The 72,089-nt window shown below is 39.4% G+C and overlaps 1 protein-coding gene across 3 annotated transcripts; it reads left to right on the forward strand.

Annotated features, from left to right (window-relative positions):
• Positions 1–5,361: 5,361 nt before the first annotated feature.
• On the forward strand, positions 5,362–59,612 carry LOC127205046 (amine sulfotransferase-like). Of its 3 annotated transcripts, none has more exons than XM_051164183.1 (6): positions 5,362–5,533; positions 7,159–7,367; positions 9,019–9,145; positions 10,183–10,277; positions 14,011–14,197; positions 59,462–59,612. In XM_051164183.1, the coding sequence occupies exons 1-6, from the start codon at positions 5,392–5,394 to the stop codon at positions 59,581–59,583; spliced, it is 882 nt and encodes a 293-aa protein (XP_051020140.1). In that variant the 5' UTR covers positions 5,362–5,391; the 3' UTR covers positions 59,584–59,612. The 3 variants fall into 3 exon arrangements, with proteins under 3 accessions (XP_051020140.1, XP_051020142.1, XP_051020141.1); XM_051164185.1 differs by lacking the exon at positions 14,011–14,197 and adding an exon at positions 55,148–55,279; XM_051164184.1 differs by lacking the exons at positions 10,183–10,277; positions 14,011–14,197 and adding exons at positions 50,156–50,250; positions 55,148–55,279 and having other exon boundaries at positions 5,363–5,533.
• The last annotated feature ends 12,477 nt before the right edge of the window (positions 59,613–72,089 follow it).

The raw sequence follows: 72,089 nt of genomic DNA on the forward strand, positions 1-72,089 counted from the left end.
GGATACCCTTGATCTCCTTTTGTTGTCTTATTGCTCTGGCTAGAACTTCGAGTACTATTTTGAAGAGATATGGAGAGAGTGGGCAGCCTTGCCTTGTTCCCGATTTTAGAGGAATTTTCTTGAGTATCTCACCATTTACTTTGATTTTGGCTATTGGCTTGCTGTATATAGCCTTTATTATGTTGAGAAAAGTGCCTTGTATCCCTGATCTCTCTAAAACTTTAAACATGAATGGGTGTTGGATTTTATCAAATGCTTTCTCTGCATCTAAAGAGATGATCATGTGGTTTTTTATTTTCAGTTTGTTCATATGGTGGATTACATTGATGGATTTCTGTATATTAAACCATCCCTGCATGCCTGGAATAAAGCCTACTTGGTCATGATGAATGATATCTTTGATGTGTTCTTGTATTCGTTTTGCAAGTATTTTATTTAGTATTTTTGCATCTGTGTTCATTAGAGAAATTGGTCTGAAATTCTCTTTCTTTGTTGAGTCTTTGTGAGGTTTATGTATCAAAGAGAGAATGGCCTCATAGAATGAATTTGGTAAATTCCCATCCATTTCTATCTTTTGGAGTAGCTTGAATAGTATCGATATTAGTTCGCCCTTGAAGGTCTGGTAGAATTCTGCACTGAAACCATCTGGCCCTGGGCTTTTTTTTGGTTGGGAGACTATCGATGATTGCTTCTATTTCTGTAGGGGAAATGGGACTATTTAGCTTGTTTATTAGTTCTTCACTCAACTTTGGCAAGTGAACTTGATCAAGAAAATCGTCCATTTCCCTTAGATTTTCAAATTTTGTGGCGTATATGCCTTCGAAGTAGGATCTTATGATTCTTTGTATTTCTTCAGTGTCTGTTGTTATGTCTCCCTTTTCATTTCTGATTTTGTTGATTTCAATACTGTCTCTCTGCCTTTTAGTTAGTTTGGCTAACGATCTGTCTATCTTGTTGATTTTCTTAAAGAACCAGCTCTTGGTTTTGTTGATTCTTTGGACTGTTTTCTTAGTTTCTAATTTGTTGATTATTTCCAGACGTGCCGTCCTTTTGGGTATTTCTGCTTCTTTTTTTTTCTAGGACTTCCAGTTGTGTCGTTAAGATGCTTATGTGTGATGTTTCCAATTTCTTTTTAAAGGCATTTAGTGCTATGAATTTTCTTCTTAGCACTGCTTTCAATGTACCCCACAAATTTGGGTATGTTGTTCCATTTTCATTGAATTTCAGAAACTTCTTGATATCTTTCTTTATTTCTTCCCTGACCCAGGTGTCATTTAGCAGAGAGTTGTTTAGTTTCCACGTACATGTAGGCTTTTTGTTATTTCTGTTGTTGTTGAATTGCAGCCTAAGAGCATGGTGAGCTGATAGGATACAATCCTCTTGTATCTATTGAGGCTTGCTTTGTGATCTACGATGTGATCGATTTTGGAGAAGGTTCCATGGAGTGCAGAGAAGAAGGTATATTCTTTCTTCTTTGAGTGAAAGGTTCTATAGATATCTGTTAGATCCATTTGACCCATGGCATTGGTTAATGATGTTATTTCTTGGCCTAGTTTCTGTTTCAATGACTATCCTTCAGTGAGAGTGGGGTGTTGAAATCTCCCACTATTATTGTGTGGGGGTCGATGCGTGGTTTAAGCTTTTTTAGCAGATCTTTTACAAATGTGTGTGCCCTTGTATTGGGAGCATAGATGTTCAGAATTGTGATGTCATCTTGGTTGACTTTACCTTTGATGAGTATGAAGTATTCTTCTGCATCCCTTTTGATTAAGTTTGGTTGAAAGTCTATTTTGTTCGATATTAAAATGGCTACATCTGCTTGCTTCTTGTGACCATTTGCTTGGAATATTTTTTCCAACCTTTTACCCTGAGGTAATGCCTATCGTTATTGGTGAGATGTGTTTCTTGAATGCAGAAGAATGTTGGATCTTGTGTATGCACCCATTCAGTTAGTCTGTGTCTTTTTATTGGAGAATTGAGACCATTGATGTTGAGAGATATTAATGACCAGTGACTGTTAAGAGTCTTAATTTTGATGTTGTTTCCAGTCGAGCGTTTGTGTAGTTGTGTTTTTGCCATGGGATAGTTATCTATGTCCTGAGTAGTTTTGGTTGTAGCTTGGCCCTTTGGGATGGAGTTTTCCTTCTAGTACCTTCTGTAAAGCTGGATTTGTGGATAGGTACTGTTTGAATTTGTTTTTGTCATGGAATATTTTGTTTTCTCCATAAAGGTTATTGATAGTTTTGCTGGGTAAAGGAGTCTGGCCTGGCATCTGTGGTCTCTTAGGCTTTGCAGGATCTCTGTCCAGGCCCTTCTGGCTTTTATGGTCTCTGCTGAGAAGTTGGGTGTAATTCTGATAGGTTTACCATTAAATGTTATTTGGCCCTTTTCCCTTACAGTTTTTAATGTATTTTCTTTGTTCTGTATGTTTTGTGTTTTGATTATTATGTGACGGGCAGTTTTTCTTTTCTGGTCATTTCTATTTGGTGTTCTGTAGGCCTCTTGTATGTTTATAGGCATCTCTTTTTTTAGATTGGGGAAATTTTCTTCTATGATTTTGTTGAGAATAGTTTCTAGGCCTTGGAGTCTGATATCTTCTCTTTCTTCAATGCCTATTATCCTCAGATTTCTTCTTTTCCTGGTGTCCTTAATCTCTTGGATGTTTTGTGTCAGGAGTTTTCCAGATTTGGCATTTTCTTTAATGGTTGCTTCAAGATCTGTGATTGTATCTTCTAGACCTGAAATTCATTCTTCCATCTCTTGGATTCTGTTAGAAAAGCTCACCTCTGTGTTGCTCGCCTTCTTCTCTGAGGTCTCACGTTCTCGTTTTTCTTCTATCACTTTATCATTGAATCTTTTTTAATTTTCAGATCTTGAACTGACTTTTTGATTTCTTTCTTCTGATTGTTTGTTTATTCCTGAATTTCTTCCATTGCCTCTTTATAGGTTTTCAGAGATTGAAATGTTTTATTTATTTCTTTCATCTGGTTGTTTGCATTTTCCTGAAATTTTTCCAGTTCCACTCTATGTGCTTCTTTTATGTCTCTCACCTGTTTGTCTGAGTCTTCCTGTATTTGGTTATGAATTTTATTTGTTTCCTCCATAACCATCCTCATTACTAAGGATTTGAGGTCATTTTCTTGTATTTCCATTGTATTTGAGTTCTCTGGGTTGTTTTCTTTGAGATAGCTGGCAACTGGAGATGCCATGTTGTTTTGGAGTTTTTTGCGTATGCATTTATGCTGTCCTTTAGACATCCTGCCGTCTTTGTTTTTGTTGGGTAGCTTCCAGAGTAGAATGGAGGGAGTCTGATGATAGATTCACTTGTTTTCTCATGATTTCCGTAGGCTTGAAGCTCTGATGCTTCACTGGTTTGGATGGCAGGAGGTTAGCCCTGTCATTTTGGACTCTCACAGCCAGTGATCCTCAGCTCTCCTGTGCTGTGGGTCCTCCAATTGTTCTGGGTCTCTGAATGAGCGTTGAGTCAGGCCAAGGTATCCAAAGCCTTCTGTGTCCCCTGCCAAGTCCAGCCGAGGACACTGGGCCCGAAGCACGCACCGAACTCAGCTAGATTCTCAGGGCCTTAACCATCTGCCAAACTCAGCTAGGGATTCTGGGCCCAAAATGCACACAGGGTCCAGCCACAGTTTTTGGGCTGGGACTACACACCAAGGTCAGCTAGGGTCTTTTGGCCCAAAGTGCGTGCTGTGGTCAGTTACTGACTCAGGGCTCGAACTGTCCACCAATCTCAGCCAGGAATTCTGGATTCAAACAGCACTCTGTGTTCAACCAGAGTCTTAGAGCTGGTGGAACTGAGCACTCCGCCCCGCCTGCGTCACAGCAGGAGAACTGCGGTTGTGCTCAGTCAGCACTGGTGGTGGAACTGAGCGCTCCGCCCAGCCTGGGTCACAGCAGGAGAACTGCAGCTGCGCTCATTCAGCACCGGTGGTGGAACAGAGCGCTCCGCCCAGACTGTGTCACCACAGGGGAGCTGCCACTGAGCTGAAGTGGTGCCTAAGGTGGAACCGAGTGCTCTGCCCAGCCTGTGCCACAGCAAGAGAACTGCAGCTGCGCTGAGCCAGTGCTGCTGGTGGAACCAAGCACTCCGCCCAGACTGTGTCACTGCAGGGAAACTGCGGCTGAGCTGAGGTGGTGCCTAGGGTGGAACTGAGAGCTCCGCCCAGCCTGTGCCATAGCAGAGGAGCTGTGGCCGCACTGAGTTAGTGCCTCAGGCATAATTGCTTGCTGGGCTGGGCCAGAACCCGGGACTCTGGGGCCGAACTGTCCGCCGAGTCCAGTCTGGGTCCCAAGGCACCACGCGACCCAAATCCTGCCCAGAGTCCCCTCTCCCGCAGCAACTCCCACTGGCCACCACACCAATCGCCTCCACCGGAAGGCTATGAGCTGCAAAGGTCAGCCACCGCCGCTGGTGCTGTTGGTGCCGCTGCTGCTGCCGCCTCTGCCACTGCCGCTCCGATCCGAGAAGATCCATGCCCCTCTCGTGTGCAGGGGCATGCAGGTCCTCCACTCCTTGGTCCTTCCGAACCATGGAGCATTCCCACTGCCATGGTGTGGGGACCTCGGTGTTCCTGGCTCAGAAATCTGTGCAATTCCCTGAATTGTTCACTGGAGCCTACAGACACGCTCCACACTGCTCGCCGCCATCTTGGATCCTCCTGCTTTACATTTTTAGTTCATTTATTACTGAGATGTAAAATCCATTCTGATGTTAGAGTCTTTGGTTGGAAATTTAAATTTTGACAAATTTCATAGGAGACCTTGTAACTCTAAGCAAATATCATTTCAGAAGCAAATATGCTGCTGCTACTAATTTCAAGTAGCCACTCAGTAGTTGAGTGTCAGAAGTTTTATTCAGTGAGAACAGGTTATGCAAACTCTGTACCATGTACAAAGTGCACACCTTAAGGGTTTCTTATTTTTGAAAAAAATGAATGTATGAGGTAATACAAATACAATATTTTTCATATTATATGCGTGGACTCTGTGCCCAAATTTTTGGTATGAAAACTGGGGTGGCTAGATAGACAAAATTGAAAAATTTGGTTGACATCTTGTAGCCCTATTTTCTCATCTATGTGTTCAGAACTGTGGAAATCCATCCCACATGCAATTACAGGAAAATATACTTAACATTTTACTCTCTATTTCTTCATATTTAACAAGGTAATTTCAAAAATATGGCATCATAATGTTTTGTGAAATTTAGCGTATACAACCTACGTATTTTGTTTTTTATAGAGTAGATATTTATCCCTGATGATAGTTACGTGGTTCTTGGCACATATTGACCTCTCCGTTATTCTTATTCACTATTGTATGATAATTGATACACAGAGTAATTTCTATGCGTTTACTTCCAGGTGAATAATTATGGATAATACGAATGGAAGTTTGCTTAACTTTAAAGGATATAATTTTTTGAAGTCCTTTGTGGACATTGAAAAGTTAGAAAAGATGGAAGATTTTGAGATTAGAGATGACGATGTCTTCATTGTCACGTATCCAAAATCTGGTAAGTACCAGGAGTGGTCCCTAATGTCTCCTTTGCTTTAGTGTTATGTGTGTACAACTTGATCCTCTCCACTCACCAAGAGCAGCAAACCTACTTTTGCATAACAATCAATGACCAGACAAAATTTAACCAAAACCACAATCTGTAGGAGAGAAGGCCACCATCTGTGCATGTACTGTGCACGCTGATGGTAAGGAGAAATGGTATGGGAATGAGATGTGCACTATAGAGCCAGGAGCAGACAGGAGGTCAGCACTGACCTGTCAATGTGGTAGACAAGAATGGCAGTCTGAAATAGTTTCTTCCTAATCCATATGCATCATAATTTTGGATGAATTTTCTACCATATATCATTTACTTTAAAAGATTTCCACAGCAACTAAGGTCCACTACACACACACACACACACACACACACACACACACACACACACACACAGACATTTTCCTGTGGTTTGAAGTCCATAGGTACAGACTAATGGTGGAGAGGTGGTGTCATGCTGCAGAGAGGAAAAATCTAATATGATGGTCACTTCTGAGTAAGCAGGGGCCACACTTGGATGTCTTTGTTCTTGTTTTTAATGTAGTTGAAGGTGAATCCTTAAATTTATTAATTCTAGAACTATTAATCTGTACATTGTAATTTGTAAGATTTTTAAATATAAATAAAATCTTAAAATTTTGCATAATTAAAAAAAATTGGATCATTTTTGGATGTCCCTGAATCCTACAGATGTGGAGTTGTACACTGTTTGCCATAGAAGTCTTTTGAAAGCTCAGAGGATGGCCCAGTGAGCATAGTGAATGAATGTCTTGGCCCTGCAAGCATAAAGTCCTGAGTGGGAGTCACTTAAACAGCTATAGGCCAGATGTGGTTATGTGTTTCTCTAATTGTGTGCTTCCTGTGGTGAGAGCCTAGGCAGAGACATGATTCCCAGAATTCACTAGCCATTTGGAATGCATACTCAAAAACAACCAAAACACTGTATCCCAAACAAGTCTGAAAGCCATTGTACTCACACACATGCGTGCACTAACATATGGGCATGTATAAATTCTCTCACACACTCTGCATAACATACACACACAGGCACAGACAACACACACACGTAAACACACACACACACACACACACACACACACACACACACACACTCACACACACACAAGCACACCAGGTCAAGAAACCTGAGCAATAATACTCCAAACAAATAAAGAAAAAAAGTGGTAAAAATGTAATGCTACTAACTCTGATGTGATTTTTAGCACAATGTCTACATGTGGGTTATCATATAGCTGTGCCCATTAACATCTAAAAATAGTGTCTGTCATTAAGAATTTAAAAAATTTCCCATGGAACTTAGAGTACAGAGAATCTATACGAATAATTTAAATGATCATTACAAAGAAATCAGAATAAAGGAACTCTAAAATCAAAAAAGGAACTCAGAGAATTTCATTTCTATTCATACACTCAAGTACAGTTAAAATCAAATAAAAACTACACTTGCTCATTAGCATACAGGGAACATTTTTTTAAAAGCACCAACTGCTTTAAGATAGAATGTATTACCATAGATACTACTTGTTCAAACCTACATCAGGATTGTTACATATTTTTTACAGGTACCACCTGGGCTCAGCAGATCCTCAGTTCCATTTACTTTGAGGGTCACCGGAACAGCACTGAAAACACCCGAACAGTTCAAAGAGCACCATTCTTTGAGTACAATTATTTTAAATTAGACTATGTCAAAATGCCATCACCTCGCATCTTCTCTTCTCACCTTCCATATTACTTAGTACCAAAAGGTCTGAAGAGCAAAAAAGCTAAAGTACGTCATAGAGCTTTGGCTTTCTATACAGACAAAATGCTTTGCTTTGTGATTAATCCTATTACTTCAGTGTTTGTGCTATGATGGTACATGCAAACATTCTTAGTTTGTCTCCTGGCATTCTTCCACCAGCTTTCTGAGAGTCTACATCTATGAATTGTACTACAGAACCCCAAGTGTGAGAGTATTCTACTTATAGAGGTGGCACTACATTTCTGAAAAGTGGGGATAATCAGTTATTCTGAAACCAGAAAAAGTATGAATACTTATTTTCCCTCCAGTAACTTGACATGGCAGACTTAAGTGTTTGTCAATGTGGCAGTTATTGGATTGTGTCTCACAATGGTCTTCATTTGCATATCTGAACTCAATAACGATGTTGGTGGCTACTGGTAATTAATATTCAGCCTTATATTTAGTAAAAACTTATTTATTCATTAATCAATAATTTCCACAAATAACCACACACTGAGACTATGATTCATTCAGAATTAAGCATAGAAGGGAACATAATAATCAATCTGCTATCACACTATCAGGTTAGTGTCTTCCCATCCAATGGTCCAGGTTCTCACATGAGTGTCTTCTCTGGAATCCTTCCATTCTCTTCTCCTTTACCTCCTCTGCACCCTCTTTGGGGACCTCCAGCCTCATAACAACAAAACTCGACCCCTTCTCCTCTGCCAAATCCCATGCTTCAGCATATTTTATGAACCAGTCCACTTTAAATTAGGTGGAGCAAGGTTTACACAACAAGGACAGGATAGCCAAGAATGTCCTTATCTGAGCAGGGACCTGATCTTGTGGTTCTGGAATTAGCATTTAAAATGCATAGCACCTTTAATCCCAATGCTTGGGAGGCAGAGGCAGGCAGACCTCTGTGAGTTGGAGGCCAGCCTGGTCTACAGAATGAGTCCAGGACAGCCAAGGCTACATGGAGAAACGCTGTCTTGAAAACAAAGCAAAACAAAACAAGGAAAAAAAAAGCATAAAAATAAAGACCAACCCCCAACAAACGAGACTAGACATGTTTGTTATTACTAACCCTGATCAGCCATGATTCTGTGAAAGATCTATACCATTAGTCTTGTTTTTCATTATTATAACTTTAGAATAATTTTCCTACTGATGTGAATCCTCTCACTTCTGTATCCTAACGTACTTATACTTGTGGCCTTTTCTATGGTTTCTAACCTTGTGGTTTAATTTTATTAATAACGCTCTCAACTTTAGTACCATGAAACACGGGCCTTTTACAGCAAAAATATGTTTTTCCTATTTTTATTATATCTTCATCATTGAAACAATTTTAATTAAATATATTTTAACAGTATGATTTCCTTACCCCAAGTCCTTCCAGATCCCCTCTCCGTCACTACCCACTCAACATTACAAATAATATAATTTCTAGAAAGTTGACCTGTGCTGTTGTGCGTGTGTGAAACTCCATGTAAATGGAATTTTTCTTTTTTTTTTTTTTGTAAATGGAATTTTTCATTCACTGTTTATAGCATAAAAATAAGTTGATAACTAACTACATTTTCATAAATATTACCTGTGAGAAATATGTATAATGAACTAATGTATAACAGTTCAGGGCTTTTCAGGATAACTATGCATTTCTCATGAAACTTGCTGGTTTTTCCTACAGATTGTTTATCTTTATAGAAATCCCAAAGATGTTTTGATCTCCTTTTTTCATTTTTCAAAGTTGATAAGTATCATAGAAGCTACATATACCATAGAACATTATCTGGACATCTTTCTGGATGGAAAAGGTAACAACGTTTATCCCTCTCACTTGTTTACAAAGTACACATGATAATTAAACCATCTAAATTTAGGGAAGACATAACCAAGAGATGAAGGGGACAGTGGGAAGATTATAAAAAGCTATGATTTTTGAAACAATGTAACCTGAAAAACAAAACCAGCAGATTTTCTGCCAGTGTTGGGACCATTTGAAGGTTGTCAAATTTGCAACACTGTGTTATTAAGGTATTTTGGCAAGACCATAAGATATTTAAAAATACTTTATCTATTTTTTCCTAGATAATGGCATAGGAAGTGTCATAAAGCTAAAGTTGAGAGTGAAGTTGAGCTCTGCATGGCACACATTTGTAAGGAAAGTGATGAATTTTTCATGCCATTATTGAGGAGAATTGATGAATGAAAAAGCCATATGGAGTGTAGAATCAGGATTTCACACATTTCTATTGTTATATTCAAGTTTTGTCTCACTGTGGCAAGGACATACTGCTGCCCAGAGATCTTATAGAATAGGAGAAGTGGAGACATATGCCTTCAGGTAGAGGAGAAATAAGTTCCCTTAAAGGTATCTTGAAACCAGACCCTTGGACTTCTTTATTGAAAGGATTTGAGATTGATTTATTTTATGAGGATTTCACCGTCATGTATGTGTGTGCACCATGTGTGCAGGGAATTCAGCGGTTAGAAGAGGGCATCAGATTCCCTGGAATTGGAGTTATAGCTGGTTTGGGAGCCACCATGTGAGTGCAGAGAACAACACTCAGGTCCTGTGCAAGAGCAGCCAGTTCCTTAACCACTGAGTGGTGTCTCTGGGTCCTGACCCTTGACTTTCTCAGTGTCTGCATTCTGTGTTTCTAAGTAGGTAAGGTGGTCTGAGCCTTGTGTAGTTGTCACACAAACACAGCTCTTTTGAGGTAATCATATGACGATCCATGAGTAGGAGCTTCATTTTTGTTTCTGCATAGTGTGAGCCAGAAAAGAAAGGATCCAGTCTGATCTCAGTAGTATGATGCCTTGACTTGTTACTCCGTAACTTTCCTTTCAGTTCATGGAAGCCGTTGGTTTGATCACATTAGAGGCTGGTATGAACACAGACATGACTTCAACATAATGTTCCTGAGCTATGAAGAAATGAAGAAGGTAAGACATGAGTGTTCCCATCTCTGAATTTATGCTAAACACTCCCAGGTCCCCTCATTCCTCACTGCCCATTGGAATATTGTGGAACAGGGTTTCTGGCATCCAACCCCTCCGTTATTGACTTGAATGCCTTGGGGATCTTTCTCCCTGGAGATGTCTCTTGCAATTCCTTTTTGTGTACACACCTGTGTCAATAAAGACTATTTCAGGTATCTAGTAGCTAGAGGATACTTACCTTTTGAAGAGTTTATCAACCTTCAACTATTTTTATGAGTGGATTCCTGTGGTGTTACCACCTATGAACAAAGCATGCTTTGGTCTTATCCACTGTCTTACGCTCTCAGCCTTTCTTGGCTCAGGACTCTTCCCAATTTTTAGTATTCATACTTTAACTTTCAGAATGAGAGGCATTCAATCCCCCATTCCCCATTCATGGGAGCCAGATGTGATTACCATTCCTGTGTATTGTCAAATCTCTCTTAATCTGTGTTGTAAAGTTCATCCATTTCCAACAAATGGTGTTTACCTCTCACTGTGTCTAAATAATACTCTCTTTTATGTTTGTATTGCACTTTCATTTGTTTCTATAGTAATGAGCCTCTAAGGACGTCGCATGACTTTACTGGAGGGAAGTGTGCATCAACATTGGATTTCAATAAGAGTCTAGAATGGTGTCATTACTTTCATTGGCTATATAATGAGGAATGAGGTTATTGGATTATATGGTGGCCCTATTTTTTTTGTGTAAGACCTACACTGTTTTCCACGGTGAATGCTCTTAATCCACTCAGTGTAATCTGATATGTCATCATGGCCATCTAATTTTGTTTGTTTATTTGCCTTTTTATATGCCACTGACTAAAGCCAGTGTCTCATACATGCCATACAAGTATTCTCCTGACCTACATTCTCAGCCAGAATCTAGATTTTTGGACTTTTTTTTTTTTTTGTTTTGGTGTTTTATTTCTTTGAAGATAATAAACTAATTTATGTTGAAAATGTTCAGGTAATTTCAGTATTTGTAACATTAGTTATTCTATTTCTATCACTATGCTTTCATTTCTTCTTGGCCATATTGCCTTGCTTTCCATGTCCATTCATGATGTCCACACAACATAGTTATTTGTGAAAGTGGGTTAATGACTATGACATGGTTATTTTGTCAGTGACATAAATGTCTTTCACATGATCACTTCCAAAGAAATTAAGGCAGTAGCAAGCTTAGAAAGCCCTTCCTTCACTCCAACACTGCTCAGCTACATGTTCTTGTGATTCTATTATGGATCAAGCTCTCTAAAACTTATTAGTTCTTCACATTTGGGAAGCATTTCCTGTTCACTGTAACTGGAAATTAGTGTATTCCCAAAAAAAAAAATCCACGTATTTCCATTTTTTGACATCTTTTCTCACCATCTCCTTTAAGGTAGGCTAGGTGTTGCTGGAAGCTAATCTGTCTTGTTTTCAAAGAATCTTTAAAATAATAAAACCATCTTTAAATGAAGATGGCTATTTTTAGTATGCTAATCCTATGGATCCATGAGCACAGGAGATCTTTCCATCTTCTTCACCTTCAGCCTCTTTCTTTAGAGATTGAAGTTCTTGTCATACAGGCCTTTCACTTGCTAAGTTAGAGTTACACCAACATATTTTGTTTTGTCTTCTTTGGATTCTCTATTTCATTCCTTGTCCTATTTTTCAAGTAGATTGTTTGTTTTTCTTATTGATGTTGAGTTTAAGTTTGTTTTGATTTTTATTTAAATTCATTCTGTATCGAGATACTAACACTATGTCAAGTGTATAGGGGATAACTACTTCCTATGCATTAGACTACCTCTTCATTCAAAGGATAGTTTCCTTTGCTGTACAGAGCTTATTCATGAGTTCCCTGTTGGCCTTAATTCCTTGTGTTGTTGGTCTCTTTGCCATAAATCAGATGAATATGAGACTGAGTGCTCATCTGTAGGTGTTCAACTCTATTCCACTGATTACTATGTCTGTTTTCATGCCAGCACCACGATGTTTCTATCCCTGTAGCTATGTAGTATGATTCCCCCTGTTCTGGGAAGATTTGTGATATTTTGTTTTGTTTTGTCAGCTTGATACACACTAGAGTTATATTGGTGGAGGAACTTCAATTGAGAAAATGCCTTAATCAGATTGGCTATAGAAAAGTCTGAGTCAATTTCTTATTTAATGATTGATGATGGAGGGCCCAACCCAGTAGTGTGGGCAGGTGGTCCTGGTTTGTCTAAGAAAGCAGGGTGAACAAGCCATGAGGAGCAAGTTAGTAAGCAGAATTCTTCTATTCGTCTCCTCATTTCCTGCCTTCAGTTCCTCAGTTCACATGATGATGGAGTATCCTCTGTGGCACAGAAAACAAAAAAACAAACAAACAAAACCAAACCAAAACAAAAACAAAAAACAAAACAAAAACATTTTCCCCAAATTGTTTTTGGTCAATGTTTTATCACAAAGAAATGACACAAGTACAGATACAAAAATTCTGTAGATGGCCCTCATAGCTTTTTAATCTGTGATTATTCTATATAATCTATATAATAACTCTGATTATTCTAGGTTGACTTTTAATTTTGATTGCCTTTCTAAAGTCAAAAGTGAACTATTGGTATTGTCAACCAATATTTTCTAAGACTCTCTCTGAATTTTTATGTTTGTTGATGTTTACTCCGCAAAAATGGAAGTCATAACTTCATAGTCACAATTTTACTATAGGAATTTGTATCCAATACTTGGTTACAAGTCACTGTAATATAATGCTGAGCCATTTATGCAAATTTTAATAGTACATTAAAATGATACATTAAGCTCCAGATAAGGAAATTCATTCACATGCTCTGTTTATCTAATTACTATATCATACTGAGTCCAATGATTTTTTATTAACTTTTGATATATGAAAGTATGAATACATAAAATTTAACCTCTCCTTGAAGGTTATTTACATATTTAATATGTCTTTTCCAATAAATTTTGCAATATTTTGTTCTAATAATTTTAATTATATTTTAAGAAGAACTGTAGTGAATGTAGATTATTTGTTTGGCTTTTTCTGTTTGTTTGTGTTCTTTCAATAATATTCGTACAATTTCTGACTGCCATTGTTAACTTTAATGCTAAGTTTATTGCTGTTATGATGCACTGTTGAAGAAGTTTTTATATCAATACCTACACATTCATGGAGCATTTGTATGGTTTAGACTTTGTTCTATATGTCATTGTTACATTGTGAACACTTTCTACAATGAAAACCACGTGACCTGCTTAGTAGTGACCGACTTAGCATGCTTCCCTTTACCTTCTGCTTATCTTGCTGTTGACTAACTTTTCTGTTCTTTCTTATCCCCAACACTGTAGCGGCAGAGCCAGAGAAGCCTGAGTTAATCCCAACATCACTTGGAAAGGTTTATATATCTATCTATTGATTATGATTTCATGTGTAGGTATTTTATAGGTAGCATTCTGTGTTTGAAGGAAATTTTTTCTAATACGGTTGACGTATTACTGAAAAAATTTCCAGTTATCAATGGCAGTAACCATATTACTTTCTTTCCTGAACCTGCTGTATTCCCCATTCACTAATTTGCTTATGTTGATCCATCTTTGCCATCCAGAAAGGAGTTCTTCAGTTATATATATAATCATGTCTCATGTTTGGCAGTAATGCAAACTTCTATTACAATGTCAGTAATTTCTCAACCCATGACTATTTCAGGACCTCAGAAGCTCAGTGCTTAAAATCTGCAGTTTTCTGGAGAAAGATCTGAGTGAGGAAGATGTGATTACTGTTGTGAGACAAGCTACATTTCAGACCATGAAATCTGACCCACGAGCAAATTACGAACAGATTACAAAGTATAAACTTGGGGTGAACAAGAAGGAAGGCACTTTCATGCGCAAAGGTTAGACTCAACGGTCTTTTTAAATCAGATTACTGAGAGTCTCTAGACAGATTACCAAAAGTAGCACTGGGATTCCAATTTGTTTTCCCAGGACATAAAGACACTGGGATACCAGAAAACAAACAAAAAAACAAAAATAATGCACAGATAACTAAGCATTTCACCATAATTTTAATAGTATTTTAGAAAACATTTAGAAATATTTATAGGTTTAGTTATTTAATAAGTATGGATTTCCTTCTGTATAGCTCACATGACTCAACTATTTTATGGTATATCAACCTAGGCAATGGATATTTTAGAAGAGGCAATTGTAAATTTTGCTACTTTATTTTATTTTGAAAGAAAGTCATTCTTTTTGGTCCAAGCGGACATCACAGACACTATGAAGCTCAGACTGGCCTAGGACTTGATTTCCTCCTGCCTCTAGACTTGAGGCAATTTTCATAGTTTAATTGTTTTTCTCTAGGATATCGTTTTTTAAAATCCCATAATGTATAAAGTGTATATTTCAAGTTCAGGAGGCTAAGCTGCTCTTTCCTTATGTGTTATTTTTCTTCATAATTATATAACATTACATAACTCCACACAATAATTAGAGGTGTCTGACCCTATCACCTGAAACAAAATTATATATCAATATTTTATTTTATTTTTCCATTTTAAAGACATGGCCTTATTCAAGAGACTCAGGCTGGGTTTGAACTTGCTTTGTGTAACTGAGGATGCCCTCCCACTTAGTCCTGCCTCTCTCTCCCAAGTCATGAGAATGCAAGTAAGATCAACCATATCCAGTCACTATGTCCTTATTATGTGTCAGAAGTTGTTAAGAAAGAGTGACTCTCCCTAAGTTTTTATTCTCCAACACAGAATTTTAATTCAGTAAATGATTTCATGCAGCATATTATAGCATAAGTAGACATGTATTTTGATTACTTTAAGTAATTCATTACTTACCTTTATGGACACATTTTTAAGCATTTTATTGAAATTTCTCTAGATTTTGGTCATGTACAAGAATGTGCGTTTTTTTCTCTTCTGCCCCTTAACTTCCCTTTACTTCTTATTCCCTCTCCAGACCACTGCTCATCAATTCTAATACCAATATGAGTTTTCTGTCCATTACAAATGTAAGGAATGTTGTTTGTGCAATCACATGTGATAGCAGAAAACATCACGGTATTGTTTCCATTTTAAAGGGCTAGTTACGGTGATTTCAAAACTTTATCCTAAGGTTTCACAGTAGTGGCAGCTATGGTGCCCTCTCTGACCTTGACAATGTTATCTGAAAGCCTGGGTCTCATTCACCCTGAAAACGGAAGATTTCACAATGTTGAATTCTATATCGTACACATCACTCATCAATATGGGGTGGAAACAACGTAAGCATTAAAAGTCCCCAGTGATGGCATTCTGCACTTTAATTTCGTTTCTGGCACTTACATTGCTCTTTGACTTTTTATTACAAATTTTAGTTAAAATATTACATAGTTTCCTTCATTTCCTGTGTTACAGTTAACCCTACCTGTGCTCCCTTCAATCCAGCCTCCTTCAGCCATGTGCTCTCCTCACGGCCTCTCCAACCGATGGCCTTCTTTTGATTCTTATTATGACATATACAAATGCATAAATATTTATATACAACCTGTTGATTCCTTCTGATACAGGCTGTATTATTTTCAGGACTACCTACTTTCTATTTGTTAACCAATTCAAGAGCTTATTCCTAGGAGACATGAATTCTTCTTCTCTAAGCCGTCATTAGTTGCCAGGTGTTCCGTCTTTTTATTTTTTATTGATTCTTTTTAAATTTCCCACCATCCACCCCAATCCCATTCATTAACCCATTTCATTATATCTGACCTCTGTCTTTTTCTATCAGTTTGGAGAAGTGGAAGCAAAGAAAACATAAACTAAAAAGAAAAATTAATTAACTAATACTTAAAAAGAAAATCATCTCTCTATGGAAGATATAGTGTGCCACGGATGCCACACATCGTACACTTTTGTGCAAAATGACTTACTTACAAATGCTCATTGCAATGAGTCATTGGTCTGGTTAAAGGACTCTGTTATCAGCTATATTATCAATACTAGATCCTTACTGGGACTCCTGTTGGATATCCTGTTTTTGCAGCAGGCTAGAAGCAGGGACAGCCTCCTGCCCTCACACCCTACGGCCAGCTCAATGGGACCATTGCCACCAGGGCCAGCTCTACTAGGCTGCCCAGACTATGCAAGCCTGATATCTTGTTGCTCAGGGGTGGGGTCAGCTCTCCCGTTCTCATGCTCTAGAGGTCATCTCCCAAGACTGCCACAGGTATTGGCCGACAGGGAACATAGCTCCCATTCCCACGCTAGCAGGGCAGACTGGGATGACTCATCAGCATCCTCCCCAATAGAGACTTTTCTGTTGCCCTGCCTGTGAGAGGTATGGGGCCTGAGCTCCTGAGGGCTGAAGCTATCAAGAGATAGTACCAGCACTCCTACACTCAGGCCACCAGAGCCAGCTTTCCGATGCTGGCCAGGCAAAGTATGGAGCCAGGTGTCCTGCAGCAGGTGAAGGGTCCTGTAGTTCTTGTCCAGGTGATTAGAGCCTTGAAATTTCTTCCTTCCTTGCCATTATGGCAATTGATATTTACCCTGTTCGTGTCTTGCTTAGGCAGCCATGATGTTGAGACATCATAAATATCTCTTCTCTGTACAGCATCTCTGTCATTTCTAGGGCTACATTATCACTCTTGCTACCCCCTTCCATAATATTTATTGTGTCTTAGGCCTAGGAGTCATGTTATAAGTGTGTCACTAGGAGTGAGCTCCATAGGAGCCATGTTCTCTGCGTTAGGGTTACTGTTACGCTTTTCTGTAACAATTTGTATTTCTATAAAGAGCAAATGCTGTGGTGACAGGTGACAGCTACACTTATCTGTGGTAAAGGATATCTTTTAGACTTCAGGTATGGCTTATCCTCCTCCAGTACACTGAGGGTAGTGGCTTCTTTGCTAAACACTAGTACCCTGCTTGGCACGGTGTCACAAGCCTTTAATATAAGCACCCCAGAGGCACAGGAAGGCGACGCTCTCAGCTCAACTTCAGCCTGCCATACAAAGCAGGTTCCTTGAGTTTTTGATCTTAGCCATTCTGATGGGTATAAGATGGAATCTCAGAGTTGTTTTGATTTGCATTTCTCTGATGACTAAAGACACTGAACATTTCTTTAGGTGTTTCTCAGACATTCGATATTCCACTGTTGTGAAGTCTCTCTTTAGTTCTGAGCCCCATTTCTTAATTGGGTTATTTGGCTTATCAGTGTTTAATTTCTTGAGTTCTTTATATATATTTTGGATAGTAGACCTTTGTCAGATGTAGTGTTGGTGAAGATATTTTTTCAGTCTATAGGTTGTTGCTTTGTTCTGTTGACAGTGTCTCCCGCCTTATAGAAGCTTCTCAGCCTCATGAGGTCCCATTTATTAATGGTTGACCTTAAGGCCTGGGGTGTTGTTGTTCTGTTCAGGAAGTTACCCTCCATGCCAATGTGTTCCAGGCTCTTCCCCACTTTTTCCTCTAACCAATTTAATGTCTCTGGATTTATGTTGAGGTCTTTGATCCACTTGGACTTGAGTTTTGTGCATGGTGACAAATATGGATCTAATTGCGTTAGTCCAACACCATTTCTTGAAGATGATATCCTTTTTCCATTGAATAGATTTTTCTACTTTTCAAAAATCAAGTGACCATAGGTGTGTGGATTTATTTCTGGGTCTTTGATTAGATTGCATTGATCAACCAGCCTATTGCTATGCCAGTACCATGCTGTTTTAATTACTGTTGCTTTATAGTACAGCTTGAGATCAGGACTCTAAGTGAGAGAAACATGGGAGAAGGGGGAAATAGAAGGATCCAGAGGGTCCTAGAAACCTACGAGAAGAACATTACATCGGGCAGATCTGGCCCATAGGTCCTGCTCAAACTATGGCACCAGCCAAGGAAAATATGTGCAATAAACTTTGAAACCCTACCCAGATCTAGCCAATGGAAATGACATTCGCCACAATTGAGTGGAGAGTGTGGACTGACTTTCACATGAACTCTGGTGCCCTATATTTGATGACCTCCCCTTGATAGGAAGGCTTGGTGGCACTCAGAGGAAGTACAGCAGGCTACCAAGAAAAGACTTGATACCTTATGAGCATATATAGAGGGAGGAGGTCCCCCTCAGTCACAGTCATAGAGGAGGGGAGTAGGGGGAAACTGGGAGGGAGGGAGGAATGGGAGGATACAGGGATGGGATAACAATTGAGGTGTAATATGAATAAATTAATAAAATATTAAAAAACAAAAACAAAGCAGGTTCCAGGACAGTCAGAGCAACAGACAGAAAACATGTCTCAAAACACAAAAAGTTAGAAATGAAGTAAAATCATGACCTTGCAAGGCCCATGTAGGAGCTTTCTCCCTGAAATCCAGAACTGATTCAACATATGTAAGCACATAGATGTAACAAGTCACATAGATGGACCTGGTGACTACAATCACATAATCACACCAATAGCTGCAAAAAAATGCCTTTGATGATATCAAACATGCTTTCATGATAAAAGTCCTAGTGAATGTAGAACTTGAGTGAATATACATCAACATAATAAAAGCTACATAGGGCACTCCTCCAGCCAACATCCTAAATTACTTAAACTTAAAAACTAAATTACTTAAATTAAAAACTCAAAGGTATCTCATTAAAAACAGGAATGGGACAGGGCTACCCACTATATCCAATGATTTTTAATGTAGTGTATGAAGCACTAGCTAAGACATGAAGGAAATTAAAGAGATATAGACAGAAAAAAAGAAGTCATAGTAACCTGATATTTTATGACATAATATGATAGTATACATAAGAGAACCCAAAACTTCCACAAGAAGCCTGTAGGAACTTCACTTTGACCTGAATTTCAGTATACAAAACCAGTTTACAAAAATCAGTGGCCTTTCTATACACCAATAGCAAACATGCTGAAAAGGAGATCTAATCCCATTTACAGGATCTTCAAAGGTAGTGAGACACCTTGGAATGAACCTAACCAAGAAAATGAAAAGCCTCTGCAATGAAAAGTTCAAGTCTTAAGTAAGCCCTATTCTCATTTTTCTGAGATAGCACCAGGTAGATCTCCAAGGTGCTTGTACTAGGTTGCGTTCCCAACAGCAAGGAAGGAATGTTCCTCCTTCTCCACATCCTCCCCAGTATGCGGTATCACTTGAGTTTTTTATCTTAGCCATTCTGATGGGTGTAAGATGGAATCTCAATATCATTTTGATTTGCATTTCTCTGATGACTAACAACGTTGAACATTTCCTTAAGTGTTTCTCAGCCATTTGATATTCCTCTGTTGAGAATTCTCTGTTTAGTTCTGAGCCCCATTTCTCAAATGGGTTATTTGGTTTGGTGGTGTTTAATTTCTTGAGTTCTTTATATGTTTTGGATAGTAGACCTTCGTCAGATGAAGGGTTGGTGAAGATCTTTTCCCAGTCTGTAGGCTGTCGTTTTGTTCTCTTGACAGTGTCTCCTGCCTTACAGAAGCTTCTCAGCCTCATGAGGTCCCATTTATTAATTGTTGACCTTAAGGCCTGGGCTGTTAGAGTTCTGTTCAGGAAGTTGTCTCCTGTGCCAATGTGTTCCAGGATCTTCCTCACTTTTTTCTCTAACCGATTTAGTGTCTCTGGATTTATGTTGAGGTCTTTAATCCACTTGGGTTCCACTCCTTGGAATATACCCCGAAGAAGCTCCAGCACACAACAGGGACATTTGTTCTACCATGTTCATAGCAGCCTTATTCATAATAGCCAGAATATGGAAACAGCCTAAGTACCCTCAGTAGAAGAATGGATTAAGAAATTGTGGTACATTTACACTATGGAATACTACTCAGCTATTAAAAACAAGGAATTTCCAAAATTTGTGGACAAATGGATTGGACTAGAAATGATCATAATGAATGAGTTGACCCAGAAACAGAAAGACTCAAATGGAATATACTAACTCCTATCTGGAAACTAGCCCAAGGGGCATGTCGCATGAAAGTCTTCACTTATAAGGAATGTGGAAAAGAGGGGAGGACATCCTGTTGGGACTTTAGGCAAAAGAAGTATGGGAGAATGTGGAAAGAGAAGGATCCAGAGGGTCCTAGAAACCTACAAGAAGAACAGTGTGATGGGCAGATCTCGGCCCAGGGGTCCTGCTCAAATTATGACACCAGCAAAAAAAAAATATATGTGCAGTAAACATCGAACCCCTACCCAGATCTAGCATATGGTCAGGACATTCTCCACAGTTGAGCTGAGGGGGGAGGGGACTGACTTTCACACAAACCCTGGTGCCCCATATTTGACCACGTACCCTGGTTGGGGAGACCTGATGGCACTCAGAGGAAGAATAGCAGGCTCCCAAGAAGCGACTTGGTACCCTATGAGTATATACAGAGAAGGAGGCCCCCCTCAGTCATAGGGGAGGAAAGTAGGGAGAAATCGGGAGGGAGGGAGGAATGGGAGGATACAAGAGGTTGGATAACTATTGAGATGTAAAATGAATGAATTAATAAAATAAAAACGATTAAAAAAAGAGAAAAGTTTAAGCTTGTGGAGAGTTTAAGGAAGACATTCGAAATAAAAAGATCTCCCATGTTCATGGATTGGAATATAGAGAGAATGACAATTTTGCCAAAAGCAAATTATAGATCCAATGCAATGCCAATCAAAATGTCAACAATATTTTCAGATATACAAAAGGCCATTGTAAAATTAATACTGAAAAATCCGCTTAGTCTAAGCAATCGTAACAAACCATCCCATTCCAGGTTGCAAAACATATTATAGAGATATAACAATAAAAACAATGTGGTCCAGTCACAGAATAGATATAAAGACCAAGGGGACAGGAAAACTCAAACATGACAATGTATAATTAGAGCCATGTGATATATGTTACATTTTATGGGTTAATATAGTTGATTATTATGATACATGACACAGACAAAAATACATTTCAAAAATTCTCATGTATTTATCTTTCCTAAGGCTTTTCTTTCTTTGTAAAAATTGGTTATGATTGGTTGGCTGATCTATGGGCAGGGACATGTTAGTGTCTTAAATGTGTTATTGCATACATTTCTTTTTTTTAATTTTTTGTTATAATTTATTCTTGTTAAATCTCAACGGTATACATTTCTTTCAATGTTCATTATTCCATAAAGGAGGGTGAGGTACCAATCTCAGCAGAAACCACAAAGTTATTTTGCATGAGTGGCCGAACATACTGAAGTTAATTAGAGTGACCTTTGCTTTGGTAGCTCCACTAACTTACACTGTGCTGTCCCCGTGCTTATCCCATTAGGTACCATCGGAGACTGGAAGCTTCATTTGACTGTGGAGCAAAATGAAAGATTTGACATGATATTCAAGAAGAATATGAAAAATTTTCCCTTGAAGTTTATCTGGGATATAAATGAAGACTAGAATTCCATCTTATATTTGCATAAAATAAGCATAAAAGTCCATTGATCAGAAGTCATATTGTAATAGCAATATTGATATGTTACCATATTTCAATCATTAAATATCAAGCTATATAAAGGTACAAAATGAGTAAACTATGCATTAATTAAGCATAATGAGACTAAAAATTTATTTCAAATCATAGTATTAAATTAGTTTATTTCTGACTTAGCATGGTCACTATGCACGGATGACATGAATCATGATGTTCTGTGGTGTAGGAAATGCTGCAAACACTATTCTGCAGTACCCCTTTTAACTTCATCATCTACAATTAAGTTTTGGATCAAGAAACATTAAACACTTTCCCATTCACACAATAAAATTTTAACTTCAGCTGAGTCAAGAATATGTAAGGAATATTAATTTTTTTTAATTTGGGAAACTAGTCAAGCATTGAAGGCAACTAGAATTGACAATTTAAGAGGTATTAAGAGGGAAGATGTACTCATTTACTTAAAAAGGCTAATATTTTGTTGATGAATTTGGTTGTTTAATTATTTTTGTATTATTACACAATGGATTTCTATTACTATTTTCAACATTTGTGAATAATGAACTTAAGATTTTCTTTTACTCATATATATAATTTTATTGATACTGTGAACTAAATTTGAAGATAGTGACGGGAAAATATCTAGAAGTCACTTAAATGTCTCAAAAGCCTTTCTTCATGAATTAAATGTGTGTGTGTGTGAATTTATTGTCAGTTTTAAAATAGTAACATTAACAGAATCTCAGCTTAGAAAACCTGAGGACCCAGGAGTTAGGTCCTTGCTATGGGTACATGAGCACTGAGGGTAGTCCCACAATTGCTGTCTCAGCATGCAAGCGTGTGTGGCTATAACCCTGAGTTGTCCAGTCCACAAGGCTGGGTGGCTAAGCTGTACTGCTGTGGTAGTAGAAGGCTGGAAGGGCCCAGAGCATTGTTGCTCCCTATTCTACATTGAAATCTTGGAAACCCTGCTTCTGATATCAGGGATAGATTCAGCAGCAGCAGCAAGTGGGCAAATTACCTGGGTGATGAGAGGGAAGGCCAAATGCACACATGGAGGAACTATCTTCCTTTGGCCATACCAATTTTTATCTAAATTACTACAGAACATTGACACAATTGAGGAGGGTCTTTCCAAATCAGCCAAGACAGGATACTTATTCAAGAAGGCTCTCTACTCAGATATTTTGATTTATGGCAAGTTGATGTTATAACCAACAGTTATACTTAGTCTTAATTCCAGGTAGTGTTGGGTTTTGTTTGTTTGTTTGTTTGTTTGTTTTTTAGCTTCAGCATGTTGAATCTAGAGATAGCTGTGTTCCATGCACACCTGTGATGAAGGCTGGTGGGGGCGAGAGCAAAATTGAAGGGAATGAGATGCTGGAGAGGTCTAGGGAAGAGGAGAGAGATGAATAGGTTTGAAGGGGACATTTGTAGATTTTAAAGACTGTTTGGTAGTGTCATTGAGTGAAGGAGCTCTATGACCGAGTAACAAGAAAGAAAGAAAGAAAGAAAGAAAGAAAGCAAGAAAGAGAGAAAAGAAAGAGAAAGAAGAAAAGAAATTTAAGAAGCTAAAGGGAACACCACAATTAGAGACAGATGTCATAGGAACGGAAACAAGAGTTTTAATTCACAAAGTAAAAGACGTAAGCTCAGGGCAAATTAAAGAAATGATAGCATCTTTAAAAAAACCTTGATTAATTTATGACTATGAACTCAAATGCAGTTAAATGTAGGTGATGTTCTGCTGCCTTGGTTGTAAAGCTTTTCCTTCATATACAAGATCAGGTTAAGTAGGAAACTTTTCATTTTTTCCTACAAAACTTGTTTAACTACTCAACAAAGAGCTTTGCTGTGCTGTATTCAGTTGCTAATCATGTCACAACAAACTAATCAGTGTCAGTGTAAGCATCAAGTGTCACTGTGTTTTACAAGTTGTTTTTCTCAAATATTTTAATATAGAATGTTCAAATATTTTATGTTGTTGGGAGTCTTCATTTCACCCCTTATCTGCCACTTGAAGAAATTAGGAGGCCTGTGTGGTGGTGCATGCATGTCTTTAATCCTGGCAGAGGCAGAAGCCTATTCAGTTCAAAGGCAGAGAAAGAGGACAGATAGAAAGACTTGTCCAAAAACCTTTTGAGGTAGTTATTGGGTCAAGTTTGCAGTGTTTAGCATTCTCTATGTCTCTGTCTCTCTCTGTCTCTGTCTCTGCCTCTGTCTTTCTCTGTCTCTGTCTCTCTCTGTCTCTCTGTCTCTCTCTCTGCCATGTGTACTATGAGCTAATGTGAGTGATCATCAAAGTGGAGGATAGCAGCAGGTGTCTCCTCTATTAAGCTATATCAGAATGCACTTATAAAATATGGTCATAATTTTATTCATCATTTCCTAAGCTGTGAAATTCCTTAACTTCTGGTATAGTGTTCTATAGCTTTTGCCAGTCTTTCAGCTTTGTTGAGTCCCACCATTAACTCTTCTCTGGGCTGTCATGTGCCTATTCGCAATCTGAAAGAGTAGACCTGGAAGGCCCTACAGGCATTTTGGTGATGAACAGAGGATGAGAATACTGGGATGCTCACTATCAGAACAGAAGCAATCTGGTTGGTCCTCTATGTGACTGATGCAGCCTGCCAACAGAAGGGAGCACATCACCATGGCAGTGGTACCAATCCAAAGATGAAAGGTGATACAGATGATGGCCTCCTCATAAGTCAGCTTGCATTTCACCTTTGCTATGAATGAGCTACCCTTACATATTTATGCATTGTATTTATTTTTAACATGTGTCTATTTTCTTTTATTGAAAATAGGCTGCTTCTCCCAAACTCCTCTGGTCTTCCTCACCTCCCCACTCATTGTCATCCATAAACTTTCTCTACTTGGAAACTAAACAGCATCTACCAAAATAATAAAGTGAAAAATATTAAAGTGAAAAGAATAAGACAAAAGAAATTCAATCAAATCAGAAGAGGACAAAACAAACATAGGAAAAAGAGTAAAAAATAAAAACTCACAAGAAACACATATTAATGAATAAAACACACCTTCATATTCACACAGCAATTCCATAAACACACAAGATTTGAAGCCATAATATGCAAAGAAAGAACTTGAAAAGTTAAAATCATGACAATACATTATGTTACCAAGAACCTCCAAATATGCCCTTGTGTTCAGTGGGTTTGGTCATCTACCACTAGGAACAGCACCTTCCATTAAGAATAGTTTGTATCCCTCGTGATACACTATTGGAGAAAACTAATTTTTCACTTGTGAATTATCATTGATTGGAGAAAGCATCTGAATAAGAGATGAGGGTTTGTATCCACCCTGTTCTCAGTGCATTCGTGCAGGCTCTAGCCATGCGGCAATCTCTCTGAGTTCATGTGTGTGCCAGTCCTACTGTGCACATAAACATTGTTAACATGCTGTCCTTTATCTGCTCTGACTCTTACCCTTGTATTCTCCCTTTTCCTTAGGATGCCCTGATCCCTAAGAAGAGAGATTTAATAGAGAATTTCCCTTTAAGACTGAATGTTCTGGTCCTATGTACACTGATTTCTGAGTCCAGTACCCACACCTAGGAAGATAGATGACATTTCCAGGTGCCATCCCCATACTTGTACCAGGCCATTGGGAAAAACTGCAGCAGTTACCTACACAGAGCTCCCTGCACTCTCAGTATCCTGGACCTCAAAACGACCTGCATTCTCAGTGTCTAGAGTGCCCAGGGGATTACCAGCCAATACCAGAGGCATTGAGATGGTTAAAGGCCAGAGAAAGAACACAAGAATAAGATCCTGGGCAACATATCAACATTAAATAGGTATCATTCTACAGCCAGGCAAGAATATCCTAACACATCTGTGAATAGGAAACCAGCCTTAAATCTGCTCTCATAGGACAATAGAGGTCTTTAAATAAGAAATGAATAAATCCCTTAAAGAAATGCAGGAAAACACAACTGAACAGGTGGAGGAAATGAATAAAATTGTCTATGACCTGAAAATCATGTAGAAGCAGTAAAAAAGCACAATCTATAGGGAGCCTGGAGTTGAAGAACATAGGACAGAAAACAGAAATAATTGATGTGAGCATCTCCAACAAAATCCAAGAGATGGAAGAGAGAATCACAGGGATAGAAGATACAATAGAAGAAAATGGTACATCAGTCAAAGAAAGTGTTAAATCTAAAATGGTACATCAGTCAAACAAAATGTTAAATCTAAAAAATTTCTGGCATAAATCATCCTGGAAATCCAGGATACTATGAAAAGACCTAAGCTATGAATAATAAGAATAGAAGAAAGAGAAAATTCCCATCTGCATGGCCCAAAATATATTTTCAACAAAATCATAGAAGAAAAATTTCCCAATCTAGAGGAAGATGCGTATAAAAGTACAAAAGCATGTGTTACACCAATTAGACAGAACCTGAAAAGAAAATCCTCCTGCCACATAACAATCAACACACTGAATCTACAGAACAAAGAAAGAAGAGTAAAAGCTGCAAGGAAGAAAGTCAAGTAACATATAAGTGCAGACCTATCAGAATTATAATTGTTTTCTCATCAGAGATGCTAAAATGAAGAGCCTTGGTATATTGCAAACCCAAGATACATTTTTCAGCCTGCTGCTGGCTCCTGTCATTCAACATCTGTTGACTTTGAACAGGGTTTCAACAGACTACTGACTTGGACAGACTGCTACAAGTGTTCAAGAATTTGCCCACCACATTTTATGAAATTTTACATGAAGACTTGGGTGAGTATAGGCGTGTCTCTTATAATATGTGGATGATCTCTTAGTGGCCACTTCAAATTTGAATGCCTGTCCTCAAGCTACCAAAGGCCTGCTACAAGAACTGGCCAGACTGGGTTATCAAGTGTCAGCCAAGAAAGCCAAACTCTGCAGTGGGGAGATAACCTATCTTGGGTACATTCTTAAGGGAGGAAGGCAAATGTTGTCTGAAGCTTGGAGGGAGACCATGCTGAACATACTTACACCTCCATGACAAGACAGGTACACGAGTTCTTGGGGTTAGCAGACTTCTGTAGACTCCGGGTCATCAGAACAGAAATTCACCGAGAGCTCAAAATTCACTCATAGCTCAAGGAAATCAGGAGGCTGATCAGGCATTCAGGGAGGCCGAGCTAGGCTTTTCATATGCCTTGGTAATCATAGTGCTGCCTGGATATGGAGTAAGAGGAACACTCCTCTATTGCTGGTGGGAGTGCAAACTTGTAGAACCACTTGGAAACCAATCTGGCACTTTCTCTGAAAATTGGGAATAGCTCTTCCCCGACACCCAGATATACCACTCCTGGACATATACCCAAAGATGCTCCACCATACAACAAGGACATTTGCTCCACTATGTTCATAGAGCTTTATTCATAATAGCCAGAATCTGGAAACAACCCATATGTCCATCAACCAAAGAATAGATAAGATAACTTAGCTCCTAAAAGAAAGGAAATAATGAAATTTGCAGGCAACTTGATGGAACTAGAAAAAAAATCACCCTGAGTGAAGTAACCAAGGCCAGAAAGATCTAGATGGTATATACTCACTTATAAGTGGATTTGAGCCATATAGTATAGGATAAACATACTACAATGGACACACCCTAAGTAGATAAGTAACAAGGAGGACCCAAGGGAGAATAACTAAATCTCACTGGGAAGAGGAAATGGAATAGTCAGTGGGAGTGGCTAAGAGAGTGAGCAAAGTTGGAGAGGGAGCATAGAGAGAAATGAGGGTAGAAATCAGACCTGGGAAGAGAGGGGTTGGGAGGACAAAAGGCTTGCAAAGAAAATTGAAACTGCAGGTGGAGGCACCTTTGTAACAAGGTAGAGACCTAAGTCTGCATAGGCTTCTGGAAGGATATTAGGGGGACTCTATCTGAGACTCTCAGTAGCATGGGCCTTGGAGACTGAAGAGGACACCCTCTAACTAGACAAGACTCCTATTAAAGGGAAGGGACACCAACACACTCACAAAAACTTGGACCCATAAATTACCCTACCTAGAAGATGTGCAGGCACAAAGATTGCCTACATAGAGCAGAGATTGAGGAAAAGTCCATCCAATGCCTGGCCCAACCCAAGACTCATCCTATGAAAGAGAGCAAACCCCTGACACTATTAATGATACTTTTCTGTTCTTGCAGACAGAAGTCTAGAAGGATTGTCCTCTGAGAGGCTCCACTAAGCCTCTCAAAACACATGCTGAGACTCACAATCAAACATTGGGCCAAGCATAGGGAGTGTTGTGAAAATGTGGGCTGGGGGTGGGGAAGGGGTGGGGAAAGGACCTGAAGGAGACAAGAACTCTACAAGAAGACCAACAGACTCAGCTAACCAGGGCCCAGGGGCCTTTGTGGAGACCAAAGCACCAACAAAGGACCAGGGCTGGACAGGAACTAGGCCCCTGACACAGATATAGCTAATGAGCACCTCAGGTTACATGTGGTTCCTATACTAAGGGGAGGACCTGTTGTCCCAGACAGGGACTCTCTTATCTTCTTGATCACTTTCCCCTTGGGAGACTGCCTTGCCAGGACACAAGGGAAAAGGATATTCTCAGTCCTGATGTGTGTTCTGGTGGGGTTGATGGGAGGGGCTTCCTTTTTTTGAGGAATATGGGGACAGGGAGAAAAGGAAGGGACAGTTGGACTGAGAGGAGAGGAGGGAGGGGGTCTACAACCAGAATATAAAGTGAATAAATGAATATGTTAATAATTAAAGAGAAAAAAAATTGTTGAAAATAAAAAAATGGTAAAATAAGTAACATCCACTGAAGTTATTTATTACAGGGACATTTCCCTTTGGACCTCTGGCAGCAGCATATACTTTTTGTTTCTACTTTTGTGCAGCAGCAAAACAAATTTGAACTTTGTGATTTGACACTTGGGAAGTCTCTGTCCAATTCCCAATAGGCTGTGCCAACCTGTTTGCCTTTGGACTCTTTTGAGCAATAGGATTTTTTCAACTATTTATGCAGTGACTAGTTTTGTTTTTCAGTGTTCCTCTGTTGAAGAGTATTGACATACTACTTTCAAATAGAGAAACACAGAGAATGTGCCAGTGAGCAGAGAGTTTGCAAGGCATTGGCAATCTTCCTGACCCTAACTCAAGGTCAAGGGCTTCAGAAATTGGAAGACACTCCTCTGTCACCCCCACATTCAGAGGATTCAGGAAGACACTAGCATATATTCTTCATATTGTTCTGAGTGGCCTGAAATGTCACCTGAGTCTATAGTGACATCTGAGCCTATGATGCTATCTGCAGGCATGTCTGGTTCAGTGTTCATATCATAGCCAGGGTCTCTGTTGATGTCTAAGGCTTGTGTTACAATCAAAGGCCTTGGTGATATTTTTGATCTAGGCTGCCATCTGAGGCCATGTTGATAGCCAAGTGCTGTGCTGAGCTGGCCCTGGTCCTATATGGCCAACACTCAGAGGAGAGTTATACCTACCCCTCAGAGAGGTGGCTCTGGTAGCATGGGTGTGGGGGAGCTCACTGTCAAAGACCAGCAACGATGGTGAGTTCAGGCATTCAATTAAGGGATGTGGGGTCATCTACAATATAAAGGGCACACACATACACTTGGTGGATGAAGTAAGCTCCTATGAGCAAGCTCCAACAATTTCATACATGCACACATACACATACAGAGACATACCTATGTACATTCACATTTGGTTAATGATGCAAAGCACCAAATATTTTATACACACACATATATATGTATGTATATATGTATAGGTGTGGATACATGCATATGTATATATATGATATAAAGCATATATACATTAATAAAAAGGAGAGATGGAGCAAAGTGCTAACACATTTTTTTTTAAATATTAGCCTTTTTATACCAACTAAGAACATTTCCTACATTAGTAAAAGATGGAGCCAAGTGTGTTGGGACATGCCTTTACTCTTAGCACTTAGGGAAGCAGAGGCCAGAATATCTCTGTGAGTTTGAGGCTATCCTGTTCCACAAATTCGAGTTCAGGATAGCCATGGATGCACATGGAAACCCTGTCTAATAAACCAAAACAAAAGAAGAAAGAAAAAAAGAAAATGATGACTTCACAGCTTCAAGTTATGTATTCTTCAAAAACAGTTTAACATATTTATACAAAAGGAAATTGTAATCATATTATTGATTATATAGTCTTCTTTTGAAACTCACACCTAAATAAATGTGTCCCATCAATATTTCTTCCACAAGTTTATTGTAATTCCAAAGCAATGCTTCTTTGGTCATTGATGAACAAACTTTAACCAAGCTAAGTCTTTAGTAACAAGAGTATCCCTATGCTTAGCTGACAACAATTTGTATTTACTAAAAACCAGATAACCTATCTTACATCTTATTTTTGAAGTCTTGTTCAGCTAAACTGGCTAATCATCTAGTCTCTGCTTTTACACTCCCTACAGAATTATTTACTTTTTGTTCATAACCATGCCTTTTCATGCCACACGCTGAAATCTGTGATGACATCCCTAGATCACAAGACCAAGGCACGCTGACCCAAACCAGGTTGAAATGCTTTCTTTGATCACTAACTTATCCAAGCCCATTATCTTCCTAGTACAATTAAGTGCTTATAATGCACAAACATTCATTGTACTATGCAACCTTCACTATTCTCTAAATTAGGGGCACATTCTCTTAATTCTAACTTCATGATAACTTTCTGGCAAAACAACATAAACCATCCCCTTGAACATTCTGTCAATCATCATAACTTCCATAAACTAAATTAAGTCAGTACTCCTGTAAAATCATTATTTTATCTAGGAAATATTACTTTACAAAAATTCATATTCGCATTGGTCTGCAGGAAAATTGTGGAATAAGGATGGGCTGTCTGCAAAGAGGCAATCATCCCGACTGTAGGCAGTAAAGGTCTCCTCATGCCCAACCATGTCATTCTAGATATATGAGAACTAGAGCAATGGCAAACATGAGAAGGCACAACTGCCAAAAAAATCAACCCAGAGATGAAGCATCCAGGGCTGTACCTATCTACAGTACATCCATCGAAGCTGTGCATGATGGCAGTCCATTCCTAAGAAGCTCACTTTCAGAATGCAGTCCAACCTGCATGGCATTCACCACCTGGCCCTGAGAGCTGTCCCTCACTAGATGTGGCACTCTGGAAGTCTGACCTCACAACTCATCAGCTGCAGCACCCAGGAGATCAGGCCCTACACCTCACCTGGGTGCCATAGTAGAGCTGACCTTGGTGGTAGAGACTCAGGTGAACAGGCCCCAAGGTTGTGAGATTAAAAGAGCAGGTACTGCCTCTTGTCTGTCCTGTGGACATGAGGGCATGGGAGAGATGCCCCACTTGCCCCTTTCATCTGTAGCAAGTGGCCACAAGGACATGAAAGAATGAAAGCAAGCACCACCCATCACCAGCTGCACGATACAGGAGAATGGACTGCACAGCTTGTCTGCACAACCTAGTAGCGTGACCTGGTGGCGTGGGTGCAGAAGATGTGGCCTTACCATTGCTGGGGAAGGCAGGAGGGCTGGTCCTGGTGGCATAGTCATGAAAGACCTGGTTGGCTGAACAGCTCAACTTCCACCCTGACCCACATTCAAGGCTCTACACTGACCTACCCCGTGATCCAGCCATTCTATGAAACTGCTGGGTCACATGAAGAGGTCATTCCTATTGATCCAAAGCTTGAGATCTGCAGGGCACAGGGCAACACCTGGGTGTCTGAGAGGAGTCCTGGGGAGGATCTAGTGTTGACAGTGTGTCTGAAGTCAGAGTCCTCAAACCACACAAAAGACTCATTCCATTCAACATTTACAACTAAAGCAGTGTAGGCAGAAGGGTTTGCATGTGGAACATCATCACACTTCAGCTTCCATGGTAAGATTTTTGTTTGTTTTCTTTGAGGGAAAGTTGTACAGGTGAAGGGGAGATATCAGGGGGTGAGGAGATAAGTGGGATTGAGACACATGATGTGAAATTCAAAAAGAATAAATTCTTTAATCTAAAAAATAGGGGACATCAGAGATGGAAGATGCCATCTGCAGGTAACTTCCTCTCTAGGGAGTCCTCAAGAGAGTGTGGGGTTGTCAGGAATTTTGTACCCCAAAGCTAATGTCAGCTTATTTTTTCAGGGAAGCACTGGCAGCTGGGGCCCATAATCATGGTGAGCAGCTGGTTATGACAAAATCAAGGTCACGGGACACACAAGACCTGAGTCTTTCCTAGAGTCCAAGAGTTTGCACAAGCCTTTTTGTAAGCTTGGCAGTGAAAACTATGGTCCATATACATGGTGAGATGCTGGCTTTGACCAGGGCAAGTGTATTGGTTTGATTTGCCACGAGTCTTTTCCAGAGTTCCAGCATTCTCATAAGGACTCCAAGGCTGTGCTTCTGGATTTCTCCTGAAACAAGTTAAACAGCCGAGTAATGTACAGCAGAGCCTGGGCCAGGTCAGACATCAGGCCACATTTCAAGGATGTGAAGGCCCTCTGTTCAGTCTCAGTCATATCCCTAGGATGTGTACCCTGGGTGCTGGTGTACAGGTTTTTGGCTATATGCGCTAATATCATTAACCATGGCCATCCATAGTCAACTGCCCCCAGGTCAATGGGAAGGTGGGGATTTTTAGGATGGTTGAAATACACTCATGGCAATCATTCACTCTCCTTCCTCTAGGTTGTAGCCAAAGAATGTGACCTGAAGGGCACATAGCTGAGCCTTCTTGGCTGAGACTTTGTACTCCAGGGCTTGGAGGGTAACTAAGGGCTTCTTTTTAGCTTCTACATTCCTTCTCAGCAGTTGGAGATATGAGCAGGCAATCTGCTCTCTCGATCTTTCTGTTTAAACTCCAGCAGATCTGCACTCAGGTCCCATCAAACAATTCCGGTGAGTTCTTTTTTTTTTTTTTTTTTTTTTTAATTTATTCTTGTTACATCTCAATGTTTATCCCATCCCTTGTATCCTCCCATTCCTCCCCCCCCATTTTCCCATTATTCCCCTCCCCTATGACTGTTCCTGAGGGGGATTACGTCCCCCTATATATTCTCATAGGGTATCAACTCTCTTCTTGGCTACCTGCTGTCCTTCCTCTGAGTGCCACCAGGTCTCCCCCTCCAGGGGACATGGTCAAATGTGAGGCACCAGAGTACGTGAGAAAGTCATATCCCACTCTTCACTCAACTGTGGAGAATGTTCTGACCATTGGCTAGATCTGGGAAGGGGTTTAAAGTTTACCTCCTGTATTGTCCTTGGCTGGTGCCTTAGTTTGAGCGGGACCCCTGGGCCCAAATCTGCCTATCATATTGTTCTACTTGTAGATTTCTAGGACCCTCTGGATCCTTTTATTTTGCTGTTCTCCCATGCGTCTCTCGTTTAGAGTCCCAATAGGATGCTTTCCCCTCTGTCCCAGTTTCCTGGTAAGTGAAGGCTTTCGTGGGACATGCCCCTTGGGCTAGTATGCAGATATAAGTGAGTATATACCATTTGATTCTTTGGTGCTATCTCAGAAAAATGGGAATAGGGCTTCCTCAAGACCCAGCTATTCCACTCCTTGGAATATACCCAGAAGATGCTCCAGCACACAACAAGAAAATTTGCTCAACCATGTTCATAGCAGCCTTATTCATAATAGCCAGAACATGGAAACAGCCTAAGTGTCCCTCAGTAGAAGAGTGGATAAAGAAACTGTGGTACATATACACTATGGAATACTACTCAGCTATTAAGAACAAGGAATTCCCGAAATTTGTTGATAAATGGATTGAGCTAGAAATGATCATAATGAGTGAGTTAATCCGGTGAGTTCTTAATCCTCCTTCTCTTGCTCTCTTCCCACATTTAGTTCTAGAGTACTGTCTTCCATGAGGAAAATTCCAAGTGCTTGTGGGAATACTCCAAGAAAATTAGAGACTTGTGAACTAATTTTTTCAATACACAGAATTGTTCTTGGAACATATTTTTATGCTTCCCCAAGACATGGAAAAGAGAAGTAAATTTACATCAGACTACTCACTATTGATTGCTACTAATATTCAATTAAATATCTAAAATATCCTTTATACTGCTCTGTTGAAACAAATGATTTTGCTACATGTGGCTTGTACTTGTGTTTGTGTACAGCCTGAAATCATGAGAATTTTACATGTGGAACTTTTAACCCCAGAGTATAAAGTGTTTGAGGTTCTGAATATAGTTTGGTGTCGCATCATTTGCTTTAGTTTATTTTAGTTAGCCTCATTTATCGGCTTCATGCCCCATCTCCTCCAGAGCAGGAACACAGCCCAATTTTATAAACTGGATAGGTTTTCTCTGGTGTATGTTTTTGATATCTTAGTGTTTACATTTCTCCACTTGTGCAGATGTGTCTTTGAGACCTGGGATTTGGAGACCCAAAAAAATGAGGCAGACGACACTTTAATACTCCAGACCACTTTTTTTTTTTAAAAGCCAGAACATATCAAATTCATACAATGGGTCAAGACATGGTCAAGTTTAAGTTTTATTTATTTTGGGCTAATAACAAGAAGTTGGCTCTAATTGTAATATCAGGTTACTCTGTTCCATCATTTGGCCCTCTTAAAGATCCGACTAAAAATAGAGCTCATTCTTGAAAGGCAGACTTGGTAGAGGAGTCACCACACACTCATGTTTCCTTCCATTCTATCTCTCTGATTGCCCTGTCTGTTTCTCTGGTGGGCTCATAGGTCTTTGACAAAATAGCATGCCATGTTCTCAAAAAATTTTTCTCTAGTTCTTGCTCTTTCCTACTCTTTCCATCTTTTTTCTTCCCTTCCTTCTTATTTCCCCTTATTAAAACAAAGTTTCTTCTATAGTCTTCCTCATGTTACACACATTTATTGTTTCTATTACGTTATATTCAGTGACAATATCCAAATTTATGATATTTATAGATCAAATCATTTTCATGAGCTTTAGATTTATACTTTTCTTTTATTACTCAATTGGACCATATGAATAATTCTAAGTCAAACATAGTATTATCCATCAAACACAATAATAGTTGATAGTTTTTTTAACTTGGCTCTGTTTTAGGATTCCCAAGCACTTAAGAATGAATAATCTAGAGATCTTCTTGTACTACAGTATTGGCAACCACCTTAACACCTCTGTTTGTTTTATTTTTTCACATCTACTACAGAGTGACTTATACTTCATATTCTTTCATTAACCAGTGATCCCTCATTAGTCCAAGATATTGTTAGTATCCAGTGGCTTAATACACTGCACCTTAGTTAGGGTTATTGTGAAGAGACGCCATGACCAAAACTAACTTGAAGAGGACAGGGTTTATTTGACTTGCTCTTCCATATCACTGTTCATCATCAAAGGAAGTGTCATGACTGAAACTCGAGGAAAGACCCGGATGTTGAAGATGAAGTGGAGGCTATCGAGGAATGCAGCTTTTTGGCTTTCACATGACTTGTTGATGTGTATTATTATTTTGTCCAACCCAGTACTACCCACCCTAAGATGACAGTGTGCACATGGAATCAGCTACTCACTTCTATCGTTACTTGAGAAACTGCCCCCCTGACAGCCACAGATGCCAGATGGACAAACCCTCCATTCTTCAGTTTCCATTTCCCAGATTGCTTAACTTCTATCAACTGGACAAAAGTATAAACCAACCATCCAACCAACCAACACCAAACAAACAATAACAATTAACCAAATACCAAACAAAAAAACCAAAAACCAAACAACAACAAAACCCAAAAACTCTGACCAGCATAAATTGAGATGAAGAAAAGAGTAAAAAAGTCCTGAATCATTGGAACTAGCCACTCATATTCTTAAAAGTAATTTATGACCATTAGGTCCTGGAAGTTACCTAAGCAAGCTCCAGCTATAGTTGTAAAACACAAACAAACAACAAATCCCCCAAAACACCTTTCAGGTTGCCTAATAATTCTCATAGTTAAGTAAAAGTGAAATTTGTCCTCCAGTTCTCTATAATGATTAACTGTAATCTTCTAATGTTTAACTTCTTTCAATCACATAAGGAAAACATGGGATAAGATTGTTCTAGAACTAACAAAATCTTACTTTATCTTGCTGAGTCCAGTTTATTTTATGTAACACCAGCCGTTTTCCAGTAAATACATGGAAGGGATTATTGAGTGACTAGCAACCTATTGATTCCTGCTTTTCTTAATGCTTCATCAGCAATGATTTTTCTTTATCTGCTGATCTTTAAACAATGGGTTGAAAGGGGTGGATTCAAGCATTACCAAGGTTCTCTCTTGCTTCTTCAGAATATGGGTACAATTATCTCTTCACAGTCTGTGCATGGTGGTGCATGACTCTAATTCCAGCAGTCTGGAGGCAGAAGAACATATATCTCTCTGAATTTGGGATGAGCCCGGTCTATTTGGTTAGTTCCTGGCCAACCAAGGCTTCATAAGGAGTCCTTGTCTTAATACTTTTTCCTCTCATTAAAGTTGTTGTTTTAATGTTTTTCTTGAGCTTCAGAGAACACATAGGAAGGGTACTTACATTTACTTTCTCTATAAACAACCATGTTTCCTTCCATCACTAAAATCCTCTGATGTCCATTTGTAAAATGAATCTTCTTCATTGCTTCTTATTACCCTTGTTTTAGAGAATGAATTTCTCTCTCCTCTCTCCCCTTACCCTACTCCATTTTATTCTTTCTCTTCCTCAATCTTTTCTTTCTGTGTCTTTTCCTTTTTTCCCTCTTCTGCTTTATTTCTGTCTCCTCTTCTCCTTCTCAATCTTATAAAATGCAGCCTAGCTGTGTAACCAAACACAATAAATAACAAGAGAAACTTTGCCTCAGTGTGCTTACAAAAGTGTTCTGATACTCCTAACCAGAAGGTCAACATGGAATACATAATGGCTGGGCTGTTTAGAGAGTGTGTGGTAGTTATTGTGGATGATAGGTGAGAGGTGAGAAGAAACAGTGACTCACTTCTATTTCCTCTTTGCTTTCAGCAATATTCTCTATGAATACATTCTCCCTTGATCAGTTTTATGACCTCAGCAACTTTTAGCACACTTCAAAGAATAAATTGAGATTTTCTTTTTCAATACCAATGACACCTACCTCTACTGAAATAAGTGTGTGTGTGTGTGTGTGTGTGTGTGTGTGTGTGTGTGTGTGTGTGTGTGTGCGTGGGCGTACATGTATGTATGTGTTTCCTCAGCCCAGCCTTTCGATCTCCAGCACTCAACAGTCAGGGTGCTTTAACCTGGCCTGCCTGGCAGGGAACCTGCACTGTATGTGGGCCTTGTTAGGCATCTTTGATTGTGGTCTACACCTCACAGAGTGTCTACCAGCAGAATTCAATGTAAGTAATTGTCTACCTGATAGATATCTGTAAAGATATAGGTAAGACATTTTGTACATGACTGTAATCCCAGTACAGGCAAGAGCTTCAATGCACATTGAGGCTACCCAGGACTGCATATTAAGTTGTAGGATATCCTTGACTACATGGAGAGTGCTTATCTCACTCAAATTGTCCACATACCAACTTAAACGTTGTTTGTTAACAGGCAAATTAGTCAGCACTTTATTTTCAGATTTTACCTAACTGAATTCCTTGGGAACAGAATTTTCTTTAAATAAACAACTGAATGTATCATGCTAGGGCTAAGGTAAGATTGGAACTGTGAGTATTCTCTCAGCACTTTCACTTCAGGTAGAGAATTCCCTGGAAGATCCAGTAGAGACATTTGGCTTGATCAAACTTTGACAAGGTCAGGTATGTCTTGAGATTGTTTGCTTTACATTTTTTAAAAATTTTTTAAGATTAATTTATTCTTGTTACATCTCAATGCTTATCCCATCCCTTGAATCCTCCCATCCTTCCCTCTCTCCCATTTTCCCCTTATTCCCCTCCTTTATGACTGTTCCTGAGGGGGATTACCTCCCCCTCTATATGCTCATAGTATTTCCCTCCCTCATCCCATCTCCATCCCTCCCTTGGTCCTCAAAAAGGTGATCCCTCCCCCTAACATCTGACTTCTTTTCTTTGTTTTTTATTTATTAATTTATTCTTGTGACATGTCAATGGTTATCCCATCCCTTGTATCCTCCCATTCTTCCCTCCCCACCCATTTTCCCATTATTCCCCTCCCCTATGACTGTTCCTGAGGGGGGTTACCTTTCCCTGTATATGCTCATAGGGTATCAAGTCTCTTCTTGGCAACCTGCTGTCTTTCCTCTGAGTGCCACCAGGTCTCCCCCTCCAGGGGACATGGTCACATGCGAGTCACCAGAGTACGTGAGCAAGTCATATTTCACTCTCCACTCAACTATGGAGAATGTTCTGACCATTGGCTAGATCTGGGTAGGGGCTTAAAGTTTACTGCCTGTATTGTCCTTGGCTGGTGCCTTAGTTTGTGCGGGACCCTTGGGCCCAAATCTGCCTATCATAATGTTCTACTTGTAGGTTTCTAGGACCCTCTGGATCCTTCTACTTTGCTATTCTTCCATGCTTCTCTCATTTAGAGTCCCAATAGGATGTCCTCCTATCTGTCCCTGTTTCCAGGTAAGTGAAGGCTTTCGTGGGACATGCCCCTTGGGCTAGTATGCAGATATAAGTGAGTATATACCATTTGAGTCTTTCTGCTTCTGGGTTAACTCACTCATTACGATCATTTCTAGCTCAATTCATTTATCAACAAATTTCGGGAATTCCTTGTTTTTAATAGCTGAGTAGTATTCCATAGTGTATATGTACCACAGTTTCTTTATCCATTCTTCTACTGATGGACACTTAGGCTATTTCCATGTTCCAGCTATTATGAATAAGGCTGCTATGAGCATGGTTGAGCAAATTTTCTTGTTGTGTGCTGGAGCATCTTCTGGGTATATTCCAAGGAGTGGAATAGCTGGGTCTTGAGAAAGCCGTATTCCCATTTTTCTGAGATAGCTCCAGATAGATTTCCAAAGTGGCTGTACTAGTTTGCATTCCCACCAGCAATGAAGGAGTGTCCTTCTCTCCCCACATCCTTGCCAGCATGTGGTGTCACTTGAATTATTCATCTTAGCCATTCTGATGGGTGTAAGATTGAATTTCAGTGTTGTTTTGATTTGCATTTCCCTGAAGACTAAGGAGGTTGAGCATTTCTTTAATTGTTTCTCAACCATTTGATATTCCTCTGTTGAGAATTTTCTGTTTAGTTCCAAGCACCATTTCTCAATTGGGTTATTTGGTTTGGTGGTATTTAATTTCTTGAGTTCTTTATATATTTTGGATATTAGACCTTTGTCAGATGTAGGGTTGGTGAAGATCTTTTCCCAGTCTGTAGGCTGTCGCTTTTTTCTCTTGACAGTGTCTCCTGCCTTATAGATGCAGGATCTTATGATTCTTTGTATTTCTTCAGTGTCTGTTGTTATGTCTCCCTTTTCATTTCTGATTTTGTTGATTTCAATATTGTCTCTCTGCCTTTTAGTTAGTTTGGCTAACGGTCTGTCTATCTTGTTGATTTTCTCAAAGAACCAGCTATTGGTTTTGTTGATTCTTTGGACTGTTTTCTTAGTTTCTTATTTGTTAATTTCAGCCCTGAGTTTGATTATTTCCAGATGTCCAGTCCTTTTGGGTGTTTCTGCTTCTTTTTTTTCCCTAGGGCTTCCAGTTGTGTCGTTAAGATGCTTATGTGTGATGTTTCCAATTACTTTTTAAAGTGCTATGAATTATCCTCTTAGCACTGCTTTCAATGTATCCCGCAAATTTGGGTATGTTGTGCCTTCATTTTCATTGAATTTCAGAAACGCCTTGATTTCTTTCTTTATTTCTTCCCTGACTCAGGTGTCATTTAGCAGAGAGTTGTTTAGTTTCCAAGTACGTGTAGGCTTTTTGTTATTTCTATTGTTGTTGAATTGCAGCCTGAGAGCATGGTGAGCTGATAGGATACAATCATCTTGTATCTATTGAGGCTTGCTTTGTGACCTACGATGTGATCGATTTTGGAGAAGGTTCCATGGAGTGCAGAGAAGAAGGTATATTCTTTCTTGTTTGGCTGAAAGGTTCTATAAATATCTGTTAGATCTGTTTGACCCATGGCATTGGTTAATGATGTTATTTCTTGGCTTAGTTTCTGTTTCAATGACTTATCCTTCAGTGAGAGTGGGGTGTTGAAGTCTCCCACTATTATTGTGTGGGGTCGATGTGTGGTTTAAGCGTTTTTAGCAGATCTTTTACAAACGTGGGTGTCCTTGCATTGGGAGCATAGATGTTCAGAATTGTGATGTCATCTTGGTTAATATTACCTTTGATGAGTATGAAGTGTTCTTCCTCATCCCTTTTGATTAAGTTTGGTTGAAAGTCTATTTTGTTCGGTAGTAAAATGGCTATGCCTGCTTGCTTCTTGTGACCATTTGCTTGGAATATTTTCCAACCTTTTACCCTGAGGTAATGCCTATCGATATGGGTGAGATGTGTTTCTTGAATGCAGAAGAATGTTGGATCTTGTTTATGCACCCTTTCAGTTAGTCTGTGTCTTTTTATTGGAGAATTGAAACCATTGATGTTGAGAGATATTAATGACTAGTGACTGTTAAGAGTCTTAATTTTGCTCAAGGAAATTCCTCTAAAATCGGGAACAAAGCAAGGCTGCCCACTCTCTCCTTATCTCTTCAATATAGTACTCAAAGTTCTAGCCAGAGCAATAAGACAAAAAAGGAGATCAAGGGTATATAAATGGGAAAGGACGAAGTCAAATTATCCCTATTTGCAGATGATATGATAGTGTACATAAGTGACCCTCAAAATTCCACCAGAGAACTCCTAAAGCTGATAAACACCTTCAGCAAATTGGCTGGATACAAAATTAACTCAAAAAAGTCTGTAGCCTTCCTATACACAAATGAGAAGCTTGCAGAGGAAGAAATTAGGAAAACCACACCCTTCACATTAGCCACAAGCAATATAAAATATCTAGGAGTTACCCTAACTAAGCAAGTGAAGGATTTGTATGACAAAAAAAATTCAAAACTCTGAAGAAAGAGATTGAAGATGACCTGAGAAGATGGCATGATCTTCCTTGCTCATGGATCAGGAGAATTAACATAGTAAAAATGGCCATCCTACCAAAAGCAATCTACAGATTCAATGCAATCCCTATCAAAATACCTACACAATTTTTTAAAGACATTGAAAGTTCAATTCTGAACTTCATATGGAAAAACAAAAAACCAAGAATAGCTAAAACAATCTTGTACAATAAAAGGTGCTCCGGAGGAATCTCCGTACGTGATCTCAAACTATACTATAAAGCAATAGTAATTAAAACAGCAGGGTACTGGCACAGCAACTGGCTGGTTCATCAGTGGAATGGAATCGAAGACCCAGATATGAATCCACACACATATGGTCACTTGATTTTTGACAAAAAAGATAAATCCATTCAATGGAAAAAGGATAGCATCTTCAACAAATGGTGCTGGTCTAACTGGAGGTCTATGTGTAAAACAATGCAACTGGACCCATATTTGTCACCTTGCACAAAACTCAAATCCAAGTGGATTAAAGACCTCAACATAAAACCAGAGACACTAAGCCACTTAGAGAAAAAGTGGGAAAGAGCCTGGAACATATTGGCACAGGAGAAAACTTCCTGAACAGAACACCACTGGCCCAGGCCTTAATGTCAACCATTAATAAATGGGACCTCAAGAGGCTGAGAAGCTTCTGTAAGGCAGGAGACACTGTCCAGAGAACAAAGTGACAGCCTACAGACTGGGAAAAAAATCTACACCAACCCTACATCTGACAAAGGTCTAATATCCAAAATATATAAAGAACTCAAGAAATTAAACACCACCAAACCAAATAACCCAATTGAGAAATGGGGCTTGGAACTAAACAGAGAATTCTCAACAGAGTAGTATCAAATGGCTGAGAAACACTTAAAGAAATGCTCAACCTCCTTAGTCATCAGGGAAATGCAAATCAAAACAACTCTGAGATTCCATCTTACACCCATCAGAATGGCTAAGATCAAAAACTCAAATGATACCACATGCTGGCGAGGATGTGGGGAGAGAGGAACACTCCTTCATTGCTGGTGGGAATGCAAACTAGTACAGCCACTTTGAAAATCTATCTGGTCCTATATCAGAAAACTGGGAATAGGGCTTCCTCAAGACCCAGCTATTCCACTCCTTGGAATATACCCAGAAGATGCTCCAGCACACAACAAGAAAATTTGCTCAACCATGTTCATAGCAGCCTTATTCATAATAGCCAGAACATGGAAACAGCCTCTAAGTGTCCCTCAGTAGAAGAATGGATAAAGAAACTGTGGTACATATACACTATGGACTACTACTCAGCTATTAAAAACAAGGAATTCCCGAAATTTGTTGATAAATGAATTGAGCTAGAAATGATCATAATGAGTGAGTTAACCCAGAAGCAGAAAGACTCAAATGGTATATACTCACTTATATCTGCATACTAGCCCAAGGAGTATGTCCTACGAAAGCCTTCACTTACCAGGAAACTGGGACAGAGGTGAAGGCATCCTATTGGGACTCTAAATGAGAGATGCATGGGAGAATAGCAAAATAAAAGGATACAGAGAGTCCTAGATATCTACAAGTAGAACAATATGATAGGCAGATTTGGGCCCAGGGGTCCCGCTCAAACTAAGGCACCAGCCAAGGACAATACAGGAGGTAAACTTTAAACCCCTTCCCAGATCTAGCCAATGGTCAGAATATTCTCCACAGTTGAGTGGAGAGTGTGATATGACTTTCTCACGTACTATGGTGCCTCACATTTGACCATGTCCCCTGGTTGGGGAGACCTGGTGGCACTCAGAGGAAGGACAGCAGGTTGCCAAGAAGAGACTTGATACCCTATGAGCATATACAGGGGGAGGTAACACCCCTCAGGAACAGTCATAGGGGAGGGTAATAATGGGAAAATGGGGGGGGGGAAATGGGAGGATACAAGGGATGGGATAGCCATTGAGATGTAACAAGAATAAATTAATAAAAAAAAAAGAGTCTTAATTTTAATGTTGTTTCCAGTCGAGCATTTGTGTAGTTGTGTTTTTGCCATGGGATAGTTATCTATTTCCTGAGTAGTTTTGGTTGTAGCTTGGCCCTTTGGGATGGAGTTTTCCTTCTAGTACCTTCTGTAAAGCTGGATTTGTGGATAGGCACTGTTTGAATTTTTTTTGTCATGGATTATTTTGTTTTCTCCATCAATGATTATTGATAGTTTTGCTGGGTAAAGGAGTCTGGCCTGGCATCTGTGGTCTCTTAGGCTTTGCAGGATCTCTGTCCAGGCCCTTTTGGCTTTTATGGTCTCTGCTGAGAAGTCGGGTGTAATTCTGATAGGTTTGCCATTAAATGTTATTTGGCCCTTTTCCCTTGCAGCTTTTAATATTTTTCTTTGTTCTGTATGTTTTGTGTTTTGATTATTATGTGACAGGCAGTTTTTCTTTTCTGGTCATTTCTATTTGGTGTTCTGTAGGCCTCTTGTATGTTTATAGACATCTCTTTCTTTAGATTGGGGAAATTTTCTTCTATGATTTTGTTGAGAATAGTTTCTAGGCCTTGGAGTCTGATATCTTCTCTTTCTTCAATGCCTATTATTCTCAAATTTCTTCTTTTCATGGTGTCCTTAATCTCTTGAATTTTTTGTGTCAGGAGTTTTCCAGATTTGGCATTTTCTTTATTGGTTGCTTCAAGATCTGTGATTGTATCTTCTAGACCTGAAATTCATTCTTCCATCTCTTGGATTCTGTTAGAAAAGCTCACCTCTGTGTTGCTCGCCTTCTTCTCTGAGGTCTCACATTCTCGTTTTTCTTCTGTCTGTGTGTTTATCATTGAATCCATTTTCATTTTCAGATCTTGAACTGACTTTTTGATTTCTTTCATCTGATTGTTTATTCCTGAGTTTCTTCCATTGCCTCTTTATAGGTTTTCAGAGCTTGAACTGTTTTATTTATTTCTTTCATCTGGTTGTTTGCATTTTCCTGTAATTTTTCCAGTTCCACTCTATCTGCTTCTTTTATGTCTCTCACCTGTTTGTCTGCGTCTTTCTGTATTTGGTTATGAATTTAATTTGTTTCCTCCATTACCATCCTCATTACTAAGGATTTGAGGTCATTTTCTTGTATTTCTGTTGTATTTGAGTTCTCTGGGTTGTTTTCTTTGAGATAGCTGGAAACTGGAGACACCATGTTGTTTTAGGGTTTTTGCGAATGCGTTTATGCTGTGCTTTAGACATCCTGCCGTCTTTGTTTTTGTTGGGTAGTTTCCAGAGTAGGATGGAGGGAGTCTGATGATAGATTCACTTGTTTTCTCATGATTTCCGTAGGCTGGAAGCTCTGATGCTTCACTGGTGTGGGTGTTAGGAGGTTAGCCCTGTCATTTTGGACTCTCACAGCCAGTGATCCTCAGCTCTCATGTGCTTTGGGTCCTCCAATCGTTCTGGGTCTCTGAATGAGCGTTGGGTCAGGCCAAGGTATCCAAAGCCTTCTGTGTCCCCTGCCAAGTCGAGCTGGAGACACTGGGCCTGAAGCACGCGCAGAACTCAGCTAGATTATCAGGGCCTGAACCGTCTGCCAAGATCAGCTAGGGATTCTGGGCCCAAAATGGACACAGGGTCCAGCCACAATTTTTGGGCTGGGACTACGCACCAATCTCAGTTCGGGGCTTTTGGCCCAAAGTGCGTGCTGTGGTCAGTTACTGACTCAGGGCTCGAACTGTCCACCAATCTCAGCCAGGAATTCTGGATTCAAACAGCACACTGTGTCCAACCAGAGTCTTAGAGCCAGTGGAACTGAGCACTCCTCCTGCGTCACAACAGGAGAACTGCGGATGCGCTGAGCCAGCACCGCTGGTGGATCCAAGTGCTCCGCCCAGACTGCGTCACCACAGGGGAGCTGCCCCTGAGCTGAGGTGGTGCCTACAGTGGACCTGAGTGCTCTGCCCAGCCTGCGCCACAGCAGAGGAGCTGTGGCCGCACTGAGTTAGTGCCTCGGGCAGAATTGCTTGCTGGGCTGGGCCAGAACCCGGGACTCCAGGGCCGAACTGTCTGCCGAGTCCAGTCTGGGTCCCAAGGCACCACGTGACCCAAATCCTGTCCAGAGTCCCCTCTTCCGCAGCAACTCCCACCGGCCACCACACCAATCGCCTCCACCGGAAGGCTATGAGCTGCAAACCTCAGCCACCGCCGCTGGTGCCATTGGTGCTGCTGCTGCTGCCGCCTCTGCCGCTGCCACTCTGATCCTAGAAGATCCACGCCCCTCCCGTGTGCAGGGGCACGCAGGTCCTCTGCTCCCTGGTCCTTCGAACCATGGAGCACTCCTGCTGCCGTGGTGTGGGGACCTCTATGTTCCTGGCCTAGAAATCTGTGCAATTCCCTGAATTGTTCACTGGAGCCTACAGACACGCTCCACACTGCTCGCCACCATCTTGGATCCTCCTGCTTTACATTTTTAGTTCATTTATTACTGAGATGTAAAATCCATTCTGATGTTAGAGTCTTTGGTTGGAAATTTAAATTTTGACAAGTTTCATAGGAGACCTTGTAACTCTAAGCAAATATCATTTCAGAAGCAAATATGCTGCTGCTACTAATTTCAAGTAGCCACTCAGTAGTTGAGTGTCAGAAGTTTTATTCAGTGAGAGCAGGTTAGGCAAACTCTGTCCCATGTACAAAGTGCACACTTTAAGGGTTTCTTATTTTTGGAAAAAAAAATGAATGTATGAGGTAATACAAATACAATATTTTCCATATTATATGCGTGGACTTGGAGCTCAAATTTTTGGTGTGAAATCTGGGGTGGCTAGATAGACAAAATTGAAAAATGTGGGTGATATCTTGTAGCCCTATTTTCTCATCTATTTGTTTAGAACTTTGGAAATCCGTCCCACATGCAATTACAGGAAAATATACTCAACATTTTACTCTCTATTTCTTCATATTTAACAAGGTAAGTTCAAAAATACGGCATCATAATATTTTGTGAAATGTAGCGTACACAAGCTACGTGTTTTGTTTTTATAGAGTTGATATTTACCCTTGATGATAGTTACGTGGTTCTTGGCACATATTGACCTCTCCGTTATTCTTATTCACTGTTGTATGATAATTGATACCCAGAATAGTTTCTATGTGTTTACTTCCAGGTGAATAATTATGGACAATACGAATGGACATTTGCTTAATTTTAAAGGATATAATTTTTTGAAGTGCTTTGTGGACATTGAAAAGTTAGAAAAGATGGAAGATTTTGAGATTAGAGATGACGATGTCTTCATTGTCACATATCCTAAATCTGGTAAGTACCAGGAGTGGTCACTAATGTCTCCTTTGCTTTAGTGTTATGTGTGTCCAACTTGCTCCTCTCCACTCACCAAGAGCAGCAAACCTTCTTTTGCATAACAATCAATGACCAGACAAAATGTAACCGAAACTACAATCTGTAGGAGAGAAGGCCACCATCCATGCATGTACTGTGCACGCTGATGGTAAGGAGGAATGGTATGGGAATGAGATGTGCACTATAGAGCCAGGAGCGGACAGGAGGTCAGCACTGACCTGTCAATGTGGTGGACAAGAATGGCAGTCTGAAATAGTTTCTTCCTAATCCATATGCATCATAATTTTGGATGAATTTTCTACCATATATCATTTACTTTAAAAGATTTCCACAGCAACTAAGGTCCACTTCACAGACACACACACACACACACACACACACACACACACACAGACAGACAGACAACACACTCACGTACACACACACACCAGGTCAAGAAAAACTGAGCAGTAAGACTCCAAACAAATAAACAAAAAAGGTAGTAAAAATGTAATGCTACTAACTCTGATGTGATTTTTAGCACAGTGTCTACATGTGGGTTATCATATAGCTGTGCCCATTAACATCTAAAAATAGTGTCTGGGGGGCTAGAGAGATGGCTCAGGGGGTAAGAGCACTGACTGCTCTTCCAAAGGTCATGAGTTCAATTCCCAGCAACCACATGGTGGCTCACAGCCATCTAGAATGAGGTCTGGCCTGCAGGTGTACATAAGGGCAGAGTACTGTATAAATAATAAATAAAAAAAATTTAAAAAAAAAAATAAAAAAATAAAAATAGTGTCTGTCATTAAGAATTTAAAAAATTTTCTATGGAACTTAGAGTACAGAAAATCTATACGAATAATTTAAATGACCAATACAAGAAATCAGAATAAAAGAACATAAAATCATAAAAGGAACTCAGAGAATTCATACACCCAAGTATAGATAAAATCAAATAAAAACTACACTTGCTCATTAGCCCACAGGGAATACTTTTTACAAGCACCAACTGCTTTAAGGTAGAATGTATTACCATAGATACTAATTGTTCAAACCTACATCAGGGTTCTCATATATTTTTTACAGGTACCACCTGGGTTCAGCAGATCCTCAGCTCCATTTACTTTGAGGGTCACCGGAACAACACTGAAAACACACAAACAGTTGAAAGAGCACCATTCTTTGAGTACAAGAATTTTAAATTAGACTATGTCAAAATGCCATCACCTCGCATCTTCTCTTCCCACCTTCCATATTACTTAGTTCCAAAAGGTCTGAGGAACAAAAAAGCTAAAGTAAGTCATAGAGCTTTGGCTTCCTATAGAGACAAATGCTTTCCTTTGTGAATAATATTACTACTTCAGTGTTTGTGCTATGATGGTACATGCAAACATTCTTTAGTTTGTCTCCTGGCATTCTTCCACCAGCTTTCTGAGAGTCTACATCTATGAATTGTACTACAGAACCCCAAGTGTGAGAATATTCTACTTACAGAGGTGGCACTGCATTTCTGAAAAGTGGGGATAATCAGTTATTCTGAAACCAAAAAAAGTATGAATACTTATTTTTCCCCCAGTAACTTGACATGGCAGACTTAAGTGTTTGTCAATGTGGCAGTTATTGGATTGTGTCTCACAATGGTCTTCATTTGCATATCTGAACTCAATAACGATGTTGGTGGCTACTAGTAATTAATATTCAGTCTTATATTTAGTAAAATATTATTTATTCATTAATCAATAATTTCCACAAATAACCACACACTGAGACTATGATTCATTCAGAATTAAGCATAGAAGGGAACATAATAATTAATCTGTTATCACACTATCAGGTTAGTGTCTTCCTATCCAATGGTCCAGGTTCTCACATGAGTGTCTTCTCTGGAATCCATCCATTCTCTTCTCCTTTACCTCCTTCTGCACCCTCTTTGGGGACCTCTAGCCTCATAACAACAAAACTCCACCCCTTCTTTTCTGCCAAAACCCATGCTTCAGCATATTTTATGAACCAATCCACTTTAAATTAGGTGGAGCAAGGTTTACACAACAAGGACAGGTATAGCCAAGAATGTCCTTATCTGAACAGGACCTGATCTTGTGGTTCAGGAATTAGCATTTAAAATGCATAGCACCTTTAATCCCAATGCTTGGGAGGCAGAGGCAGGCAGATCTCTGTGAGGTGGAGGCCAGCCTGGTCTACAGAATGAGTCCAGGACAGCCAAGGCTACATGGAGAAACGCTGTCTTGAAAACAAAGCAATACAAAACAAAACATAAAAAATAAAGACCAACCCCCAACAAACGAAACTAGACACGTTTGTTATTACTAACCATGATCAGCCATGATTCTGTGAAAGATCTATACCATTAGTCTTGTTTTTCATTATTATAACTTTAGAATAATTTTCCTACTGATGTGAATCCTGTCACTTCTGTATCTTAACGTACTTATACTTGTGGCCTTTTCTATGGTTTCTAACCTTGTGGTTTAATTTTATTAATAACGCTCTCAACTTTAGTACCATGAAACACGGGCCTTTTATAGCAAATATATGTTTTTCCTGTATTTATTATATCTTCATTATTAAAACAATTTTAATTAAATATATTTTAACAGTATGATTTCCTTACCCCAAGTCCTTCCAGATCCCCTCTCCATCACTACCCACTCAACTTTACAAATAATATAATTTCTAGAAAGTTGACCTGTGCTTTTGTGCATGTGTGAAACTTCATGTAAATGGAATTTTTCATTCAGTGTATATAGCATAAAAATAAGTTGATAACTAACTACATTTTCATAAATATTACCTGGGAGAAATATGTATAATGAACTAATGTATAACAGTTTAGGACTTTTCAGCATAACTACGAATTTCTAATGAAACATGGTCTTTTTCTACAGATTGTTTATCTTTATAGAAATCCCAAAGATATTTTGATCTCCTTTTTTCATTTTTCAAAGTTGATAAGTATCATGGAAGCTACATATACCATAGAGCATTATCTGGACAATTTTCTGGATGGAAAAGGTAACAACATTCATTCCTCTCACATGTTTACAAAGTACACATGATATTTAAGCCATCTAAATTTAGGAAAGACATAACCAAGAGATGGAAGGGACAGTGGGAAGGTTATAGAGAACTATGATTTTGAAACAATGTAACCTGAAAAACAAAACCAACAGTTTTTCTGCCAGTATTGGGACCATTTGAAGGTTGTCAAATTTGCAACACTGTGTTATTAAGGTATTTTGGCAAGACCATAAGATATTTAAAAATACTTTATCCATTTTTTTCCCTAGATGATGGCATAGGAAGTGTCATAAAGCTAAAGTTGAGAGTAAAGTTGAACACCGCATGGCACACATTTGTAAGGAAAGTGATGAATTTTTCACGCCATTATTGAGGAGAATTGATGAATGAAAAAGCCATATGGAGTGTAGAATCAGGATTTCACACATTTCTATTGTTATATTCAAGTTTTGTCTCACTGTGGCAAGGACATACTGCTGCCCAGAGATCTTATAGACTAGGAGAAATGGAGACATATGCCTTCAGGTAGAGGAGAAATAAGAAGTTCCCTTAAAGGTATCTTGAAAGTCAGACCCTTGGAGATCTTTATTGAAAGGATTTGAGATTGATTTATATTATGAGGATTTCACCATCATGTATGTCTGTGCACAGACGTGTGCAGGGAATTCAGTGGTCAGAAGAGGGCATCAGATTCCCTGGAATTGGAGTTATAGCTGGTTTGTGAGCCACCATGTGAGTGCAGAGAACAACACTCAGGTCCTGTGCAAGAGCAGCCAGTTCCTTAGTCACTGAATGGTGTCTCCAGCTCCTGACCCTTGACTTTTTCAGTGTCTGCATTCTGTGTCCTTAAACAGGTAAGTTGGTCTGAGCCTTGTGTAGTTGGTTAAAGAACAACTCTTTTGAAATAATCATATGATGATTCAATAGTAGAGGCTTCAGTTTCATTTCTGAATACTGTGAACCTGAAAAGAAAGACTTGACTTTGCTGCTCAATAGTATGATGCCTTGACTTGTTACTGAGCAATTTTTCCTTTAGTTATTGGAAGCCGTTGGTTTGATCACATTAGAGGCTGGTATGAACACAGACATGACTTCAATATAATGTTCCTGAGCTATGAAGAAATGAAGAAGGTAAGACATGAATGTTCCCATCTCTGAATTTAAAGTACACACTCCCAGGTCCCCTCATTCCTCACTGTCCCTTGGGCATTTTGTGGGAGCAGGTTTCTTGCTTCCAACCCCTCCCTTACTGACTGGAATGCCTTGGGGATCTTTCTCCCTGAAGATGTCTCTTCTGATTCCTTCGGAGTACCCATCTGTATCAATCAGGACAATTTCAGGTATCTAGAGGAGACTTACCTTTTCAAGAGTTTATCAATCTTCAATTATTTGTTTTAGTAGATTCACCATGGTGTTGCCATCTGTGAGCAAAGCATGCATTGGTCTTATCCACTGTCTTGCACTCTCAATTTTCTTTGCTCAGGACTCTTCCCAATTTTTAGTTGTCATGGTTTATCTTTCAGGATGACAGACATCCCACACCCTACTCCCCCCTCCACGGGAGCCAGATGTGATAGCTATTTCTCTGCATTGTCAGGTCTCACTTAATCTGTCTTGTAAGGTTCATCCACTCCCAACAACTGGTGTCTACTTCTCGCTGTGTCTAAATAATACCCCAATTGATGTATGTATTGCACTTTCATTCTTTTCTATATTAATCAGCCTCTAAAGACAATGCATGCCTTGACTGTAGTGAGGTGTTCATTAACACTGGGTGCCTATAAGAGTCTGGAATGCAGACTTTATTTTCATTAGCTATATAATGAGGAATGGGCTTACTGGTATATATGGTGAGCCTATTTTGATTGTGTAAGAGCTGCACTGTTTTCCATGGTGAATGCATTTAATCCACTCAGTGTCTAATCTGATATGTCATCATGGCCATCTAATTTTGTTTATTTGTCTTTTTTTTTATGCCACTGACTAAAACAGTGTCTTCTACATTCCATACGAATTTTCTCCTGACTCACATTTTCAGCCAGAATCAGATTTTTGGACAATTTTTACTTTGGTCTTTTATTTCCTTGAAGGCAATAAACAAAATTTTGCTGGAAATGTTCAGGTAATTTCAGTATTTGTAACATTAGTTATTCTATTTTCTATCACTGTGCTCTCATTTCTTCTTGGCCATATTGCCTTGCTTTCCATTTCCATTCATGATGTCCACACAACATAGTTATTTGTAAAAGTGGGTTAATGACTATGACATAGTTATTGTGTCAGCGACATAAATGTCTTTCACATGATCACTTAAAAAGAAATTAAGGCAGTAGCAAGCTTAGAAAGCCCTTCCTTCACTCCAACACTGCTCAGCTACATGCTCTTGTGATTCTCTTATGGATCAAGCTCTCTAAAACTTATTAGTTCTTCACATTTGGGAAGCATTTCCAGTTCCTCCGAACTGGCACTTAATGTAGTCTCAAAAAAGAAATCCATGTTTTTCCAATTACAGACATCTTTTCTCATCATCTTCTTTGAGGTAGGCTAGGTGTTGCTAGGAGTTAATCTGTCTTGTTTTCAAAGAATCTTTAAAATAATAAAACCATCTTTAAATGAAGATGGCTATATTTATTATACTAACCTTATGGATCCATGAGCACAGGAGATCTTTCCATCTTGTTCATCTTCAATCTCTTTCTTTAGAGATGAAGTTCTTGTCATACAGGCCTTTCACTTGCTTGGTTAGAGTAACACCAAAATATTTTATCTTAGTTATGGCTATTATAATGGATGCTCTTTCCCTAACCTCTTTCTCATCCCATATATCATTTCTATAAAGGAGGGTTGCTGATTTATTTGAGATAAATTTGTATCTGGCCACCGCGCTGAAGTTGTTTATCAGCTCTAGGGGTCCCTGGTAGAATTTTGGGTGTCACTTAAGTATAGTATCATATCATCTGCAAATAGTGATATTTAGATTTTTTTTCCTTTCCAAATTGTATCCCCTTGCTCTACTTATTGTTCTAGCTAGGACTTCAAGCACCCTATTGAAGAGATACACTATTGAAGAGAGTGGACAGCATGACTTGTCTCTGTCTCCATTTAATTTGATGTTTGCTGCCGGCTTTCTCTATATTGCCTTTATTATGTTTAGGTACATGCCTTGTATTCCTGATCTCTCCAAGACTTTTAACATGAAGGGGTGTTGGATTTTGGCAATGGCTTTTCAGCATCTGATGAGGTGATCATGTAGTGTTTTTCTTTCAGTTTGTTTACAAGGTAGATTACATAGATGGATTTTTGTATATTGAACCAGCCCAGCATGCCTGGGATAAAGCCTACTTGATCTTGGTGGATAATGTTTTTGAGGTGTTCTTGGATTTTGTTTGTGAGTATTTTATTGAATATTCTTGCATCATTGTTCATAATGAAAATTGGTCTGAAATTTTCTCTCGTTTGGCTCTTTGTGTGGTTTGGGTCTCCTGGTGGCTATGGCTTAATAATGAGTTTGGCCATGTTCCTTCTGTTTCTATTTTGTGGAATAGTTTCAGGAGTGTTGGAATTAACTCCTCTTTGAAAGCCTTGTAGAATCCTGCACTGAAAGATCTGGCCTTGGGCTTTTGAAAAACCTTGATTTTATGTCATCATATTTGCCAGTTTCCCCAATACTTCCTAAAATATTGAAGTCCTTTTCAGAAAGTGCTTGGCTATTCTAATTTTTTCTTACTTTATTACATTTTTGAGAATTTTCAGCCATGCATTTTGCTCATGTTGTCTTTTTCTTCTAGTCCTTCCAAATCCATCCCTCCTCCCTATCAAGTCAACTTTGAATCAATCTTTTTTTCCCCTTTTGCTCTGAAGTGCAGTTTGTTCTGCCCATATGCACTGATAGAAATCATGTCCAAGATTTTTATTTTGTCTTCTTAGGATTCTCTATATTATTCCTTGCCCCATTTTTCAGCTGGGTTGTTTTTCTTAATGATGTTTAGTTTAAGCTTGTCTTGCTTTTTTTATTTTTATTTAGTTCTATCCATATTCTAGATAGTAACATTATGTCAGGTGTATAGGTTGTAAAAGTTTCCCTATTCATTAGATGATCTCTTCACACAAATGATACTGCCTTTTGCTTTGCAGAACTTATTCATGAGGTCCTTGTTTGCCTAAATTCCTTGTGTTGTTGGCCTCTTTGTCACAAATCAGATGAATACAGGACTGAGTGTTTATATGTAGGTGCTCAATTCTATTCCATTGATCACTATTTCTATCTTCATTCCACAACCATGATATTTTTATCACTGTAGCTGTGTAGTAGAATTTCACCCCTTCTGGGAAGATTTGTGATATTTTGTTTTATTTTATCAGCTTGATACAAACTAGAGTTATGTTGGAGGAGGAACTTCAATTAAGAAAATGCCCTACCTAATCAGATGTGCCTTAGACAAGTGTGTAAGTCAATTTCTTGTTTAGTGATTGCTGAAGGAGAGCTCAGCCCACAGTGGGAAGTGTGATCTCTTGGCCGGTGGTCCAGGTTTATCTAAGAAAGCAGGGTAAGCAAGCCATGAGGAGCAAGTTAGTCAGTAGAGTTCCTCCATTGTTCTCTCCAAAATAAACATTTTCCTCCCACATTGTTTCTGTTTAGTGTTTTTTTTTCCACAAAGAAATGAAACAAATGCAGATACAAAATTCTGTAGATGGTTGTCATAGCTTTTTAATCTGTGATGTAATTTAATTTAGAGTATTCTGGGTTGGCTTTAATTTGCATGGACTACCTAAAGTCAAAAATGAAGTATTAAAAGTGGCAACCAATATTTTCTCAGACTCTATCTGAATTTTTATGCCTGTTGATATTTGCCTCACAAAAATGGAAGTCATAATTCCACAATTACAAATTTACTATAGGAATTTGTATCCAATACTTGGTTATAAGTCACTGTAATATAATGCTGAGCCATTTATATAAATTTTAACAGTACATTAAAACGATACATTAAGTTCCAGATGAGGAATTTTGTTCACATGCTCTATTATGTAATTACTATATCATATTGAGCCCAATAATCTTTACTAACTCTTGAAGTCGAAAAGTATGAATACATAAAATTTAACCACTCTTTGAAGGTCATTTACATATTTAATGTCTTTTCCAATAAATTTTGCAATATTTTGTTCTATTATTTTTAATGGGATTTTAAGAAGAACTGCACTGAATGTAAATTATCCGTTTGGTTTTTTCTGTTTGTTTTCTTCCATAAATATTTGGATCATTTCTGGCTGCGCTTGTTAACTTTAATGCTAAGTTTATTGCTGTTACTGATGTACTGTTGATGCAGTTTTCATCATAATGCATACACAGTCACGGGCCGTTTGCATGGTTTAGATTTTGTTCTATATGTCATTGTAAAATGCCATAGTTATTTGTGGGCACTTTCTTTTCTTTCTGTGTGTGAACACTTTCTAAATTGAAAACCACGTGACCTGCTTGGTAGTGTGCTACGTAGTTTGCCTCCAAAAACCACGTGACCTGCTTGGTAGTGTGCTACGTAGTTTGCCTCCAAAAACCACGTGACCTGCTTGGTAGTGCGCTACGTAGTTGGCCTCCAGTTTACCTTCTGCTTTCCTTGTTATTCACCAGCTTTTATGTTCTTTATAATCCCCCAACTTCGCAGGAGTAGAGGCAGAGAAGTTTGAGTTATTTCCACGGTCACTTGAAGATATTTATGTATCTCTATATTGATTATGATATCATCTGTAAGTGTTTTATATGTAGCCTTTTGTGTTTGAAGGAAATTTTTTCTAATACTGTTCTCTGTTGTACTAAAAAAAATTTTTTTCCCAAGGTCATTGGCAGTAACCATATTAGTTACTTTCCTGCCCTGATATAATCCCATTTACTCATTTGCTTATGTTGAGCCATCTTTGCCATCCAGAAAGGAGTTCTTCAATTACATACATAATCATGTCTCATGTTTGGCTGTAATGCAAACTTCTATTACAATGTCAGTAATTTCTCAACCCATGACTATTTCAGGACCTCAGAAGCTCAGTGCTTAAAATCTACCGTTTTCTGGAGAAAGAACTGAATGAGGAAGTTGTGGATACTGTTGTGAGACAAGCTACATTTCAGAGCATGAAATCTGACCCACGAGCAAATTATGAACAGGTTCTAAACCATATCTTTCAGAGGAACGAAAATAATGGCCCTTTCATGCGCAAAGGTTAGACTCAATGGTCTTTTGTAATCAGAGTACCAAGAGTCTCTAGACAGAGAGATTACTGAGAGTCGCTAGACAGATTACTGAGAGTCTCTAGACAGATTACTGAGAGTCTCTAGAATCTGTGTCCTCTGAGCAATAGCACTGGGATTCCAATCTTTTTCTCCAGGAGCTAAAGACACTGGGGACCCAGAAAATATAAAAAATAGTGGGGAAAAAACTAAGAGTTTTACCTAAAATTTAATACTATTTTATTAAGTAAATATAGCTTTAATTATTTAATAAGTATGGATTGCCTTCTGTATAGCTCATATGACTCAACTACTTTATGGTATATTGGTAGTATCAACCTAGGCAATGGATATTTTAGAAGAGGCCATTGTAAATACTGGTATTTTATTTTATTTTGAAAGAAAGTCATCCTACTTGGTCCAGGCTGGCATCACAGACACTGTGAAGCTCAGGCTAGCCTAGACCTTGGTTTCCTCCTGCCTCTTGCTTGGAAATGTTGTGATTAGACTTGAGGCAATTTTCAGTTTTATTTTTTCTTTAGGTTATATATATTTTTGTTTTATTATTTTTTTATTAATTTATTCTTTTTACATCTCAATGGTTATCCCATCCCTTGTATCCTCCCCTTCTTCCCTTCCCACCCATTTTCCCCTTATTCCCCTCCCCTATGACTGTTCCTGAGGGGGGTTACCTCCCCCTGTATATGCTCATAGGGTATCAAGTCTCTTCTTGGCAACCTGCTGTCCTTCCTCTGAGTGCCACCAGGTCTCCCCCTCCAGAGGACATGGTCAAATGTGAGGCACCAGAGTACATGAGAAAGTCATATTTCACTCTCCACTCAACTGTGGAGAATGTTCTGGCCATTGGCTAGATCTGGGTAAGGGTTTAAAGTTTACCGCCTTATTGTCCTTGGCTGGGGCCTTAGTATGAGAGGGACCCCTGGGCCCAAATCTGCCTATCATAATGTTCTACTTGTAGATTTCTAGGACCCTCTGGATCCTTCTACTTTTCTATTCTCCCATGCTTCTCTCATATAGAGTCCCAATAGGATGTCCTCCCCTCTGTCTCAGTTTCCTGGTAAGTGAAGGCTTTCGTGGGACATGCCTCTTGGGCTAGTATGCAGATATAAGTGAGTATATACCATTTGAGTTTTTCAGCTTCTGGGTTAACTCACTCATTATGATCATTTCTAGCTCAATCCATTTATCCACAAATTTCGGGAATTCCTTGGTTTTAATAGCTGAGTAGTATTCCATAGTGTATATGTACCTCTGTTTCTTTATCCATTCTTCTATTGATGGACACTTAGGCTGTTTCCATGTTCTGGCTATTATGAATAAGGCTGCTATGAACATGGTTGAGCAAATTTTCTTGTTGTGTCCTGGAGCATCTTCTGGGTATATTCCAAGGAGTGGAATAGCTGGGTCTTGAGGAAGCCCTATTCCCATTTTTCTGAGATAGCACCAGATAGATTTCCAAAGTGGCTATACTAGTTTGCACTCCCACCAGCAATGAAGGAGTGTTCCTCTCTCCCCACATCCTCGCCAGCATGTGGTGTCACTTGAATTTTTGATTTTAGCCATTCTCATGGGTGTAAGGTGGAATCTCAGAGTTGTTTTGATTTGCATTTCCCTGAAGACCAAGGAGGTTGAGCATTTCTTTAATTGTTTCTCAGCCATTTGATATTCCTCTGTTGAGAATTCTCTGTTTAGTTCCAATCCCCATTTCTCAAGGCTCCTTCTCTCAAGTGCTTTAGCAAGCAAGAAGCAGGGACAGTCCTTGTGCCCTCACACCTTACAGCTGACTCACTGGAACCACTGCCACAATGGCAAGCTCTATGAGGCTGCCCTGACCATGCAAGAGTGCACTCCTGAGTGCTGCAGTGGTGGTGTTACCTCTCCTGTTCTCATATTCTAGGCCTCATCTCACAAGCCTGTAACATTTGAGGGTCAAGGGGAATATATCTCCCATACCCACCCAGCAGGGAAGACTGTGATGACACATCAGCATCCCTCCCCCCAGCAGAGCCTATTCTCCTGCCCTGCCCATGGGAGGTAATGGGGCCTGTGCTCCTGAGAGCTGCAGCTATCCAGAGATAGTACCAGCACTTCTACACTCAGGCCACCAGAGCCAGCTTTCCCATGATGGCCAGGTAAAGTATGGAGCCAGGTCTCCTGTGACAGGGGAAAGGTTCTGAAGTTCTTGTTCTAGGGATGGGAACCTTTAAACTTCTTCCTTCCCTGTTATCATGTCTATTGATATGAACCTTGTCCAGGTCTTGCTTAGGCAGCCATGTTGCTGAGACATCATAAGTATCTCTTCTCTGTGTAGTTTCTCTGTCATTTCTAGGGGGCACAGTATCATCCTTCCCACCCCTCTTCCAGAATGTTTCTTGAGTCTCAGGTCAAGGAGGCATGTTATAAGTGTGCCACTGGCACTGAGCTCCTTAGGAGCCATGTTCTCTGCCTTAGGGACTGTTATGCTTTTCTGTAACAATTTCTATTCCTATAATGAGAAAATGCTGTGGTAACATGTGGCAGCTACACTTATCTGTGGTAAAGGATGTCTTTTAGAATCCAGGTATAAGAGCCGGGTGTGGTGGCACAGGCCTTTAATCCCAGCACATGGGAAGCAGAGGCAGGCAGATCGCCGTGGGTTCGAGGCTAGCCTGGTCTACAAAGTGAGTCTAGGACAACCAAGGCTACACAGAGAAACCCTGTCTCGAAAAGTCAAAAAAAAAAAAAAAAAAAAAAGAAAAGAAAAAAAGACTTCAGGTATGACTTATTCTTCTGTAGTGCACTGAGGGTAGCAGCTTCTTCTCTAAACACTAGGACCCTGCTTGGCATGGGGTCACATGCCTTTAATCCAAGCACCCCAGAGGCACAGGAAGGGGACGCTCTCAGCTCAAGTTCAGCCTGCCATACAAAGCAGGTTCCAGGACAGTCAGAGTGCAGAACTCCAGCGAATATACATCAACATAATAAAGGCTGTATATGGCTCTCCCACAGCCAATATCCTAAATTGAAAAAACCTAAAATCAGGAATGAGACAGGGCTGCCCGCTGTGCACAATCCTTTTTACCACAGTGCCTGAAGCACTAGGTCAGGCACTAAGACAATAGAAGGAAATGAAAGAGAAATAGACAGAGAAAAAGAAGTCATAGTATCCTGATATTTTATGATATGATGCCAAAAATTCCTCCAGAAGCCTGTAGGAATGACACTTTCACCAGAATTTCCTGGATACGAAACCACTTACAAAAATCAGTGGCCTTCCCACACACCAATAGCAAACATGCTGAAAAGGAGATCTAATCCCATTTACAAGATCTTCAAAGGCAGTGAGACACCTTGGAATGAACCTAACCAAGAAAATGAAAAGCCCCCGCAATGAAAAGTTTAAACCTGTGGAGAGTTTAAGGAAGAGATTAGAAATAAAAAGATCTCTCATGTCCATGGATTGGAATACAGAGGAAATGACAATCTTGCCAAAAGGAAATTATAATCCAACGCAATGCCAATCAAAATGCCAACAATATTCTTCTCACATATACACAAAGGCCACTGTAAAATTGATGCTGAAAAATCCAGATAGGCAATGCAATTGTAACTAAACCCCACTGCTAGGATTCCCATTCCAGATTGCAAAACATATTGTAGAGATAAAACCACAAATCCAGTGTGGTCCAGTCACAGAATACATATAAAGGCCAAGGGGACAGAAAAACTCAAACATGAGCTTGGATAACTATAGCCATATGATATATGTTAACATATAAGGTTAATATAGTTGGTTATTATGATATGTGACACATACTAAAACACATTTCAAAAATCCTCATGTATTTATATTTGCCACGGTTTTTGTTTCCTAGTAAAGATTGGTTATGATTGGTTGGATGAACCATGGGCCAGTGATATGTTAGTGTATTAATTGTGGTATTGCATACATTTCTTTCAGTGCTCATTCTTCTTTAAAGAGGGGTGAGGTACTAAACTCAGTAGAAAACTCAGTTATTTTGCATGGGTGGCAGAAGATACTGAACTTGATTAGACTGACCTTTGCTTTGGTAGGTCCACTAACTTACACTTGTGCTGTCCCTGTGCTTATCCCATTAGGTACCGTCGGAGACTGGAAGCATTATTTGACTGTGGAGCAAAATGAAAGATTTGACATGATATTCAAGAGGAACATGGAAAAATTTCCCTTGAAGTTTATCTGGGATATAAATGAAGACTAGAATTCTATCTAATATTTGCATAAAAGAAACATAAAAATTCATTCATCAGAAGTCATACTGTAATCACAATATTGATATGTTACCATATTTTAATCATTACATTTCAAGCTATATAAAGGTACAAAATGAGTAAACTATGCATTAATTAAGCACAATGAGACTAATAAGCTATTTCAAATCATAACATTAAATTAGTTTGATTCTGACTTAGCATGAGCACTATGCACTAATGACATAAATCATGATTCTTTGTGGTGTAGAAAATGCTGCAAAATTACTCTGCAGTACACATTTTATCTTCATCATCTACAGTTAAGTTTTGGATCAAGAAACATTAACCATCTTCCCATTCATACAATAAAACCTTAAATGTTGCTCAGTCAAGAATGTGTGAGGAATATTAAAATTTTTAATTTCAAAAACTGTAGTCAAGCTATGAAGGCAACTAGAATTGACAATTAAGATAACAGATATAAAAGAGGAAAGATGTACTCATCTATTTAAAAAGACTACATTTTTACTGATGAATTTTTGTTGAATTATTTTTGAATTATTACACAATGGGTTGCTAGTACTATTTTCAACATTTGTAAATAATGGACTTAAGATTTTCTTTTACTCACATATATATAATGTTACTGATACTGTGAACTAAATTTTAAAATATTGACTAAGAAAGTAACTGGAACTCACTTAAATGCCTCTGAATCCTTTCCTCATGGATTAAATGTGTGTGTGTGTGTGTGTGTGTGTGTGTGTGTGTGTGTGTGTGTGTGTGAATTTATTGTCAGTTTTAATATAGTAACATTAACAGAATCTCAGCTGAGAAAACCTGAGAACCCAGGAGCTAGATCCTTGCTATGTGTACATGAGCATTGAGGGTAGACCCACACTTGCTGTCTCAGCATGCAAGCGTGTGTGGCTAATAACCCTGAGTTTCCCAGTCCACCAGCCCGGGTGGCTAAGCTGCACGGATCTGGTAGTAGAAGGCTGGAAGATCCTGGAGAGTTGTGGCTCCCTATTCGTCAATAAAATCTTAGAAACCCTGATTCTGATATCAGGGACAATATCCGCAGCAGCAGCAGCATCAAGTGGGCAAATTACCTGGGTGACAAGAAGAAAGGCCAAATGCACACATGGAGGAACTATCTTCCTTTAGCCATACCATTTCTTACCTAAATTACTACAGAAAATTGACACAATTGGGGAGCGTCTTTCCAAACAGCCAAGGCAGGATACTTATTCAGGGAGGCTCTCTACTCAGATATTTTGACTTATGGCAACTTGTTGTTATAACCAACCACAGTAGTACTTATTCTTAATTCTAGCTAGTGTTGGTTATTTTTTTCCCCCTTAGCTTCACCTTGTTGAATCTAGACATCGCTGTGTTCCATGCATACCTGTGATGAAGGTTTAGGGGGAGGGCAAACTTCAAGGGAATGTGATGCTGGAGAGGACTAGGGAGGAGGAGAAAGAAAGAGATGAAAAGGTTTGATGGGGACATAGGTAGGTGTTAAAGACTGTCTGGGAGTGTCATTGAGTGAAGGAGTTCTTTGACTCAATAGCAAGCAAGCAAGAAAGAAAGAAAGAAAGAAACTAAGAAACTAAGAAAGAGAAAAGAAATTTAAGAAGCTAAAAGGAACAGTACAATTTAGAGGCAGCTATAGTAGAAGTGGAAATAACAGGTTTAATTCACAAAATAAATGAGGCAAGCTTAGGGCAAGTTAAAGAAATAATAGCGCCTTTAAAAACCTTTATTAATTTATGTATGTGATGGCAAATACCTATATTTGTAAGTGATGTTCTGCTGCCTTGGATGTAAAGCTTTTCTTTTATAGACTAGATCATATTAAGAAGAATTTTTTCATTTTTTCCTATAAATCTTGTGTAACTACTCAACATAGAGCCCTGCTGTGCTGCGTTCAGTTGCTAATCACGACACAGCCAAATGATCATGGTCAGTGTAAACATCACGAGTCACTGTCTTTTACAAGTTGATTTTCTCAAATATTCTAATATAAAATATTCAAATATTTTTTGTTGTTGGGAGCCTTCATTTCACCCCTTATCTGCCACTTGAAGAACGTAGGAGGCCTGTGTGGTGGTGCATGCCTTCAGTCCTGGCAGAGGCAGAGGCAGATTCAGTGGCAGAGGCAGAGAAAGAGGGCAGCCAGGGATACAGGGAAAGACCCTGTCCAAAAAACGTTTGAGGTAGTTCTTTTGTGAAGTTTGCAGTGTTTAGCATTCTCTGTTGCCATGGACTATCTCGGTTGGGTAAAGGTCCTTGGGAACGGGAGTTCTTGAAGCGTTGGCGAGCAAGGATTTGGTGGTGACAAACAGAATCAAACCCAGAGGTAGTTTGAATCTGAGTGTGTTTTGTAGGCAAGCAGTCTAGATATTTATACACATTTTTGAAACAAGGAGTGTTTTGTGACCATGTTTCTCATGGAGTAGAGTCAAGAGAGTCAATGAAGCAATCAGTCATACACAGTACAAAGTACAAAGAAATATTATATCTTTTTGGGTTATTGATTTGAATGAAACAATACAGGGTACAGAATGCTAAGTAAAGGCGTCATCATTCTTAAGTTATTGGCTTGGTATCAGTACGCGTTTGTTCTCTTTGTCAAGGGTCAGTGTTTTCTCATTTTTTGCTCAGCACCTGTGTGCTGGGATTCAGGAACCAAGACAGTTTTTTTTTCTTAGTTCTCCTTTCTAATATCTGAGTGCCACTATTTGGAGCTTTCTGAAACACTTACTTTCTTTGTAAACCATAATATAAACTACTAACTAATGAATAATTCATAGCCATGTTTCTTTTAATAAGTGGAGAAGACCAGTAGACTTTGGCAGTGATCTCTAGGTTTGAACAGTCACTGGCAGCAGTCCAATGTTAGGCATTTCATTGAAACGTCATCACGTTTGAAGGGTCCAGGTATGGGAGTAAGGTTAGGAGAAAGAATAAAGACAGAATATGCTATCAGAATGAGAAAAGAAATAAGGCTGTAATCGATTACTACTGGCAGGAACATCAGACCCATTCCAGGAGGCTCTCCCTGGGCATTTGTCACACAGACTCCACTGGAGGAGTCATGACAAACACTCTCTCTCTCTCTCTCTCTCTCTCTCTCTCTCTCTCTCTCTCTCTCTCTCTCTCTCTCTCCTCTGCCATGTGTGCTATGAGCTTAAGTGAGTGATCATTAAAGTAGAAGATAACAGCAGGGGTCTCCTCTATCAAGCTACAATTACGCATACACTTGTAAAATATGGTCTTAATTTTAATCATCGTTTCCAAATTGGCAAAATTCCATAAGTTCCGGTATAGCGTTCTACAGCTTCTGCCAGTCTTTCATCTTTATTCAGTCTCACTATTAACTGTTCTCTGGGCAGTCATTGGCCTTCTCAGAATCTGAAAGAGTAGTCCTGAAAGCCTCCACAGGCTTTGTGGTGATGAACAGGGGATGGGTGTACTAGGATGGTCTCTATCAGAACAGCAACAACTTGGTTGGTCCCTCATGTGACTGATGCAGCCTGCCAGCAGAGGGCAGCACATCACCACGACAGTGGTACCAATCCAAAGATGAAAGGTGAGACAGATGATGGCCTCCTCACAAGTCTGTTTGCGTTTCTCCTTTGCTTTGTATGAGCTACCTTTACATATTTATGCATTGTATTTATTTTTAACTTTTGTCTATTTTCTTTTATTGAAAATGGGCTGTCTCTCCCAAACTCTCTGAAGTCTTCCTCACCTGCCCTCTATTTGTCATCCATACACTTTCTATCTCTACTTAGAAACTAAACAGCATCTACCAAAATAATAATAAAGTGAAAAGAATGAGACAAAACAAAACCAACCAAATCAGAAGAGGACGAAACAAAAATAAGGAAAAGAATAAAAAATAAAAGCCTACAGAAAACCCATATAGATGAATAGAACACATGTTCATACTTACACAGCAATCCCATAAACACACAATGTTTGAAGCCCTAATATGTAAAGAAATAACTTGGAAGGTTAAAAATCAATAACAAAAATGAAAAATAAAAAATCTTGACAATACATTATGTTATAAAGAACCTCCAAAGAGGCCCTTGTGTTCAATTGGTTTGGTCATCTACCACTAGGAACAGCACCTTCCATTAAGAGTAGTTTGTATCCCCAGTGACACACCATTGGAGTAAACTAATTTTTCACTTGTGAGTTTTCATTCATTTTGGAGAAGGCATCTGTATAAGAAATGGGGGCTTATATCCACTCTGCTCTCAGTGCATTCATGTAGGCTCTGCACATGCAGCAACCTCTGTGAGTTCATGTGTGTGCCAGTCCTACTGTGCATATAGACCATGTTAACATGCTGTCTTATATCTGCTCTGACTCTTACACTTATACCCCCCCTTTTCCTCAGGATGCCCTGATCCCTGAGAGGGGAGATTTAATAGAGAAAGCACATTTTAGACTGAGTGTTCTGATCCTATGTACACCAAATCCTGAGTCCAGTACCCACACCTGGGGAAGACAGATGGCATCTCCAGGTGCCAGACCCCTAATTCCACCAGCCACTGGGAAAACTGCAGTAGTAAGCTACACTGGGCTCCTTGTACCCTCCCATCTCCTGAACCTAACCACTACGTGCATTCCCAGAGGCTGGAGGAACCCGTGGACTACCAGCCAATACCAGAGGCAATAACATGGTTGAAGGCCAGAAGAACAACACAAAAATAAGATCCTGAGCAATATGGCAGTACCAAAAAAAGTATCATTCTCCAGCAAGCCAATAATAGCATAAAACAATTGTGGAATAAGAAAATAACCTTAAGTCTTCTCTCACAAGATAATAGAGGTCTTTAAAGAGAAAATGAATAAATCCATTAGAGAAATACAGGAAAACACAATCGAACAGGTGTTGGAAATGAATGAAATTGTCTACGACCTGAAAATCATGTAGAAACAATAAGAAAGCACAGTCTATAGGAACCCTGGAGATGAAGACATAGGAAAGAGAACAGAAATCACAGATGCAAGCACCTCCAACAACATCCAAGAGATGGAAGAGAGAATCTCAGGGATACAAGATACAATAGGAGAAATTGGTACATCATTCAAAGACAGTGTTAAATCTAAAAAATTCCTGGCATGAAACATCCAGGAAATCTGGGATACTATGAAAAGACCTAACCTATGAATAATAGGAATAGAAGAAAGAGAAGATTCCCAGCTACCAGTCCCAAAATATAGTTTCAAGCAAATCATAGAAGAAATATTTCCAAAGCAAAAGAAAGAGATGCCTAGAAACATACAAGAAGCATATGGGACACCAATTAGACTGGACCTGAAATGAAAATCCTCTTGCCATATAATAATCAAAACATTAAATCTATAGAACAAAGAAAGCACAGTAAAAGCTGCAAGGATAAAGCCAAGTAACACATAAAGGCAGATGCATGAGAATTATACTTGTTTTCTTATGAGAGACTCTAAAATGAAGAAGAGCTTGGGTATATTGCAAACCCAAGATACCACAGATATCAGCCCAAACTACTATACCCAACAAAAGTCTCAATCACCATAGATGGAGAAAATAAGATATTCCAAGACAAAACCAAATTCAAACAATATCTATGCACAAATCCAGCCCTACAGAAAACACTAGAAAAAATGCTACAGAAAACACTTCATCCCAACAGGAGTTACTATATCCAAGAAAACATACGAAATAAATAATTACAGACCAGCAAAAGAAAATTAAAGCAGACACACAACACACACACACACACACACACACACACACACACACACACACTACCTGTACCACCACCAGTACCACCACCACCATCAAAATATGAGGAATTAACAATCTTTGGTCTCTGAACATCAATTATCTCAATTCACCAATAAAGAGACACAGGCTAACAGAATGGTTTCAAAACACAGCATCTGTCATACCGCTGCACACAAGAAACACACCTCAACAATGGAGATAAACATCAGAATAAAGTGCTGGAGAAACATTTTCCAAGCAAATAGACACAAGAAGCAAGCTGAAGTAGCTATTCTAGTATCTAATAAAATAGACTTTCAAACATGGTCAAAAGAGATGAGGAAGGGCACTTCATACTCATTAAGGGAAAAATCCAGAAAGAAGATGACTCAGTGGTGAACATACATGCCCCCAGAGCAAGGACAACCACATTCATAAAAGAAATGTCACCAATGTTCAAATCACACATTGACATGTACACATTAATAGCAGGACACTTTAACACACCTCCCTCACCAGTGAACAGATCATTGAGACAGAAACTAAACAGAGAAATAACTAGAAAAACTGACATTATGAATCAATCAGACCTATGAGATGTCTACAGAACATTCTATCAAAAAACAAATGCATACACCTTCTTTTCACACCTCATGGAACCTTCTCCAAAACTGACCACATACTCGGCCATAAATCAAGACCCAACAGATACAAGGAAATTGAAATAACACCTTGTATTCAATCAAACCACCAGACAAACTAACTAAAAGGCAGAGGGAGAGTACCCAAATTAATAAAAGTAGAAATGAAAAGGAGGGCATAACAACAGACACTGAGGAAAAAGTGGGAGGGAGAAGGAACAATAGCACCTGAAGGTGAAAAGAGCTCTACAAGAAGACGAAACGACCCAGCTAACCAAGGCCCAGAGAGCTTGTGTAGACTAAAGCACCAACTAAGGACCGTGGCTGGACTGGACCTAGGCCCTGACTCAGATGTAGCTAATGAGCACCTCAGGCTTCTTGTTGGTCCTCTAGTAAGGAGAGCAGGTGTTGTCTATGACCGGGAGTTTGTTATCTTCTTTTTCATCACTTCCCTTCTGATGAGACCACATTGCCAGGCCACAGGACAAAAGGATATGCTCAGATCTGATGTGAGCTGGGGTGGGGTTGGTGGGAGGGGCTCCCTTTTTGTGGAATAGGGGAGGTAGGAGGGGAAAGATGAAGGGACAGTGGGACTGAGAGGAGAGGAGGGTGGGGGAGTACAACCAGGACTTAAAGTGAATAAATGAATATATTAATAATTAAAAAGAAGAAATGTTCAAACCTAAAAAAATGGTAAAATAAGTACAAAGCACCCACTAAAGTTATTTCATACAGGGACATTTTTGCCCTCTGGCAGCAGATAAATATTTTGCTTCTACTTTTGGGTGGCAGCAAAACATTATTTGAACTTTGTTTCAGATCTGAAACTTGGGAGGTCTCTGGCCAATTCACAATAGGCTGTTTGCCTTTGGACTCTTTTGACCAATAGGATGCTCTTAACTATTTGTATGATGGCTAGCTTTGCTTTCCAGTGTTCCGCTGTTAAAGAGCATTGTGATATTACTCTCAAATAGAGAAACACAGAGAATGTGCCAGTAAGCAGAGAGTTCCCAAGGCATTGGCAACCTTCCTGACCCTAACTTGAGGTCAAGGGCTTCAGAAATTGGAAGATGTGGCTTTGTCACCCCCACATTCAGAGGATTCAGGAAGATATAGCATTATCATCTTCCTATTGTTCTGAGTGGTCTGAACTGCCACCTGAGGCCATAGTGACAACTGGGCCCATGCTACTGCCAGAGGGCATGTCAGGTTCTGTGTTAATATCATACCCAGGGTCTGTGTTGATGTCTGAGGCTTCAGTTACCATCAAAGGCCTTGGTGATAATTTTTATCTAGGATGCCATCTGAGGCCATGTTGATAGCCAAGTGCTGTGGTGAGTGGGCCCTGTCCCTCTATGGCCAACACTCAGAGGAAAGTTGTCCCTGCCCCTCAGAGAGGTGTCTCTGGTATCATGGATATGGGAGAGCTAGCTGTCAAAGGCCAGCTTTAACACTGAGTTCAGTCATTCAAATAAGGAATGTGGGGTCATCTACAATATAAAAAGCAGGCACATGCTCACATACAATTGGTGGATGAAACAAGCTCCAATGAGCAAGCTCCAACAACTTCATACATACACACAGAGACACACACACATATATACACATTTGGTTCATGGTACAAAGCTCCAAATATTTTACATATACATACATACATATATGTATATTCATATGAATGTATATATGCATACATATGTATATATGATGTATATACACATTAATACATAGGATGGCTGGAGAAAAGCTCTAAGACCTTTATTCTTTTACCTTAGCCTTTTTATACCTACTAAGAAAAATTTCCACATTAGAAAAAGATGGAGCCAAGTGTCCTGGGACACGCCTTTAATCCCAGCACATGGAGAAGCAGAGCCGGGCCTATCTCTGTGAGTTCGAGGCCACTGTGATCGAAAAAAATTAATTCCGGGATAGCCAGAGATACACATATAAACTCTGTCTCAAAAACTGAGAATCAAAATCAAAACAAAAAAAGAAGGAAGAAAGGATGAAAACAAAAAAGTTGACTTCACAGCTTCAAGTTATCTATTCTTTCAAAACAAATACTACACAAACATACTCTTCAAAAACAGATGAAAATAAATATACCAAAGGAAATTACAATCATCTTATTCACTATATAGTCTTCTTTTGAAACTCACACCTAATAAACATGTCCCATCAATATTTCTCCTGACAACTCTATTGTAATTTCAAAGCAATACTTCTCTGGCCATTGATTAACAAGCTTTAACCAAGCTCAGTCTTTAGTAAGAAGATTGTCCCTGCCCCTCACAGATGTGGCACTCTGGAGGCCTGACCCTGCACCTCACCAGCTGCAGCACATAGGGGAGCAGGCCCTGCACCTCACCTGGGGAGCGTTGTAGAGCTGACCTTGGTGGTGGAGATGCAGGTGAACAGGCCCCAAGGTTGTGATTTAGAAGAGCAAGCACTGCCCCTTGTCTGCCTGTGGTGGTGATGGTATCGGAGAGATGCCCCACTTGCCCCTGTCACCTGTAGCAAGTGGGTGAGCTGGCCACAACGACATGAAAGAAAGAAACGTGGCACCACCCATCAGCAGCTGCCACACACAGGAGAATGGACTGCACACCTTGTCTGGCAAACATAGTAGAGCTTGACCTGGTGCGTGGGTGTAGAGAGCCGACCTTACCATTGCTGGGGAAGGCAGGTGGGCTGGTCCTGATGACACAGGCATGAAAGACCTGGTTGGCTGAACAGCTCAGCTTCCACCCAGGCCCAGATTCAAAGCTCTAAGTAGGCATACATCATGGTCCAGCCATTCTATGAACTGCTGCATCATGTAAAAGGACATTCATGCTGATCCAAAGCTTGAGATCTGCATGGAACAGGGCAGCACCTGAGTGTCTGAGAGGAGTCCTGGGGAGGATCTAGTGTTGACAGTGTGGCAGAAGTCAGAGTCCTCAAACCAGACAAAAGACTCCTTCCATTCAACATTTACAACTAAAGCAGTGTAGACAGAAGGGTTTGCATGGGGAATATCATCACACTGCAGCTTCCATGGCAAGATTTTTGTTTGTTTCCTTTTGAGGGAAAGTTGTAGAGGGGAAGGAGAGAAATGAGGGGATGAGGAGATAAGTGGGATCAAGGTGCATGATGTGATACAATGGGAAAATGACAGCACCTTCAACAAATGGTGCTCCTTTAATTGGATGGCTACATGTAGAAAAATGAAAATAGACCCATATTTATCACCCTGTACAAAACTGAAGTGCAAATGGATTAAAGACCTAAACATGAAAACAGACACACTAAATTTGTTAGGAGAAATAGTGGGCAAGAGCCCTGAGCTTATCTGCACAGGAGAAAAATTCCTGAGCAGAACACCAACAGCTCAGGCTCTAAGATCAACCATCAATAAATGAGACCTTATGAAACTTAAAAGCTTCTGTAAGGTGAAGGACACTGTCAATAGAACAAAATGACAGCCTACAGACTGGGAAAAGATCTTCACCAACCCAACATCAGACAAAGGGCTAATGTCCAAAATATATAAAGAACTGAAGAAATTAAACATCACCAAACCAAATAATTCAATTAAAAAATGGGGTACAGAACTAAACAGAGAATTCTCTATAGAAGAATATCGAATGGCCAAGGAACACTTAAAGAAATGCTCAACATCCTTAGTCATCAGGGAAATGCAAATCAAAACAAGTCTGAGATTCCATCTTACACCTATCCAAATGGCTAGGACCAAAAACTCAGGTGACAGCACATGCTGGCAAGGATATGGAGAAAGAGGAACACTCCTCCATTGCTAGTGGGAGTGTAAACTTGTACAGCCCCTTTGGAAATCAATCTGGTGCTTTATCAGGAAATTAGTTATAACTCTACCTCAAGACATAGACATGCCTCTCTTGGGAATATACCCAAACGATGTTCTACCATACAAGGGCATTTGCTCAACAATGTTCATAGCAGCTTTATTTGTAATAGCCAGAATCAGGAAACAACCTAGATGTCCCTCAACTGAAGAATGGATAAAGAAACTGTTGTACATCTACACAATGGAATACTATTCAGCTATAAAAAAAAAGAGGAGATCTTGAAATTTGCAGGTAATGGATGGAACTGGAGAAGATCATCCTGAGTGAGGTAACCCAGACACAGAAAGACACACATGGTATATACTCACTCATAAGTGGATATTAGCCACATAATACAGGATAACTACACCACTAAACAGTCAGAAACATGAACCAAGTGCCATGTGTGGTATGGACCCAGACCATTGCTTGGAAGTAGCAGCACAGGCTCCTTGTGGATCCCATGTCTGAAGAGTATGGACTACTTCAGGCATGCTCTCTGGCCACCAAACATAGATCACTTCCCCCTGACAAGATGGCCATACCAGGCTATAGAGGAGGAGGGTACAGCTAATACAAATGAGACTTGATAGGCTGAGGTGAGATATTAGAGGAAGAGGGCTCCCCTGTCTGAGTACTAAGGGAAGGAGGGGGATCGGGAGGGAAAGATGAAGGGGGCTACACACAGGATGTGAAGAATTTGAACTGCAGAACAAGCAGGTAACTTAGATTGCTAATCTCACCGTATGGGACTAGCTATGAGACGGGTTGAAATGTGAATGTCTAGGCATAGACAATGATTCTTATTGTCTAAATAACCCCTATGAATTACTATTAGATGCTATTCTTCATATGGCATGAATGAATATTTACAGATGTCTTCTTTTCCTGCTCATACAAAGAGAAAAAAATGCAGCCTTAATTGTTCCAATGTACCATGTACACCTTTTACACACTTAAAATTTTAGGGCTGTATAAGGCTTGTGAGAAATTATATGCTTTCAGGACAAAAGAACCGGACACTGACATTGGATCAGACCTAACAGGATGCATTCTTCTCAGCATACTGGACATTGACAACCTGTTTGGAGAAAGTGGTTGAAAAGAAAGAAGGGGGGAACATAGACATGTATAGGAAAGATAGAACAAAAAGTAGATTAGTGAATCTACTCCTCAGCTTAATGCCTCAGTTTCCACTCACAAGATAGTCTTAATTCACTGACATAGCATTTGGTATATAGATGCAAAATAAGTTCTAAATACAGTGGTGTAGAATTCAAGTGTAAGATTGGTCTTCACACACACAAAATATATATGGTATATGTATATTATATATACACTCTTATATGAGTTATTGCACCCATATAATTCAATTATAATACAAGGTTTACTTTCAATGCTTTGAAAGTGCTTTCAAGCTGTTTAGGAGAAATAAGTTCTACAAATTAAATGTTAGTAGATTAAATCATGGTCATGTCAATTGCTAGCCTACTTTTATCACAAAAATATACACCTTAAGCATAGCAGATAGATATGACTCTATAGAAAGACAAAGTCTTCAAAAACCTCAGAAACAGGCAGAACATGACATTTAAAACTGTTTTTATTAGTTTAAAGATTCACTGACCATGAGACAAATTAACTCCTGGCAACACTCAGCCTACCTCAATGAAGATGATGAGCATCAAAGAACCTTCTGGCGGAGATGGCTTCAAATGTGGCAAAGAAGACACTGGGAAAAAGGCCCTCATTTCTACCACAGAGAGAATTCAGCCTAAAAGAGGGCAAGCTTGGATGCAGGCAGAGTCGATGGCTAAACTCTGCCAAGACAGGGTAAGCAAGTCCTCAATAGTTCCTACCTCACAAATATGTCTGTCAGATATATAGGGCAAGAAGGCTAAAGAAGATGCTCCAACTTTAGAGAGTTTTGGGTGACTATTCAGGTAGAAAACTGTCTCTGTGTTCTGCTCATTTGGAAATCTACTAACCCGCACTCCCAGCACACTCACGTAATCAAGTTTACTCCTTCTCAAGTCTCTGAGGGAGTTGAAGTCCAGGTAGCTTAGTTTTACGATGAAGCTTAGTTGTTCAGGGGTTAAGATGTTTTTAGGTCTAGATAGGTGTTCTAAGTTGATAATGACAATATGTGATGGAGCTTGATTTACATTCAGAAATTTAGATACACCAAGATAGAAAACATGTGTTCTTCAAGGCTGTCAAATACAAATAGTCAAAATACTAAGAATGAAACATTTATATAATTC

This window comes from Acomys russatus, chromosome 21 (assembly GCF_903995435.1).
Source record: "Acomys russatus chromosome 21, mAcoRus1.1, whole genome shotgun sequence".
Lineage (NCBI taxonomy): Eukaryota > Metazoa > Chordata > Mammalia > Rodentia > Muridae > Acomys > Acomys russatus.

Excerpts from the sequence above, each read along its gene's own strand:
- LOC127205046 (XM_051164183.1), top strand. The coding sequence starts at position 5,392 with ATGGATAATACGAATGGAAGTTTGCTTAACTTTAAAGGATATAATTTT. Across the intron at positions 7,368-9,018 it reads TGAAGAGCAAAAAAGCTAAA|ATTGTTTATCTTTATAGAAA; the intron begins GTACGTCATAGA and ends TTTTTCCTACAG. Across the intron at positions 10,278-14,010 it reads GCTATGAAGAAATGAAGAAG|GACCTCAGAAGCTCAGTGCT; the intron begins GTAAGACATGAG and ends TGACTATTTCAG.